The 72089-nt window shown below is 39.0% G+C and overlaps 1 protein-coding gene across 1 annotated transcript; it reads left to right on the top strand.

The window, feature by feature from the left end:
• Positions 1 to 17163: 17163 nt before the first annotated feature.
• Positions 17164 to 67897, top strand: LOC126298460 (solute carrier family 22 member 8-like). The gene is made up of 4 exons (XM_049989791.1): positions 17164 to 17280; positions 48256 to 48470; positions 48690 to 48877; positions 67470 to 67897. The coding sequence occupies exons 1-4, from the start codon at positions 17213 to 17215 to the stop codon at positions 67692 to 67694; spliced, it is 696 nt and encodes a 231-aa protein (XP_049845748.1). The 5' UTR covers positions 17164 to 17212; the 3' UTR covers positions 67695 to 67897.
• Positions 67898 to 72089: the final 4192 nt, after the last annotated feature.

Below are 72089 nucleotides of genomic sequence, written 5' to 3'. Positions count from 1 at the left end.
AAAAAAGAGGTGTGTTGAGCAGTTCCAATAGAAAGTCTGTTAATAGATTCCCACACTCTTGTCATCAGACAATGCATATTGTGATTTTTGTTTCACTGTACAATAATACTTACAAACGTGCCTCCTATTTCTTTTGATCTGTGTTCTGATTGAACTGCCTAGTGTGTCTCTCTTTCTGTTTCCATATGTTAGTCAAGATGAATAAATCTTTGTTTTTAAATTGAAAAATATAATATTTATTTGTTGGATTTTCTCTTGACATTTTCAAATATTTCTTAGTATTCAAGTTGTAGATCAGATACTAATTCATTTTTAAGAGACTAATATTTGTTTTTATTGTCCTTAATAAGTTCATACCATATTTAACTGCTATTGTTTTTACTAAAAGACACACCTCACAGAACCAGGAGACACAGCACATGAGCTACAAGAATGAAAAAATTGGAATTAATTGTGCAGTGTCTAACAACTATTACAACTGATAAGTAATTACATAAGAATTTAAAAGAGCTCTAAAATTAATACAAAAGTAAGAACACTACGACAAATATTGCAACTGACTATGACATTTCAAATAAATTCATTATCTAGTGACAATTATTGTCAGAGACAGTAGAAGGCCAAAGATGAACAGTTCTAATCTTGTACACCACTTCAGTAGAGGGGACAGAGTTAGAAGTAAAGATCAGTTAACAGAAAAGTGGAAATAATTATGCACTTGATAAATAGAAAATAAGGATAAATGAGTGGCAGTGGAAAAATAAAAATAGAAGTAAGTAACAGAATAAAAATTATAAAAACAATATACACTGAAGAGCCAAAGAAACTGGTACTCCTGTCTAATATCGTGTAGCATCCGTACCAGCATGCGAAGTTCCACAACATGACATGGCACGGATTCGACTAAGGTCTGAAATAGTGCTGGAGGGAACTGACACCATGAATCCTGCAGGGCTGTCCATAAATCTGTAAGAGTACAAGGGGCTGGAGATCTCTTCTGAACATTTTGCAAGGCATATTGGATATGCTCAATAATGTTCATGTCTGGGGAATTTGGTGGCCAGCAGAAGTGTTTAAATTCAGAAGAGTGTTCCTGGAAACACTCTGTAGCAATTTTGATTGTGTGGGGTGTCCCATTGTCCTACTGGAATTGCCCATATCTGTTGGAATTCGCAATGGACATGAATGGATGCAGGTGATTAGACAGGATGGTTACATACACGTAACATGTCAGAATTGTATCTAGACATATCAAGAGCCCCTTATCACTCCAACTGGACTGGCCCCACACCGTTACAGAACCTCCACCAGTACCCTGCTGACATGAAGGGTCCATGGATTTATGAGTTTTTCTTGATACCTATACACATCCATCTACTCAATACAATTTAAAATGAGACTCGTCTGACCATCAACATGTTTTCAGTCATCAACAGTCCAAAGTCAGTGTTGGTAGGCCCAGGCAAGGCATAAATCTTTGTGTTGTGCAGTCATCAAGGTTACCCAAATGGGGCTTCAGCTGTGAAAGGTCATACTGATGATGTTTAGTTGAGTGGTTCACACACTGATGCTTGTTGATGGCCCAGCATTGAAATCTGCAGCAATTTGTAGATGTGCTGTACTTCTGTCACACTGAACGGTTCTCTTCAGTAATGATTGGTCCTGTTCTTAAAGGAGTGTTATCCGGCCTACCGATGTCGAAGATTTGATGTTTTACCAGATGTCTGATATTCACGGTACACTCACGAAATGGTCATATGGGAAAATACCCACTTCATCACTACCTCAGAGTCGCTGCATCGCATTGCTCATGCGCCATTTGTAACACCCTGTGCACACTCACTTATATCTAGATGACCTGCCATTGTAACAGCAGCAACTGATCTAACAATGCTGCCAGACAATTGTTGTGTTATATAGGTGTTGACAACCACAACATTGTATTCTGTCTGTTTACATATCTCTGTATTTGAACATGCATGCCAGCACCATTTTCTATGATGCTTCAGTGTACAATCATGAGAAGGTATAAAAATAAAATTAAAATAAATTAGTAAATGACAAAGTAAGTAATTGAGAAAAATTATTTATTTCTAACATGTGAGTTTTTGTCACAGAATCATTATTACTGGCATTATTATTTTATTTTTCTATTATTTTATTTATCTGTATGTTTCCTCTCACTATCTGTTTTCCTGGCTCTCGGTTTCTTAACTGCATTATTCTTCCCTCTTGGCATTACTTTTTGTGTTTTAATTTGTCTTACTTCTCAATCCATCCCTTCCAGCATGTCTGAATTATCGAATCTGGCATAGCACTTACGGATGTTTAATTATTGACCTCCTGCTTTCTATGATACTTTCTCCTACATATTTACCACATTTGATCTGAGTATTCTGTGTCCCCCCTCCACCATATCCCACAAAAATTCCCTTTTTAATCTTCACTAATACACCTTTCCTCCCTGAAGAAGGGAGTAGTAATTGTGTCACCTGATAATAAGTATTTACCAGGTTTTATGTCTCCCACTAATTTTAATGAATTTCTCAGTTGAATTTTCACTATAACATTATTTTTTGCCTTATAGATGATTTAGTTATGGTTTACTTAACATTAAACTTCTCTGTTTTCTTTGTTTCAGGAATAGAATTGTGTGGTGTCAAGCATCGATCAGCCAACAACTTTAGATCGTCTCTCTGTTTTGCTTTTGGATTTATCACCATAATATTGCTAGCTTGGCTTTTGAGAAACTGGATTTATTTCATACTTATCACAGCAGTTTTGAGCTGCATCCCATTATTGTTTGTCAGGTAATGTTAAAAGTTTGTAAAATAGAAATTTCCTTAAACAAGCAGAATGTTGAGAAGTGGTTATGAAAATTGGGAATATGTTGATAAATGGAAAACAAAGAAGAATGCAAAATACCATCAGATTACATTCATTACTTGAGAATGAACCTGAAAATTGCAGTTATGCTGGGCCAGTTCTCGAACCCAGATTTCCCGCTTGTCGCAGGTGGTTGCCTTAAACACTTTGACTATCTGAGAATACACCAATATGTCAATTTGTCCTCTTCTCTATTCTCCTTTTTGCTCGCACTATGTTACCATGATTGTCACGTGGGGTAAGATAATGTTTCCTTTCATCATTGCCTTGCTGTAGCATGAAATACTGCAATGTTGTGTCTGAGATACTGTGTTGATTATCAACAGAAGCATTCAGTTAAAAATGGACCTATCAATTGGGATTATGGTTTTGCATCAACTGTAGAATATTTCAAAACAAGTGTAAATATGTGCCAGAGCAGGATTCAAACCAAGTCTTCCCGCTTGTCATGAGCAGTTGCCTTAACCATTTCAGCTATCTTGAGTATGCTTCCAGCAGCAGCCCGATCTCCAATTGTTTTGGTGTATTCCACAAACCATTCATAAACTTGATTTTAGAGTTGATAGTGTAAAGTCTAGGTGCTTTATCATAAACAAAAGCAAGAATGTATCTCTAGTGTTTATTTTGTTTTGCTTCTATTGTTTTCAAAATGTAAAATTTGCATTTTATTTTCAGTAGAAATGTTACTTCATATACATTGATTCTAAAGTAGTTGGCAATCCATTACCTAACTTATGTTTACACAACATATTCAGATTGTTAAAATTTACATTTCCAAGTATATCATGCTATTTCTGCTTTACTGACATAGTGTCCTTACTACCAACACTGTTTATATTAATCTATTTCTTATAAATTCAACTTGTCATGTTGTACAACCTATCTTCTTTCAAAACACTCACAAGTAAATTATTGTCCTTAAAGAAAAAAAAAAGGTCTGCATAATAATTTTATGCTTTTCTTTCACTTCAGCATAACTAATCAATTTTCTTTAATATAAAATACATTATAAACTGGGAAATAACTAACTGTCTCTCCTGTTTTTGTATCTTCCAGAACTTTAAAAATCTATATAACTCACATACACAGAGTCTTTTAAAGTTATGCACTCAGAAACAGAATTGTCATTATTAGCAATGTGATTTGTGCAACCTCTGACTAATAACCAATTAATGTGTACATTTTTACCTGGATGAACAGTATTACAAGTCACTGTAGGTTGTACCTCCATTACAAAGCTGCTTATGCTTCTTTTGTTCTCCTGATATCCTCTGTGTCTTGGATGATGACCATCTCTGGAATGACACTGTTTACTTCAACCACATGACCAGCTATATTTATCCACACTACCCGGCCTACTTGGCTCAGATTGCCAACTGCCACATGTCCATGAATCTCTGTTTGTTCCTGCTGGTAGATATTCCTCTTGAAATTTCCTGGTTTGACACATCCATAACATAACTGCTCCTGGTAACTTAAACTAGTTTCCTTTTCATCATGAAATGCATTGGATTTTGTATCCTCACTTCCATTCTTGCCTTTTAAATCAAATACACTTAATTTTGCTTTTAACATACAATGCTGTTTGATCTTATTTTTTTGAAACATTGATCAAGTCCCTGATTTAGCTCAAAGATTCTGGCAAGGTTCTCAGGATGTAGTTTAACTTCTCCCTTTCTGCCACTTTTGTGCATTCTAATTTTAATTCATTCACTTTTTTCTCAAAAATAATGAAGAGTATTGTCATGTCAGAATTGTCTTTAAATCTCAGTTTATCCAGTTTGTTTCTGCAAACAGTTTGCAGTGCAGTCAATTCCTCTGAGTATAATTTTTTGAACTTTTCATAATCTCAAATGCAGTATCCTTATTTCTCATAAATTCTAGTTGCTCATTTGAAATTGCTCCACAGATGTAGCTCATTGCAATCAGATTTTCTTCGTCCCAAGTATCCTCCTTGTCCATGCTTGTTTTTACTCTGGAAAACATTGTTTAACATTTCATCATTTTCACATACTTGATTTGCTGTTTCCCATTTCCATAATCTTCCCCATCAAACACTGGTATCTTGGTGTCAGCTATAGCCAGTTTTGCAAAGCAAACTTTTTGAATTACAGATTTCCTTTTTAGTTCATAACTTATCACTTCATTTTGGAATAAAAATTTCCATTTTATTAAACAACTGTGCTCTGCTACCTATTAATAGTATTTGTTAAAGAAAAGTTAAATACAATGTACATCTATCTTTCTACTGTGAACTCATAAATGGTGAGGAACTGACTGATTGTTTTGTGTCTGTGTGTATAACCCTCTTGATACTGTTGATACTCTCAATATTAATGTACCACACTCCGACACATTTAATGGCTTATGATGGTTCTGATGTTGCTGCTAATACTGCTCATTAGCCATTGCACAGTCCACAAGTGTAATCTCACAGGCTCATGCAGGATTTAAAAAAAAAATTAATACAAAATCTTTAAATACAAATCACTTTCATTTTTGATAATAGTATAAAAGACAGGAGTGTTTGGCAATACATCTATAGAGTTAGAAATAGAATTATTTTGTTGAATTATTGGCTGTGCATTCTTTAAACGGCTCTGATACTGGGTTCTACTTTTGTGGGTGGATTTACAGGCAAACATATTTAACCAATGTTTTCTAACAAAGCTCACCAAGATTGCTTTAGAAAAGATTTTGTATTTGAAATATTTTTCTAAAAGGATTTCCCATTAATGGTTTAAATTTTTAGGAACACAAGCATATGAGCTATACTATGCTAATATTATGTATGATGTGTTTACATTCTAGAAATTTTACAATCTCTGTTTCTTATGAGAACCTTATTTTTGCATATTAATATTCCTTGTACTATGAAATTGTGGAAGTAGTCAAAGATTCTTTTCTGGGCTGCAGAATGAGGTACTGGTATGTTTTGAGTGCAGATGGTTCTTCTGGATTTTAAATATTGAATATTTTCTCATGTACCATTATAATATTTCTATGCAGAATCTTCATATCACTTTAATCTATCAGATGTGAGTCAAATTTTAAACAATAAGGAGTTTCAATAATACCTGTTATTTAAGAATTTTGATGTTATTATAAATAATATGTAGACACTATAAATCAAAATTGAAGGGTAATGTGCTTATTAGTGGTGATATCAGAAGAAGTGGAGCTGTTCTATCTTCCTCAGTAAATGCTTTTTTATTCCTTATCCTTCACTGCAACTTTTGTCTATCAGCAAAAATATTGATAAATTTTGATCTCTACAAGTATTCTAACATTTTGTGGTTCCTTATAATATATGGCTTGTACTTATTGTTGTGCAGAGTTTATTTTATACATTTTAAAGTTTGAAGGTGTGTCTGCTGAACATATGTGGCATGACAGTGGTGACGAGAAATTGGTTACAGTTTCATTTTGTATTTATATATAATCACAAGTCTTTTATTACCATTAATACTTTTCTAGAGAAATAATACATACTTAATAGTATGTTAAAACTATTTTATCATGAAATGTAAAATTTCTCTAGATTAGCTAATCTATGATTTGATTCATTTATTTTTATTCTTCAAAGCATTTGTTGTCCGACGGGTTTTGGTTTCTCTCTTTCTTTTAAAACTGTGTACCTACATACAGTTTTAGCTTAAGAGTATACCTTTTAAACTTTAACTAATATACAAATAAAACATTCATAGCTAGGTATCTAAGGCATCCCAGGAGCAATATGCAACATATTTGGAAACTGTTATTGTGATTTAAATATTTGAAGTTGAGCATCATCAGTTATTGTTTGTGTCACACATATCTCAAAGATGTTTTATAGTATATGCTTATGGATATCAATCTTTATTTTAATTTAATTAATGTCACCATAGTACAGTTAGTGTTTGTACACATGGAAACATTGCAGCTGATTATTACAGCTCCACTGAAATATCCAGGGTGATTCGACAGTAACTGTATGACTTCCTGGGTGTAATGTACGCATAAAAATAAAACATTAAATTAAGTTTATTCTGAAATTGCTTTATTTCAGAGCTATGCAACAGAGTAGAGATCACAAGTGCACACAACAATAATTTGTCTCAGAAAGCAAGGACACAAATGGAACTGAAATTCAACTCAACTGTTTACTGTACATTTTCCCCATTAAATGTTCCAAATGGCATCTGTGTTGATGAATACAGCGGTGTGCTTGACTTCTAACTGCACTCAGAATGTTGCATACTTTGTTCATCTGATTCTTCACAGTGGCACAGCTATTTTCAGTTTGCTGCTCTAGTTGTGCTATATTCTCAATTCCAGCACCATACACAAACAATTGAGATGACCCAAAGATAGAAGTCCGGGATGTTAAGTTCCAGAGATCTGGTGACCTACACACTTATGGGATAAAGAACTTTGACATACTCTCTTGTCTCCTAACTGAAATGTACAGGGACACCATCAACAAAGCAACATCAGTCAATATGCAGGCAAACATGACATACCAACAGCCTATGCTGGCTCATGATGTAATGCCTACCACAAATGATATTATGTGTCATAACTTGGAAATGATGCAGTTTCAGAAAAATCAGTATTTAACATTTTACTCTTTTTCTGATTCATACAGTACATCCATGAAGTGTGTGCAGTTACTTTTGAATCATCCTACATATGTTAACAGGTAAATTTTTATTGTGAAAAGTGTTGAGAATGATGCAGTAGGCTACTGAACAAGTGTTGTGTAATTATGTATTTGTGAAGGCATCTCACATCTGCACATGTGTGCAAGATAGGATGAAGTGGCTAAAATGATCCAGAAGTCTGCTGAGCAAACCGTAGTGATGACAACATAGAAAGAAAATCCTTTGTGGATTTATAAGTGTTACTCAGCACTGCAAAATTATAAACAGAGAGAACTTAGGCATTAAGATTTCATCCATTTAAAAACCTTAGAAAGTGTATGGCTAAAATATTCAGAAATGTCTCATAAAATTATGAGAAAAAGAACCTGCCTGATAACATTAAGTAATAGACTAAAATGTTCACACAAAGTTTAAAAATATTGATTAAGGAACTTGTGCAATGATGAGATAAGTGCTTATATTTTCAAAGAAAAAGTGAACATGATACAGAATTTTAATACAGCTTTAAATGGTGTACTGGATAGAGAAAAGTGTTACAACCCTCCAAAAATACTCCAGAATCAGTATACTGTTGATATAAAGTAAATGAAAGCCAAAAAAGAAACAAAAATAAATTATTAGAAGAAAGAATGAGAACAGGAAAGCTTTTGAAGATACAAAACTCAGTACAGACTTAAAGTGTGTTGATGAAATTATGGTGAATATAGTTTTTGTAGACAATTACATAACATAACATAATAAAATATAACCCCATATGTTTCATGAGAGATGTTAAGACTTACGGAAGAAGAATGTTGAAAAATATATTAATAACTAAAAAACATGTCCTTTACTATTCATGATAGAAACATATTAAAGGAAATGCATACGTCTAAAAAATGAGTCTGATGGTAAATGCAAAATGACTAAACAATAATAGCTAAATGACAAATGGAGGGCTGTGGAAGCATGCATGACTAGTGGAAAGGTAGATGTTACCTATGAAAAGATTAAAGAGACTTCTGGGAAATAGAGAAGAAGCTATATGAATATCAATAGCTCAGATGGCAAGCCAGTACTTGCAAAGATAGGAAAGCTAAAAGGAGGAAGGATTATATGGAGGTCCTGTTCAAAGGAAGCAAACCTGAGGACAATATTATAGAAAGAGAAGAGGAAGTAGGGTGAAGATGAAATGGGAGATATGATACTGTAAGAATGAAGCTGACAGTTCACTGAAAGACCTAAGTTGAAACAAGGATCCCTGGAGTATATGGGATTCCTCTAAAATTTTTGAGAGGCTTGGAAGAACCAGTCATGACAAAATTATTCCAAGGTGTGCAAGATATGCAAGGCAGAGGAAATATCTTCAGGCTTCAAGAAGAATGAAATAATTCCAGGTTCAAAGAAGGCACATGCTGACAGATGTGAATACTGCTGAACCATCAGTTTCCCATGTCATGATTTTATTGACACAAATTACTTTCACAAGAATAGAGAAACTGGTAGAAGCTGAGGGCAGGAAAGGTAAGTTTGTGGTTCACAGAAATGCAAGAACACATGATGCAGTACTGACACTTCATCAATAGACTACACTCTTTGAAATTTTGAAGGTAGCCGGTATAAAATGAAAGGAGCAAATAGTTACTTACAACTTGTGCAGAAATTAGAGTGGAGTTATAAGAGTAGAATGATGTGAAAGGGAAGAAATGGTTGGGAAGGGGGTGAGACAGAATTGTAGCATATCCCCAATGATATTCAATCTGCACACTGAGCAAGCTATGAAGCAAAACTGGGAGAAATTTGGAAAGCAATTAAAGTTCAGAGAGGAGAAACAGCAAAGTTTGCTAATGACACTGTAATTCTGTGAGACTTGGCAAAGAACTTGGAAGAGCAGCTGAACAGTTTGGATTATGTCTTACAAAAAGATTGTAAGATGAACATGAACAAAAACAACTCAAGGATAATACAATGCTGTAGAATTCAATCAGATGATTGTGAGGTAATTAGAATAGCAAATGAGACACTAAAAGGACTTGATTAATTTAGTTATTTGGGCAGCAAAATAACTGATGTGGCCAGAGCAGAGACAATGTAAAATGCACAGTGTCAGTGGCAAGAAAAGTATTTTGAAAAAGAGAAATTTATTAACATTGTATATAAATTTATATGCCAGGATGCCTTTTCTGAAGAGATTTGTCTTGACTGTAGCCTTATGCTGCTCAGACAAGAAAAGGAAAATGGATATGTTAGTAAGGAGACTGATTGAGCAGTCCATCAAGAAAGAGAAGAAGCTGGAAGAGCTGAGTATTGATGGCTGCCATATGGAAAACCTTTTCTCCCATTCATTAATAAAATTAAGGGTTGTGATGGGAAAATCTTGGCCAAGTATAAGGTTGAACTGATCTTTAGACCCACCAAGAAAAGTAATGAATACTTAAGAATGACAAAAGATGCAAAACACTGCTTAGCAACAGCTGGGGTGTAAGAAATTCCATGCAGCTGAGGACAAGTGTATGTTGAAACCACAAAAAGAAGTGACAGCATTTGCATAGCTGAGCACAAAAGGAACTCTCACCTGGCACATACCAAACAATTGGCTTTAGCAGAACATGTTTTTCAAAATAGGAACCATGAAATGTAATTTATTGAAATGAGCACTTTAGCAGGGACACGGCAGTACCATGATGCATGTATAGAGAAGAAATAGAGATTCATAACAAGCATAATAATTTAACAGAAAAGAACAAGGTTGGTGTGTGTGTGAGTTACATTTGCATGTGTGTATGTTGTCTAACTCAAATGAAGGTCTTTTTGGCTGAAAGCTTACTAGTTTGACAGTCTTTTGGTTGTGCCTATCTGTGGCACAACATCTTTGCTGTATGGTGAGTAGCAATCTATCCTATTTATAAGATGGTCAAGAAACTTTGAAGTTAGATAAAATATGGATGTTGACTTGATGTCAACAGAAGGACAATCAATTACTTTTAATCGAGAATGATGATGCGATCCAGACGTAGTCACACAGTTGGCATTGCGTGATGTATGGTGGTGTCCCCTCTGCATTCTATAAATGTGAGAACCCCTCAAGCCTCAGTGGCAGTAGCCATTGTATCTCAGAAAAAGTCCCCCACAGCTGGAGACGAAATGTCAGGAAGCAGTTTTATACCATTGACCATGCCCTCTCAGTCCAGAAGTTTTAACTGACGAAGTCACCAGCTGTAAAAGCCTACATTGTAGGATTAAATGTCTCTACAGGAAAGATAACTTAGTTTAGGTTCAGAAACTGGTGGGACTGTGCAATAAGAAAGCTCAACAACTGTGTATGCTCATTATCCTGTTACACTGCTGGGATATTGCATCAGTTCCAAAATTTCCAAAGGTGATGAGAATGTTGCACTTGGCAAAATCTAACTACGTTTACAACCACACGGAAACAGCAATGTTACGGGAATAGATCCACCAAATATGCTGAGAACTGGTGCCAGCTAGCAGTAAGTTGTTATACCTCTATTTATACATCAGTAACGCATTGCGTTGTTGTGACTGGAATAAGGTGGCTAGGTTAATGCTCAGGACTATGGAACTCAGTGCAGAAGTTTTAAATTTCACATTCAAGAAATCATTCACACACAAGAATCATACAAACATACTGTCATTTGACCATTGGACAGACTTCTTTATGGATGACATAGTAATAAGCATCCCTGGCATAGAGAAACAACTGAAAGATTTGACAGAAAATAAATCACCATATCCGGATAGAATCCCAGTTTGATTTTGCAAAGAGTACTCTACAACATTGGCTCCTTATCTAGCTTGCATTTACCATGAATCTCTCACCCAGCACAAAGTCCCAAGCAACTGGAAAGAGGTGCAGGTTACTCCAGTGTATCAAAAGGATAAAAGAATGGTGCTGCAAAATTACAGCCCAACATCCCTAACTTCTGTTTGCTGCAGAATCCTTGAACATATACTCAGTTTCAATATAATAAACTTTTTGAGACTGAGAAACTTATGTCCACAAATCAGAAAGGTTTTAGAAGGCATCACTCATGCAAAGCCCAGATTGCCCTTTTCTCACATTATATACTGCAAACTATGCATGAAGGGAAACAGGCAGATTCCATATTACTAGATTTCTGGAAAGCATTTGTCACAATGCCCCATTGGAGGCTTGTAATGAAGGTACAAGCATACAGAACAAGTTGACAGATATGTGAGTGGCTCAAAGATGCCTCAAGTAGCAGAAACCAGTATGCTGTCCTTAATGGTAAGTGTTCATTGGAGGCAAGGGTATCATCAGCAGTGCCCCAGGGAAGTGTGATAAGACTGTTATTTTTCTCCATATACGTAAATGATTTGCTGGACATGGTGGGCAGCACTCTATGGTTGTTTGCTGATGATATGCAGTGTACAGTAAGGTGTCAAAGTCGAGTGACTGCAGAAAGATACAAGATGACTTAGACAAAATTTCAGTTTGTGTGATGAATGGCAGCTAGTGCTAAATGTGGAAAAATGTAAGCTAATGCAGATGAGTAGGAAGAACAAACCTGTAATGTTTAGAGGCAATGTGAGAACTGTGGTGGGGAAGGTGAATAGTAAATTTTGGTGTTTTTGGTTCATCTGTGAAGGAGACCATATATATGATACTGGTGCATCGTATTCTTGAGTAGCTCAAGTGTTTAGCGTCTGTACCAGGTGAGATTGAAGGAAAACATTGAAGCAATTCAGAGGTGGGCTGCTAGATTTATCAGTAGGTTTAAACAATATGTAAGTGTTATTGAGATGTTTTGGGAACTCAAATGGGGAATCCTTGGAGGGCAGGTGACATTCTTTTCAAGAAACACTGTTGGGAAAATTTAGAGAACTGGCATCTGAAGCTGGCTGTCAAGCTATTCTACTGCCACCAACATACATTGCACGTAATGATCATAAAGATAAGATATGAGAAATTAGGGCTCATATGGAGGCATGTAGATAGTCATTTTTCCTTCACTCTACTTGTGAGTGGAACAGGAAAGGAAATGACTGGTAGTGCTAAAGTGTACCCTCCACCATGCACCATACAGTGGCTTGAAGAGTATCTATGTATGTGTAATAGGCAAAAGGGGAAGTTTGATGGCTTACAGAAATGCAGATGTGAAACATCAGTCACTGAATATTCTCAAACAATTGTCAACTTGTCTGAGAAAGAATTAACCAAAGAATAAAATTCAGTTCTATTGAAAGGAGGTAATTTTGCCACTAAAGTTTTCCACCGAGGACATTATAGCCAATGTGGAAACAGGAATCCACCTGTTATCATCACAATCTGTTGATGAATTAGGACACAAAAGGCCAGAATATTATGCAAACAGAAACCACCTTTCAGTAATTTGTCTCAATCAGAAAAAAAGGTAGAGATCAATGCAGATAAGTGCATTGTTGCACTTACAGCTGACAAAAGTAACGGCATAGTTTTTATGAAGAGCATATGACTTAACAAAGTTTTCTTTGAGACTAATTGTCAGTGCCATAGGATCTCCAACCCATAAGATCACCCAATATCTTCCCTCTTTGTAGCAACTGTATACTGGTAGAGCACATGGTTACAATAAAAACTCTGTATGTTTTCTTGAAACACTGAGGAAAATTATGTAAGCCATTGTGATATGCTCGTCAGCTTTGATATAGTACCCCTCTTTACTATCGTTCCTGGAAACAAAGTTATTTCATTCAGATATTTTCCCAACTGACATAGGTGCTTTATTTAGACACAGACATACCACAACTTATTTCCAGTACCACAATGAATTTTATGAACAAACTGATAGGGTGGTTATGGGCAGCTCTCTTAGTCCAGCTGTTGCTGATTTACACACATCAAAAAAAAGTTTTGCATCACCTCAGTTCCCAGAACTCCTGAAGATAGACGTTGACTGTCGATATTGTATCATAGACACAGTCCCTGGACTTGTCAAAGATGTCACTAAACACACCCATAGATGTAAATTACCATGCTCAGCAGCTCCTATTAGATGGAGGGAGTCCGACAGCTGATCAGTTCCAGTCGTTCCACCAGGAAGGAGGTACACGGCTTGTGTTGTCTGTAGTTCAACTATGCCTAGTTGCTCAATACCATGGTTTGATTGCATCCAAATTGTTACTTTGTACCAGGAAGGGCTCTCAACAAGGGAAGCATCAGGGTGTCTCAGAGTGAACCAAAGCAGTGTTGTTTGGACATGAAGAAGTTACAGAGAGACAGGAACTGCCAATGACATGCCTTACTCAGGCCATCCAAAGACTACTACTGCAATGGATGCCTGCTACCTACAGATTATGGCTCGGAGGAACCCTGACAGCAATGCCACCATGTTGAATAATGCTTTTTGTGCAGCCACAGGATGTTGTGTTACAACTCAAACTGTGCGCAATAGGCTGCATGATGCACAACTTCACTCCCAACATCCATGGTTAGATCCATCTTTGCAACTCCGACACCATGCAACACAGTACAGATGGGCCCAACAACACGCCAAAGGGACTGCTCAGGATTGGCATCACATTCTCTTCACCGATGAGTGTTGCATATGCCTTCAACCAGACTATCATTGGAGAGATGTGTGGAGGCAACCTGGTCAGGCTGGACGCCTTAGACACATTGTCCAGTGCGGGCAGCAAGTTGGAGGTTCCCTCCTGTTTTGGGTTGGCATTATGTGGGGCCCACATACGCTGCTGGTGGTCACAGAAGGCACCGTAATGTCTGTAGGATATGTGAATGCCATCCTCCGATCAATAGTGCAACCATATCAGCAGCATATTGGCGAGGTATTCGCCTTCATGGAAGACAGTTCGCACCCCCATCATGCACGTTTTGTGAATGACAACCCTTACAATAATGACATCGCTCAACTAGAGTGGCAGCCATGTACTCCAGACATGAACCCTATCAAGCATGCATGATTTGAATGGGCTGTTTATGGATGACATGACCCACCAACCACTCTGAGGGATCTACGCTAAATCACTGTGGAGGAGTGGGACGATCTGGACCAACAGTGCCTTGATGAACTTGTGACTAGTATGCCACGACGAATACAGGCATGAATGGTTTTCATGACCAATACACAGGGTGACAATGATGTTTATGTTGATCTTTATTACAATTTTATGTACAGGTTCCAAGGCTCTGAGAACCAAGGTGATGCAAAACTTTTTTTTTGAAGTATGTATTTATGGAGTTCTTCAAACAGCAGGCACTGCAAACAGCCAGTAAAAGACAAGCTAAGTGGTACTGCTAGGTGAATGACACCTTTGTAGTATGGACTCATGGTGCAGAGGTGCTGGATGTCTTGGTCCATCTCAATGCTATTAACCCAAAGATACAGTGCTTATGATGGAGAAAGAGAGCAAAGATCAAGTTACTTTTCTAGACATATCCATAATCAAATGGGTGGATGGAACTCTGGGCCATAATGTAAACAGAAAGCATACATACACTGACTGATACCTCCAGAAGGAATCAAACCATCATCCTATACTTAAAAAAAAGCAGATGTCAATTACACCAATCATTTACAGTTAGCCTTCTGAAAAATGGATATGCTAGTAAGGAGACTGATCAAGCACTACATCAAGCAAGAGAAGAAGTTGGAAGCACTGAGCAACAATGGGTGCCATGTGGAAGAGTTTTTCTCCTGTTCATTAATAAAATTATGGAATGCATCACGAGAATTTTTGGCCAAGTATAGGGTCAAAATAATTTTTAGACCCCCAAGAAAATCAATGAATATTTAAGAATAGCGAAAGATGCACAGTACCCCATAGCAACACCTGGGGTATATGAAATTATGTGCAGTTGTGGACAATTGTATAGTGGAACCGCAAAAAAGAAGTATCAACACCTGCATAGCTGAACACAAAAGAAAGTGTTGTATGGGACATACTGAAAAACAGATTGTAGCGGAACATATCTTTCAAGATGGGAACCATGAAATATAATTAACCGAGATGAGTATTTTAGCAAGGACATTTTATTATAATACATGCATGTATAGAGAAGCAATAGAGATCCATAGACACCATAATAATTTTAACAGAGAAGGAGGTTTGAAGTTAGATAAAATATGGGTGTTGACTTTGCGCCAACAGAAGGACACTGGATTATTTTTAATCAAGAATGATGATGCACTCCAGAGATAGTCACAAAGTTGGCATCATATGATGTATTGATGTATGGTGGTGCCTGTATGTGCTCTATAAACGAGAGAGCCCCTCAATCAATAGTGGTAGTAGCAGTTTTAGCATGGGAGATGCAGGAAACAGTTTCATACAATGACCATGGCCTCTCAATTCAGAAGTTTTAAATGAAGAGATACTGAAAAGTTGGCTTTCTCTACATAGTCACTGAGCACTATTAATTTCTGATAGCTGATATCAGTATGTAGATGTTCGTGTTACTGACACATGTTGTTATCAGAGTGAATGCTGCCCTCCAACTGACTGTTCAATGTCGAGAGGGGGTATATAAAGACAGACATGTGTATCATTTATGAATTCAGTAATTATGTTTTTCTTGTTATAGTATAAGGATCACATTTAATAGTAGTGTCCCTCTTTTAATTCAGGAAATAACTTTATTTAATTGTGTGACAATTATTTATAAAAATATTAAAATTCAATCTACTATATTACTGATGCATGTATACCTATGTGATGGATCACCAGTGTTCATTATCTAAGGTAGAAGCATGGTATAATATGTGGTGAATCCATCTCACTATGTTTCAGGCTCCATTCTCAATATTTCTTTTTCTTGAGGTCCTCAGTCTAAAGCCTGGTTTATTACAGCTCTCCACACTAGTATATCATGTGCAAGCCTATTCATCACTGCATAACTACAGCAGTTTACATCCACTTTAACTTGCTCATGATAGTGAAACTTGTCTCCCTCTGCAATTTTTACTATCTACAGTTTCTCCTTCACCAAATTCACAATTCCCAGATGCATCCAGATGTTTCCTAACAACTGATTGCTTCTTTTAGTTAAGTTGTACCATTATTTTTAGATAAATGGCAAACATCTTATGAAAACACTACAAAACACTTAAATTTATATTAAATTTTCTTTTCAGAAATGGTTGTTGTGGTAAAGCCAATGTGCATTTCACATCCTACTTACTTTGGCCATGATCAGTTATTTAACTGCTCAAATAGCTTAAGTCATCTGCTACTTTTAGCATCATTTTTTGTAATGTAAATCCTTCAGTACAACATGATTTCATTTAACGACATTGCATTCTCCTTGTTTTGCTTCTGTTGATATTAATCTTATAGCTTCTATTTAAGAACATTACCCATTTTGTTTAAGTGACCTTCCAAGTCCTTTTCCATGTCTGACAGAATTACAATATTGTCAGAAAACCACAAAGTTTTAGCATTTTTATGCTTTGTTCATTTCATTAATTGACCCAGTGACCCTTATGGAGTTCTAGGCTTGTCCTAGGATACATACCTTACTATACACTAAAACCTCCAAAATGTATTAAAAACCGATCTTTTCATTGTACAGGTACCTACCAGAGTCTCCACGTTGGCTTGTTGCCAAAGGATATCCAGAGGGTGCTCTTAAAGTGCTTCAGAAAGTAGCTTCAGCCAATGGCACGGTATTGCCAAATGATACCCACACCAAGCTAAAATACTTGTCTGACCAAAGAACAGAAAAAATGGGTTTGAAGACCTTATTTGTGAACCGAGTGTTGTTTAGAAATACACTTCTTCTCATTTGGGACAGGTATGTGAAGTACACTTGTTTATAATATTCTCCCTTATAAATATATAACTATACAATCTCTCTCTCTCTCTCTCTCTCTCTCTCTCTCTCTCTCTCTCTCTCTCTCTCTCTCTCTCTCCCTCCCTCCCTCCCTCCCTCCCTTCCTCTTCCTCTTCCTCTCTCCCTCTCCTCCCAACCTGAAAAAAAGTGAAACACCAAGACAGTTTTGTGAGATGGCAACGTAACTTCATATGCATACATACCATTGCTGGGTATGTAAAAGATTAGAGCTGCAGTTCTCTGTGACGGAAATTATGCCCACTAGAGTGCATTAGTGTTGGCCATGTTTAGTGTTGTTACTAGGCCTGTTAGAGAATATAAGAGGTGTGGGCAGTGTCAGAAGTTAAGTGGACATCATGAAGGACACAGCAATGCCATGTACACATGTGAGAAAGAATTATAAGCACCCGACAGAATTTAAAGGTGTATCATTTTGTGTCTCCTCTTGGTCATCTGGTTGAAGCATTCAACATCCAGATTTGTGGGGCATTTGTATGTGACAATGGCTTGATGTTAGACTGCATGTAAAGGTGAAGGCAGACATACTCATTGTCAAGTTTCTTCTCAACCATCTTTGACCACCATAAAGGAAGGTAACTGTAAATTGCACCAAGCACACTGTAATCCCTTCATATCTACACCTCTCACCTGAGAACAAGTAGTGGACTCTCTGCAATATTGTGTGTCATCAAACACCTCTGACCAGAGACTATCAGCATCCAGAGTAGGAAATTAGGTGTAGGCTACCATTACCACCACAATATAACTGGTTGTGTTAAAAATGGTGTCATGACTAGAGAGCATGGACTGTTGATGACTGGCATTGCATTCTGTTCAGTGATGAATCACAGTTCTGCACTACCCTGAATCGCCATCATCGACAAGCACAGTGGCAACTTGGGGATGGCCGGCTGGAGTGGTCCAGCGGTTCTAGGTGCTACAGACTGGAGCCGTGTGACTGCTACGGTCACAGGTTCAATCCTGCCTCAGGCATGGATGTGTGTGATGTCCTTAGGTTAGTTAGGTTTAAGTTGTTCTAAGTTCTAGGGGACTGATGACCTCAGAAGTTAAGTCCCATAGTGCTCAGAGCCATTTGAACCATTTGAACTTGGGGATGATTCCCATTTTTCTAGTGTTTTGGGATGGCACTGTGGTGTTACTCCTGTCATTGTGGCATGGAGAGCCATCAGGTGTGACTTCATATCTAGGCTGGTAGTGACTGAGGGATCGCTGATGGTACAACAATATGTTTCAGACAACCTGCAACCTCATGTGTTACCTCTACTGTGACCGTATCATGGAACAATTTTTCAGCAGAAAATGTTTGCCCACAAGTGGGATGTATCCTGAATAACCAGATTGTTGTTGAGATACATCTGCAGCCAATGAGTTCCCCAGATGTGTCCCCAACAAAACATGGTTGGGACAAGGGTGGACATCAACTCCGCCCCAACGCCAGTATCCCCGTTATCATGGTAACAACAGTTGTGGACCAGTTTACTTTAGGAGAGGGTACAATGGTCTTATGACATGATTCCAAACTGAATAAAGAGATGCATTTGGACCAGAGGCAGTACAATGTCATACTGATGTGGGCTCATTCTGCCAATATGACTCAAGTTTGTAATTTCTGGAATAACATCACATACCCTCTCAACCCATGTTCTTCTGGGTGCTCTGAGCTTGAAGATCTTCTTTGTGAATAAAGTGTTGTTTAAAAATACATAACTTCTTATTTGGAGCAGGTATGTTAAGTACACTTGTTTATAAGACTTCTATAAACACTTGTTATGATATCTACTGAGCTTGGACCTAAGCACAGCCAAATGCATGTGTAATATTGAATTAAAAGTGAGAATATATTAAGAAAAGGATCCCTGAGCCGTTTTTGCAGTTGATGATGGACCATTTCTTTTATTTATTTACATTAATAACCAAGGTAGCAATGTTTGCTAATATGCAAGAATTGACATTAAGGCTTGCAGCTGCACTATGTAGTAATCAAGAAAAACAAAAATGAATAAGTAATGCGAAAACTTAGTAATCAATAGTTTGACTGTGTATCTTTCAAAAACTTATCTTACATAGTTGTCAGGAAATATTTTAACCCCAAATCTTTCAAAAACTAATCTTACTCAGCTTAAGTAGTTCTTGGTCAAAGCATTAGCTGCTGCCACAGTAATCACAGAATATTTCTGAAAGGCAGTTGCTTATCATCTTCAGGTGCTGCTATATCTGCAATATAGTGGCAAGCTAATATAGCTCAAACGAGAAGTGCAAGCACCTGGAGGAGGGGACGGACTATAATGTCATTTCATGGAAAGTTGACATACAGAGTGGCTTCTGCTCCAGAAATGAATCGTAGACTATGTACTGAATAGTATATGTAACCTGACCACAAGCTACAGACTCTTGATTATTGACCTGAACAAGTTATTAGTGGTCAGCCTGGGTGTGCTGTCTTAGAGATACTGTCAGTATGTTTTTACTGAATTTATTGTTCTGTAAATAATGGTGTCTTAGTTCCAACTATGATGATTTGCATTCTTTGCTCAGCTGTTAGCTGAAATCGTGTTTTGTCAATAACTTTGTGAATAGTGCAAATTTTATGGTAAAATTTGGCAAATATGTTATTGGGCCAAGGGTACATCTGCTGGCATTGTCAGTTTTTGGAAATTTGATTTTTCAATTTTTGGTGTTATTCCGGCCTCGCATACCGGATGTTCTAGTGTATGCCCGGCGACCGGCTAGTGGGCCAAGCCCCTAGGACCCCACCCAAATGTTCCGCATATGTCATACATTTGGAATGGCGATTAGTATCATCAATTATATCACACTGTTACATACTCTATGCCAACAAATCCTAGATGTACCCTTGTCCGTTTTTTGGCTGACGCTATAGATCAATATGTCGACGGAGCGACTTTTAGGTGTGGAGGGAGTCTGTTGTGACCCCCCTAACCCCCACACATTGTATTATGATGTTTGTGTAAGTTTGATGTCATTTGGTTAATGTTAGAATAAGTTTTCTTTGTTACATGTGTTGATCACGCCATGCGGCGTGATGACGTCACCGCTTGGACTTAGAATTGTCGCGGGGAGATTAAGAGACGAAAGTTAAAGTCCGTATACATGGAGTTCCGTATGGGACTTAGTCTCTGAAATCGTGTTTTGTCAATAAATTTGTGAATAGTGCAAATTTTATGGTAAAATTTGGCAAATATGTTATTGGGCCAAGGGTACATCTGTTGGCATTGTCAGTTTTTGGAAATTTGATTTTTCAATTTTTGGTGTTATCCCGGCCACGCATATTGGATGTTCTAGTGTATGCACGGCGGCCGGCTAACTTTCGAGTCCAGGAACATTTGATACTCCAGAACCTCCACGAACAATGGCTACAGTGAACCATCCGTTACCATGACCAAATGAATCATTAATATCTAAGCTAAAATTAAGTCAGGAACATTTGGTACTCCAGAACCTCCATGAACAATGGCTACAGTGAACCATCCATTACCATGACCAAATGAATCATTAATATCTAAGCTAAAATTAAGTCGACAGCCACAGAAAACAGAAGGTCCGTCCAGCAAGGCTTGAGCAGCGACAGACTTGACTAGTATACGATTCTTCTTGTCTCCAGGTGTTGTAGCAAATTCAATGTTTTCGATGGTTTTGTAGACTGTTTGTTTAGATCGGCTAGTGGGCCCAGTTTGTAGGACCCCACCCAAATGTTCCGCATATGTCATACATTTGGAATGGCGATTAGTATCATCAATTATATCACACTGTTACATACTCTATGCCAACAGATCCTAGATGTACCCTTGACCGTTTTTTGGCTGTTACTCCTGTTACGAGTATATAAAGACAAAGATGAAGGCGACATATATGCTGATTTACCAAAGTCTTTATCGGCAAGTTCGGCCATATGGTAGGTGCGAAAAGCAATAATGTTTCTGTCCACAAAACTTTCAAGTCCAGGAACATTTGGTACTCCTGTACCTCCACAAACAATGGCTACAGTAAACCATCCGTTACCATGACGAAATGAATCATTTATACACTCCTGGAAATTGAAATAAGAACACCGTGAATTCATTGTCCCAGGAAGGGGAAACTTTATTGACACATTCCTGGGGTCAGATACATCACATGATCACACTGACAGAACCACAGGCACATAGACACAGGCAACAGAGCATGCACAATGTCGGCACTAGTACAGTGTATATCCACCTTTCGCAGCAATGCAGGCTGCTATTCTCCCATGGAGACGATCGTAGAGATGCTGGATGTAGTCCTGTGGAATGACTTGCCATGCCATTTCCACCTGGCGTCTCAGTTGGACCAGCGTTCGTGCTGGACGTGCAGACCGCGTGAGACGACGCTTCATCCACTCCCAAACATGCTCAATGGGGGACCGATCCGGAGATCTTGCTGGCCAGGGTAGTTGACTTACACCTTCTAGAGCACGTTGGGTGGCACAGGATACATGCGGACGTGCATTGTCCTGTTGGAACAGCAAGTTCCCTTGCCGGTCTAGGAATGGTAGAACGATGGGTTCGATGACGGTTTGGATGTACCGTGCACTATTCAGTGTCCCCTCGACGATCACCAGAGGTGTACAGCCAGTGTAGGAGATCGCTCCCCACACCATGATGCCGGGTGTTGGCCCTGTGTGACTCGGTCGTATGCAGTCCTGATTGTGGCGCTCACCTGCACGGCGCCAAACACGCATACGACCATCATTGGCACCAAGGCAGAAGCGACTCTCATCGCTGAAGACGACACGTCTCCATTCGTCCCTCCATTCATGCCTGTCGCGACACCACTGGAGGCGGGCTGCACGATGTTGGGGCGTGAGCAGAAGACAGCCTAACGGTGTGCGGGACCGTAGCCCAGCTTCATGGAGATGGTTGCGAATGGTCCTCGCCGATACCCCAGGAGCAACAGTGTCCCTAATTTGCTGGGAAGTGGTGGTGCGGTCCCCTACGGCACTGCGTAGGATCCTACGGTCTTGGCATGCATCTGTGCGTCACTGCGGTCCGGTCCCAGGTCGCCGGGCACGTGCACCTTCCGCCGACCACTGGTGACAACATCGATGTACTGTGGAGACCTCACGCCCCACGTGTTGAGCAATTTGGCGGTACGTCCACCCGGCCTCCCGCATGCCCACTATACGCCCTCGCTCAAAGTCCGTCAACTGCACATATGGTTCACGTCCACGCTGTCGCGGCATGCTACCAGTGTTAAAGACTGCGATGGAGCTCCGTATGCCACGGCAAACTGGCTGACACTGACGGCGGCGGTGCACAAATGCTGCGCAGCTAGCGCCATTCGACGGCCAACACCGCGGTTCCTGGTGTGTCTGCTGTGCCGTGCATGTGATCATTGCTTGTACAGCCCTCTCGCAGTGTCTGGAGCAAGTATGGCGGGTCTGACACACCGGTGTCAATGTGTTCTTTTTTCCATTTCCAGGAGTGTATCTAAACTAAAATTAAGTCTGCAACTGCAGAAAACAGAAGGGCCGTCCAGCAGGGCTTAAGCAGCAACAGACTTGACTGGAATACGATTCTTTTTGTCTCCAGCTGTTGTAGCAAATTCGATGTTCTCAATGGTCTTGTAGACTGTCTGTTTAGAACGGCGTCCGACTCAAGGTCACGCGTTATCGGACTTGTATATAAGCGAGCGAGCGCCGTGTAGCGGCTCAGTCGCGCTGCTGCTGCTGCTGCTGCACAGGCAACTGCATTGAACGCTGCCAATATGCTGTACAGAAGATATCGGCGCCATTCTAAACAGACAGTCTACAAGACCATCGAGAACATCGAATTTGCTACAACAGCTGGAGACAAGAAGAATCGTATTCCAGTCAAGTCTGTCACTGCTCAAGCCCTGCTGGACGGCCCTTCTGTTTTCTGAACCAATACAATAATGTCAATATTTTTTTTCTCTCTACTAGCGTGTAAACTCCTTCATCTTTTTGTACTACCTTTGTTTATGAAGACAGCACCAGCATTTTTAAAGTCTAGAAAGTAAGGACTGCATAAAATTTTGCTGAGAGGGACTGACTGTTAACACATAAAGCTACTCAAATAGTTGTATGTTAGTGTACATGAGGATTTCATGCAGTTGAGTTGAAAGAGTCAGATAGACTGCAGAAACACTGTTTTCCTAAGAAATAATTTATACCTTCATTACAGCACAGGACCAGAGACAAACAAGAACATTGTTTTATCATTAGTAAGACGTGTGACAAAAAGTAATGAGACTGCTGTGAAAAAAACTTTGCTTGCCGTTTTAGTCAAATTTAGTGTTGTCTCCTTCAAAGTAGTTCCCTTCTGTTTGCACACACTTTTCCAGTGCTTCTGCCATTGATGGTAACATTTCTGGAACTCATCTTCTGTAATATCCTCCAAGACATTCGTCACAGCGTTTTGGACATCTTGTGTTGTTTGAAAATGGCGTCCCTTGACTGCCATTTTGACTCTTGAAATAGAAAAAAGCCACACAGAGTGATATCTGGTGAAGAAGGTGGCTGTGATAGTACTGAAATTTGTTTTGAATTTAAAAATTGCTGTACTGACAGAACAGTACGGTATGGCGCATTATCGTGATGCAGAATCCAGTTATCAGCCATATAGGCATGGACACGAAGAACTCTTTTACAAAGTTAAGTTCTTCTTCAATCATTTTCACAGATAATCTTTGATAAGATCATACGAGTTCACACACCCTGGCCAAGTTGACATCCATTTGTGAGGTTGATGGTTGTCCACTGCAGTCTTCATCTTCAACATTCGTTCTGCCTTCACTAAACATTTTATGCCAACGAAAAACTTGAGCTATTGACATAACCTCCTCTCCAAAAGCCTTCTGAAGCTTACTGTAAGTTGTTGAGGGGTTTTCACCAAATTTAATGCAAAAAGAAATGGCGCACCATTTCGCAATATTATGTGGTTCCATTTCAGTGACGAGAGACACAAACACGCGTTAACTTATTACTGCACAACTCACAACTGAGTAGCTGCATCGATGTGCCACTTAGACTAGAAGCAGCTTATAGACCAAAGTCAAAGATATCGTGCCTATGCAAGCCTACAGGGTTGCCACATCTTGCAAAGAAAATCAGTCTCATTACTTTATTGTCGCACCTACTACACATAGCTACTTATGTATTCTGTCCCTTTCTGGGGAAAATTGAATGTACTATGGGTAACAGAGTGTAGTTAAGAAACCAGTTGAAGACCTTCTCATCTGATCATTTTACTATATTGCAGGGTATTTTCATAGGGACTATTAAAAATAATGTTTCATTTTATAAATATAATTCATATTTGTGCAATTATATTCCTACATATAATGATTTTAAAATATTATATTGTACTGCACTTAGACTGAAGATCAATGACTTGTTTACAAATATCTAATATTCCTCTCCCTACAATCTATGGAATGTTAATGTACAGAAAGTTCTGGATGAAAATTATTAATTATTTAGGAATAAAGGAGGTGACTCACCGAAAGGCAGAAGTGCTTCATTATTAACAGGCACACAAAAAAAGGTAAGGAGCTTGGCTAGCTTTCAGAATACACTTCCTTTTTATAGCTATAGCAAAAACATGCACGAAACACACACACACACACACACACACACACACACACACACACACACACACACACACACGGACACTTACTCACATGCACACTCCTGTTCCTGTGCTCAGCTGACTGCCAGCTCTTTACTGGTAAAGAGCTGGCGGTCAACTGAGCACAATGGACGGAGACAGTTGTATGCATGTGAGTGAATGTATGTGTGTTTGTGTGCATGTTTTTGCTTCAGCTAGAAAAAGGAAGTGTATTCTGAAAGCTAGCCAAGTTCCCTACCTTTTGTTTGTGTACCTATCGATGACACAGAGCTTCTGAGTTTTGTGAGTCATCTCCTTTATTCCTAAATAATTTGTAAGCAACAGAATATGATTTATATCCTGCAGCGTAGAAGCTGAGACATCTCAGCATGCCTCACATGCCACATCATTACTTCAGTGTACTAGCCGCAAACCCCTAATTTTGGATCAAGTGACCCATAAGCACTTAGCAAAGCATAAAGCCACAAATTGGCAGATATTAATTTTTAAAAAGTGGCTACCAGAATGGAAATGTGCAAATCTGTCAACAACTTCAGTAGCAAAGTCATTTTCCTGATATTTTGATATTGTTGGTATCACAAAAATTAGTGTCTTGATGACACAGGGACTGAAACGAGCAATATAAAAAGGTAATATGAAATTATGTTTGTGTGTTCCAGTGCAGTTTAACAAAGGCAGATCAAATAAATCCCCTCTATTCACTACCATGGGAAATGAAAATTCCATCTACAGGCACTGGCAGACCCAGCAGTATCGACCAGCCGCCATGTCATCCTCAGACCACAGGCATCACTGGATGCGGATATGGAGGGGCATGTGGTCAGCACACTGCTCTCCTGCCTGTATGTCAGTTTTTGAGACCAGAGCCACTTGCCAACAGCATTCGGCAGACCAGATGTTCAACCATCCAAGTGCTAGACCACCCCGACACCCCGTTGGCACATTCAATACCACTGCTGCTGCTAAAATAATGGCAATGTTAATCAGTACAATATTTTTAAACCTCATGAATAGAGAGAGAGTGGTAGGGAAGTGTGGAGGGGATGAGGTCTGCTTATGACATAGTGGCACAGGAGGGGAGATACTGTCTTTACTGTGAGATCTTATGAAGTGTTACTTGTATCAGCAGTATATTATGGCCATATCACAGGCTGGAGGAGGGCAATTATTCTGCATTACTTGAGGCAAGGCATCCAGGATAAGACTAATTCTTGTTGATTGCTTGCAATGTGGGGGTGGAGGGTGGGTGGTGGGGGGTAGCAAGGGTGGCGAGAGGCTGGGATGAGGCAAAGAATGGTATTAAACAGGGCAACTTGCAGACATGACTTGCACTAAAACAGTGTTGAAAAGTGACTAAAGTCACTAGTTATTCTGTTATCATGTGTATTAACCTTTAAAATTATTTTTTCATTAGAGTGATTGACAAAAATGACTATTTTTGTTATCTTCTTTGCCTGCTGCTTATGATGTACACTGAGATAACAAAAGTCATAGGATAGTGATACGCACATATACAGATGGTGATAGTATCACATACATAGATATAAAACAGTGGGGCATTGGCAGACCTGTCATTTGTACTTGGGTGATTCATGTGAAAAGGCATCCAACTTTATTACGATTTCATAATGGGAATTAACAGACTTCAGACACAGAATGCTAATTGGAGCTAGACAAATTTGACATTCCATTTTGTAAATCATCAGGAAATTCAATATTCTAAGATCCACAGTGTCAAGAATGTGCCAAGAACACAAAATTTCAGTGATTACCTCTCGCCACTGACAACACAGTGGCTCATGTGTTTCACTTACCTAGAGCAGTGGCGTTTGTGCAGAGTTGTCAGTGCCAACAGACAAGCAGAACTGGATGCAATAAATGTATAAACCAATGTAGGATGTACGATGAACGTATCCATTATGACAGTGTGATGAAATTTTGTGTTACTGGGTTATGGCAGCAAATGATCAACACGAGTGCCTTTGCTAACAGCACAACATTGCCTGCAGTGCCTCTTCTGGGCTTCTGACATTATTGGTTGGACTCTAGATGAATGGAAAACTGTGGCCTAGTCAGATGAGTTTCGATTTCATTTGGTAAGAACTGATGATGTGGTTCAAGTGTGGTGCATGAAGACATGAACCCAAGTTGTTAACAAAGCACTGTGCAAGCTGTTGTACACTCCATAATGGTGTGGGCTGTCTTTACATGGAATGGACTGGGTCCTCTGGTCCAACCAAACCAATCGTTGACTGGAAATGGTTATGTTTGACTACTTGGAGACCATCTGCAGCCATTCATGGACTTCATGTTCCCAAACAGTAATGGAATTTTTGTTTGAACAACATTCTGGACAATTTGAGTTAATGATCTGGCCACCCTCACCACCTGACATGAATTCCATCAAATATTTATGGCACAGAATTGAGCAGTGACTTCATGCACAAAATTCTGCACCAGCAACACTTTCACAATTATGGATGGCTGTTATGGCAGCATGGCTCAGCATTTCTGCAAGGGACTTCCAACGACTTGTTGAGTCCACGCCACATCAAATTGCTGCACAGCACCAAGCAAAAGTAGGTCAAACATGATATTAGGATGTATTCCAAACTTGCCTCTTTATGAGAAAAGAAATGGTTCAGAAATGGGTTATACCATGCCAAAATCCCACTTTCCTACACACCTATGAGGGTGTGATTATAGAAGAGCTTTCTGTCCCTATGAACAGCTTGACAAATTCATGTTCATTGGCAAATTTGACTTACCAGTTGCAAAGAATGCTGCTTGGATTGACTTTGTCAACTTTTACATCTTCTTTACAACACAGATCTTCCCAACACTGTGTAACACTACTGTCTCTGAACTCCAGCGGTAAATATCCTTTCTACATCCCAGAACCCTCTTAGCCCAATCTCTGTTTAACCCTGCCATCAATCAGTTTCTGCTGCCTTTCTAATATCTTGGGTCTGACTCACCCTAATCCACAATTTTTTCTTAGTGATCCTCATTTACCTTTTACTATTCTCTTCTATTTTCTTGTTTCCAAACTACTGATCCCACATTATTTTCTGTGAAAGGTATCTATGACAATGCATTTCTATACCCCTCTACACCACACACTATCACTGCCTACTTTGTATGCATATACTTTTTTATTTTCCTGATAACAGTTTATGCCAATACATATCTATGTACATATGTCCAGACATACTGTCATGTGATCGTCACACAAACTCTGGTAAGGAGAACATAGAAATAGGTATACAAGGTGGTGAAAAGTAACTAAAAAATTTGAAAACAAATAAGTGTACAGGTTCTGATGGAATCCCAATTCAGGTTTACAGAGAGTCCTTTTTAGTATTGACCACATACTTAGCTTGCTTCTATTGTGAATGTCTCATCTGGCAGGAACTCCTAAGTAATGGGGCAAAAAGTGCTGGTGACTCTTGTATATAAGAAGGGTAAGAGAGCAGATCTGTAAAATTACACACCAACATCCTTAAAGTTGGTTTGCAGCAGAATTCTTTAGCATATTATGAGTTAAAATATAATCAGCTTCCTCTAGGGAGAAAAGCTTATACCTACCAATCACATGGATTTAGAAAGCATTACTCATGTGAAAACCAACTTTCCCTTTTCTCACACAATATCCTGTGGCTGGTAGCTGATAGGCAGTAGGCAGAGTCCACATTCCTAGCTTTCTGAAAAGTATTTGGCACAATGCCACACTGCAGACTGTTAATGAAGGTTCTACCATATGAAATGGTTTTTCAAGTATGTGAGTGGCTTGAAAACTTTTCAAGTAATGGAACATAGTACATTTTCCCAGAGGCAAGCGTTCATCAGAGACAAAATATCTGCTTCATTGACCAAATATTATTTACATAAAACATAAATGTGACAGGGAGATAACCACTGAAATAGTTCCAGTTATTGAGGTGGCTTGCTTGCACTATACATTTAGTATATTGAGTATGAAGATGCTGGTTGGCAATACCATTAAAAATTCACATCTTGTGCTCTAACTTTGAACACAAGTCTAGTTCTGAATCCAGTGAATGATGATTAATTGCAGAATGACTAGTTGGGCTCTTCTGGGCAGTGACTGTAGAAGTCCTGGTGCTGTCTTGATGCACAGTATTGCTATTGTTGAACTAACTGTTCACACACTTTTCCGTGTTCACATACTCTTCCTGAGTGGAGCCATGTGTCTACTTACATTTGCATTTTCAGATGAATGTTCACATGGGAACTATTTGTGTGACATAACCAGAATTACAGTGCAGTCCCCATTATGTTTGACTTCTATGATTTCTGACCATAACTATGTTGTGCCTCTCTAGAAGCTGGTCTTGTCATGTCTCGCCCTCTCTACGTGTAGCTGTATACATATCTTCTGGTGCACACATCATCCCTCCTCTGAATGATGTGGAGAGAAGGTGGGAAGCTTCATACTTGCAGGCACATGAATTATGCTAGGTGCCCTCATGTCACTCCCCCTTTCATTCAGCCATGACAGCTGAGGAAACTATACCCAAAACCTGCACAAGGGAGCAGCCAGTCAAGATGATCTTCCACGTCAACATCCATATCTTCATCTGTGGGATAAGCTGTAATGACTTACTCTAAATGGACATTATGGACTAACTACTGCTGGTGGTGATGTTGGGTTCAAATGGTGTATGCCATTGAAGAGCCCCAAGATTGCTAGTTGCATCAGAGTTGTGCAAGACCGTAGAAGGAAACAGCTTATTGGTGCTGCCTTCTTATGTATGTGCATGTTGCAGCCTCATCTGGTTTCTGTCTTAGGTTGTGTCATCATTATCATTTTGGTCTCTCTATATTATGGGTCCGAGCTCTTGTATCACTTTCTCTGGTGCCCATGATTTCTTTCTATTTTTGTGCATGGTAATGAGTATCTGATCACTGACTGAAAAATTTTGTTCTTAATTGTTGTGTCTGCATGGTCTATGAGTGCATGTGTGACTTGAGTATGGGCAGTAGAGTCCAGTGCAGTCTGCTATGCAGTTTTTCTGCTAGTGATTTTGTATTATGTTGGGTGGCTCTATACTGGAAAAGAAAGGTTAATAATCCGTTATCCTTAATGTACTGCCATGGTCAGCTTTGTCATATGAAATTTGAATGTCCTTAAAAATATTTGACCAAGGTAGTTTGCTATCGGATTAAAAGGTGTGGTTTGAAGTGTCCCGTGTCATTTCAATCACATAATAATTTCAACTGCTGGTATGAAACTACTGATTTTGGCAACCCTTCAATGGAAACCTTTACAAAGCTTCGATTGTTTTCAGAGAAGTTATAGGTAATGTTTGTATTACATATGGAAATTTAGAAAATTCATCCATGATAAGTAGCCAGTAACTTCCAAAAATGGTCCAACACAGTCTATATGTGAATGTGGCAAGGATTCTGATCTATATGGCCATGTAAAATCTTGCTGCAGGGGAGCTGAGTGGAATTTTTGGCATAAATGGGATTTTTCCAACATCACTTCTAAATCTTTATCTACATCTACATCTACATCTACATGGTTACTCTGCAATTCACACTTAAGAGCCTGGCAGGAGGTTCATCAAACCATTTTCATACTAATTCTCTAGCATTCCAGTCTCAAATGGCTTGTAGGAAAAAGGAACACCTAAATCTTTCTGTTCAAGCTCTGATTTCTCTTATTTTATTATGATGATCATTTCTCCGTATGTAGGTGGGTGTCAACAAAATATTTTTGCATTTGGAAGAGAAAGTTGGTGATTGAATTTCATAAATAGATCTCACTGCAAAGAAAACCGCCTTTGTTTCAGTGACTGCTACCGCAACTCATGTATCATATCAGTGGCACTCTCACCACTTTGGTGCGATAACACGAAACTAGCTGCCCTTCTATGCACTTTCTCGATGTCCTCCATCAATCCTACCTGGTAAGGATCCCAAACTGCACAGCAATATTCCAGCAGAGGATGGACAAGTGTAATGTAGGCTGTCTCTTTAATGGGTTTGTCACATCTTCTAAGTGTTCGGCCAACAAAGCACAGTCTTTGTTTCGCCTTCCCCACAATATTATCTATGTGGTCTTTCCAATTTAAGTTGCTCATAATTGTAATTTCTAGGTATTTAGTCAAATTGACAGCCTTTAGACTTGTGCGATTTATCATATACCCAGAATTTATTGATTTCTTTTAGTACCCATGTGGATGACTTCGCACTTTTCTTTGTTTAGTGCCAATTGCTGCTTTTTGTACCATACATAAATTCTCTCTAGATCATTTTGTAATTGGAATTGATCATCTGATGATTTTACTAAATGGTAAATTACAGTGTTATCTGCAAACAATCTAAGAGGGCTGCTCAGATTATCACCTATATCATTAATGTCAATTATGAACAATAGAGGGCCTATGACACTACCTTGCAGAATGCCAGATATCAATTCAGTTCTACTCAATGATTTACCATCTATCACTACAAACTGTGACCTCTCTGAGAGGAAATCACAAATTCAGTCACACAACTGAGACAATTCTCCATAGGCACACAATTTGATTAATAGTCACTTGTGAGGAACAGTATCAAAAGCTTTCTGGAAATCTAGGAATATGGAGTCAATCTGAGATCCCTTGTCGACAGCACTCATTACTTCATGGGAATAAAGAGCGGGCTGTGTTGCACAAGAATGATATTAATCTATTTATTTATGTCTTTTGAAAATCAATGCTCACTGGCAATGCATGCAGTACAGAAGGAAGGTAGGTTGACATCAAGGTCATCAGAGATGGAGCACAAGCTTGGATTGTATCAAGGATGGCAAAGGAATCAGCTGTGCCCTTTCAAAGGAACAATCTTGGAACTTTCTGGGTGCAATTTAGGAAAATCATGGGAAACTTAAATCTAGATGGTCAGATGTGAGTTGGAACCATCATCCTCCCAAATCCAAGTTCAGTGTGCTAATCACTGGACCACCTCACTCAGTACATTTGATATATATGATATCCCAGTGGCACTGATGCAGCATTTTGTGGCAGTGGCTACCTACTTGGAGGGAATTGTGTATAGTTTTTTGTTACTACTACTTCTACTACTACTTATTATTATTATTATTATTATTATTATTATTATTATTATTCTTTTTTCTTTATTTTATGAGAAGATTCTCTTTCATTCCAGTCAGGGGTTGCTGGCTGTTGTGGGACCACTCCCATGGCTCACATTCATTAATTGGCCAATGTTACTAGCCTATCAAAGTCCTAACAGTTGGAGATTGCTGATAAATAGTGAGGATCTAGGATAATGATCACGTGAGACCTCAGCAGATGGGAGCAGAGTGATGGTTCCAAAATGGATGCTTTCTCTTCAACCACCACTTAGCCTTCACCATGCCTCCTCCTGTACTCTCCCATCCTACTATGCATTTCAGTCTTAATAGCCCCCCTCAGATGTTTGGAATCTTCCGTAGTGTGCCCTTTGTATTCCTAATCATGAATTATACCAGGTTACTTGTCTAACAAATATGTTCCCTGTTCTTAAAAGCCACCAGATGTTCACTCCTCAGTCTCATCTTTCCATTCTGTACATCTGGTGTCAGTCGGTGGGATCTGACCCACATTATGGTCCAGGAACGTACAATAGCTACTGTAAACCATCCGTTACCATGATCAAAAGAATCATTAATATCTAGGCTAAAATTAAGTCGACAACCACAAAACACTGAAGGTCCGTCAAGCAACGCTTGAGCAGCTACAGATCTCACTGGTATACGATTCTTCTTATCTCCAGATGTTGTAGCAAATTCGATGTCCTCTACAGTTTTGTAGACTGTCTGTCTCGAACCGAGCTACATTTTTGCAACTGGATGGTGCCATACACTCAGTGTCATAGTTGGGTGAGAGGCTTGGCTGTGCCTAGTGATCATCCCTTGATGCTATGGTGTATGAACCTGTTTAATGTGCCAGGTGCATTTTGTCTTCATTGCCCACTAACAACAGGTGGGCTGAGAGCCATGAGATGTTCTTCAGTTGCTGTTCCACAGCACACTAGCACATAAAACTTTTGACTTAGAGGAGAAATTAGAGTAGTTCTACATGTTAAAGGAAAATATGGAGACTCAGGCTACTGCTGTGGGACCCAGAGAAACTGTAAGAAAGATTTCTGCTGTCCCAGAGTTTAGTATAGTGAGCAGTTTCCATGCTTTTATTGTCATTCCTTCTTCCTGAGGGAACTCTCCAAAATTTCTACAAAATACCTGTGATGTTTGTCACATGTGCTTGTGGCTGGAGGATTTGCTTTTAAACGTGGCATGCCTAAACTTTTAAGATGGTGTGCTTACCTATGTAGAGTCACTTGATGCACTGAAGCATGCCAAAAAGCCTGAAATTCTTGAATGGATGTTAACAGAGAAGAACACAGACAAGAGAATCATCAGTTATTATCACAATATGCTAGTCACTCTTCAGCAGAGGCTGTGGAAAGATCTTGAGGCAGACAACAGAATCCAGATGATTTCATGTTGTATCTATTATATTTTGGGAAGAAATGCGACACATAATGATGTCTTACTAGAAGAAGCTGAAGTTTGGTCAGTCAATATATTTACTTGAAATATCAGTCATAAAATCAGTGGTGAAATGAAGGTTACATCACTCTCCTCTCTACATGAAGTAGTCCATTTAGTGCCACTGCACAAGGAATCAGGCTTTTGGATGGGTCATACTGCCAATGTTGAGCCCCCTACTGCCACCATTGCTAAGAAATTGCTCGTTTGGGTGCTGACTGCCCTCAGTCACAAATTAGACAAATTATTCCTAGGACAGCTACCAGAAAATAAGGACCATAGAAGAGCAAATCAAGAAAACAATAGAGGAGAAGTAGCAGCCATCTCTTTGCAGTCCCAGTAAGATTCTTAAACCATGTTAAATTTAGTGGCCTAAAAGATGTGGCAATCATGATTGTATTGGGAAACATGAAAAGATGAAAAGTGAGAACTTTGGTTCATAATGGTGCTCAAGTGCGTAGTATTCTTATCCCCTGGTAATAAGCAAGTTTTAAAGTCTGCCCACTATAGAATCAGTAGTTTATGGGCTGAAATATTTAAGCATACAGGAACTGGTATGTCATATAGGCATCTGATGGAAGGGTATATGAATTTGAGGTGACATCTTTGATGAGGCAAGGGCAGGGAGGATTTTGATGTCATTCTGGGGAATGACTTTCTGCACTGTTATCAGGTTGTGATTGACTAGCAGTCACTAACTGTCTGATTTGGAGAAGTAATTCACCATTTTGCCAGTGACAGTTTTACATAGCTGAGAGAAACCATAGAAAACAAGTCTGTTCCTTGAGTTACTACTGAACCACATATCTTGGTGTTGAAACTCATCACTCCTGTAATTATATGTGGTACTATTGGAAGTGTTCTCTGAATGACAACCAAAAGGAACTACTTTTCTGGTCAACCTGCTCACCCAGAATGAGATTCTTGACAGTCTTCAGGTTCATGTTGAATGAGGCCTTTGTAGGGTGGAAACTGTGAATAGCAGAATGTGTATCCCAATTTTCCTAGAGAGAGATTTTGTTATAACACATGAAATCATGATGGCTAGTATACAAGAGATAGAAAGAGAAAATTTCCAAAGGGATAGTAAACAGAATCATTCCCATGAGAGAAGTTTATACAATCTCACCACTCCTTAGGTATTACTTGCAGGAGAACTTGTCCCATTTATCTGAATCAAACTGAAGTATCCAGTATTGGAAGAGGTAGCTTGATTGCTGTCTACAGATCTAGTCTACCACAAAATACTGACTGGGAATTCTAGGCTGATAGCACAAAAACTCTACTAAGTATCATATCACTTTTAATCAGTTGTGAAAGAAAGTATTCAGCAACAGCTTGATACAGGAATCATATAACCTTACTCCAGTCCCCAGGCCTCACCTACTGTACTCATTCCCAAAAAGTCAGTTAATGGTGAGAATTCCTATCACTTCTGTGTTGATTGATCAACAGTAAATAAAGTCATCACCTATCTACTACTTCATATGGGTGATACCTTTAATAGGTGCGGGAACTTCAAATATTTTAGTATCTTGGATGTGAAATCTGGCTATTGTCAGATTCCTGCTGGTCGTGCGGTTCTAGCGCTGCAGTCCGGAACCGCGGGACTGCTACGGTTGCAGGTTCGAATCCTGCCTCGGGCATGGATGTGTATGATGTCCTTAGGTTAGTTAGGTTTAAGTAGTTCTAAGTTCTAGGGGACTGATGACCTAAGATGTTAAGTTTTTTTTTTCCAGATTCCTATTGTGCCCCAGGGTAGGCTGAAAACTGCTTTTGTAATGCCCCCTACACTATACAAATTTTTCAGCATGCCTTTGGTTTACAAAATGTGTACTACAAATTTCAGTGATTTGCAGATTTGTTCTTAAGGTCTGTTGCTAGTGAATCCATATCGAAAATTGATTTTTTGTTTTTCATCTTAAAACAATGTTTAGTGTTTTTTGAATAAAATAGTAGTTAAAAAAATTGAATTGGACATTGGGAAGCTGTTTAAAAACCAACTCAATGATCTTTCATTGTGCAGCCACACATGTTTCATCTGCTTTCACACATCAGATGTTGTCATTAGACACCTGTTTGAGAAAAGAATACTATGCAACCATGTTTTGAGTTGGTGACCCTGTTACAGGATACACTTTGTGATGCTATTGCATTTTCTCTTATATATTTTTGGTTTCCAATTGTTTATTTGCTTATAAACTTGTGTGTAGTTTGAGATGTTACTAATCTGATATTCCTGGAGGTTAAAATGCCTCCAGAAAACTGTTTTGGTAGTGGAAAGTGTAAGTTTTATGGCAGTTTGTTAATTGTGCCAGATTGTATATACTGTGTAAGTACAATTACAAACTGACTGGATGTTAGGTTGACAGGAAAACACCTACAACTAGTGAAGTTTATGTTCACCATCACTCCCTGCCATTTGCAGTTTTAGATGCAATGAAGCCTATATACAGGGGCCTGAGTAACAGTTAACTCTTGTCTTGGTACTTAGATAGAAAGACAAAAAATGTGAATGAATGTTGAACCAATTGATATCTAAATGCCTGCCAAAAACAGTGTTTGTTGGATTCAGAACTATGAAATTAGGTTTGTTGAATGTCATAATTTGTTTTAAAGATGATGCAATTAGCATGTATCAAGTTCTAGAGTTGCTAGAAATATATTATGGGCTCAATATGAGACAATCACTGGTGGCAATTGATTCCATAAGAGTGGCTGGAGCTGAAAAGTGGAGCCTTGAGATAACTTAAGTTATTAGGATACCAAGGCAGAAAACAAAAAGGAAGAGAGAAAATGTAATCATGTAAACCGAGAAGATTATGCAACGGGAATGTGTTAGCAACAACAGATTGTGTCTTAGATCAAATATAGCTTTGAATTGAATTTTCCAAGAATTAAAACGTCTGACATGTTTATTTTGCACTCAAAAACCTATTTGACGCAACAATCTGAAAATTTTTGGATGTTTCAGCATATTATTCGGAATGAAGTAGACTACAGATATTAACATATTATCAACAGGAAGAAAATAAATACTGATTAATTATAAAAAAGGACCTTGATTTTGATTATCAGATGTAAATATTTCTAGAATAATAACTTGAGACTGAAATGACATTACTGTAGTCTGCTTTGTTAATGTGCACTTACTATTTCAAGCCCCTAAGTCAGATAGTCATTCAGTGCATAGCTTCGAAGTATGAACTGGCAAATAAAGAAGGTAATTTTCTGATCTTCACAAAAATATTGTAATAAAGTCCATGTGATGACTAATGTGATTAATTGTAAGTCAAAATGATCAGCAAGAAATACTCCAATTGTCCTATAAGTTTCATTCTACTAAGGCTTCACTTTTTATTAGAGTAGTAAGCCAGTTATGTGCTTGGTTTATTTAGATGATATTACTGTATTTTATGAAAGATGGTAAAACGTGCCAAATGACTAAGAAGTGTATAGTCACAACTACAAGAGGTACATTTGAGACTGAAGTTTTAGAAATGTTCTTTTGCAGAATCACAGGTTCAGTACTTTGGTTTTATTACCAGTTTTGCTTGTTTAAAACCAGATCTGCAGTTAACGGAAGTAGTAGACAAGTTTTCTGTGCCCACCAACATGAAGAAATTACAGAATTTTTTCAGTCTACTATATTATTATCATCATTTTGTCAAGAATTATGCTACAGTAACCAAATCCTTAATGAAATTGTTCAAAAAAGCCATAACTTTGGGTTGTTTGTGGAATACAAGACTCCAGTGCAACAGGTGAAAGATATATTAACAAGTTGTTCCTTGCTGATACACCGTTATTTTGAGAATCTACTCCCAGGGCCTTCTTTTGATTTAAGCCTTTCAATACTTTGTCAGATTCTTCATGCAGTATCATATTTCCCTTCTCATCTTCTTCTATGTCCTCTTCCCTTTCCACAATATTGCCCTCAAGTACAGGTTCCTTGTGCAGACCCTCAACATACTCCTTTCTGCTTTCCCTTCTTTTGTTAGGACTGGTTTTCCATATGAGCTCTTCATATTCATACAGTTAGTTCTCTTTTTTCCAAAGGTCTCTTTAATTTTCCTGTAGGCAGTATCTATCTCACCCCTAGTGTCCTATAATGATTACGGCTTACTGAGTGAATATGAAATGTGTCATTCATCAGAAAGTAGATGGTTTAAGTAGGAAGGTCTGTGTATTGCAAGCAGATGAAGTGCTTATTGCAGAACTGAAAGCAGCTCAGAGACAGGATTGAGAATATCAGTAGTATGCCACCCTCTCCAATGTTATACCCAGTGATGATGTTATGTACCACAAAACCCCACTTGGGATCCACTTAGTGACACCCAGAGAGCTTCAACAATGGTTAATATCCAGTGTTATGACAGCATGCAAGCCTGCCATAGGAGAAAATGTGCCACTAATGCATGAACTGGCACATACTACTGATGGAAAAATTATCAGCCTGATGAGAATTTCATATGTGCTTGCTTTCTGTGTGCCAAAAGAGCACAGCAAACGTGAGCACAGATTGTGCTGCAAACTTTTTTCAGAAGATTCTATGCCCTTTAAGATTGTAGCGTTAGATGCTATGAGACCCTTCCCACAGAAACAACAGGAGAATAAATAAATTCTCTCATTTATTTAACTTTTTTAGCAGTAACATTGGTAACATTAGCTGATATGGTGACAGAAACCATAGTAAAGGCCTTTTTGAATCACTTAGTATTACCGTTCAAAGTTCTGACACCATTCTGAAGGAACAAGGAACATGTTTTACGTATGCCTTATTTTTACAAGTGTGCAAGTTGTTGAAGATTAAGACATAGAGAACTACCCCCATCCAACCTAAAATCAACACCTATGTTTAACGAGTTCATAAGACTATTGTGAAGATGTTATCTTATTATGTAAATAAGGCATATAAATACTGGGATCAATATCTGCCATACATATTGTCTACTTATAATAGCAGAATTCACAAACCAATGGGATATGCATCCGTGACGTAGTATATGGATGCCTAATGAGCTTTCCCTTTGAATTCAGTAAGTTACCACCAAGTGTTGCTTTGAACAAAGTGGAATGTTTAGCCCAGCTGCTTCAGATGATTTGGAGGAAAGTCAAGCAAAGTAATTTCAAAGCAGCAAGGAGACATGTTCAGAGAAACAACTAAGGTGTAGTGTTACCATGCTACTGACAGGGAGATGATGTTCTGTTGTGAAACCTGGCAATGAGGGAAAAAAAACACCTAAAAAGTTTTTTCCACCCTATGAAAGGCCATATCAAATGACATATTTGACATATCAACTCAATGCTGAAATGCAGTTGACTGCCTGCTCTGTGGCTATCCATTTCAATAGACTGAAACCTAATCACAGGACCACCATGAGACATGTCCATTGTTTTGATTCAACTCAATTCAATTCAATTTATTATCATCCATTTTATCATATACATGATATAGAAATTCTCATATGAAGAGAGAGAGAGAGAGAGAGAGAGAGAGAGAGAGAGAGAGAGAGAGAGAGAGAGAGAGAGGGAGATAGATAGAGAGATATGGAGGGAGAGAGAGCATGATTTATATTTTCAACACTTAAGGGAAATAACATGTTCTTAATTTGCACATTACATATCTTGTCTTATTTTTACATGACAGATGAAAAAAAATGCACGGTTTATACAAAAAATATCAGTTAAGGGAAATAACATTTTCTTAGTTACACTTCAATATTTTCTTAATTACACTTTACATATTTTATCTTCTTTTTACATGCAAGTTGGAAAAAATAAAGGTTTATGCAGAACAATCAAAACATGAGCACTATCTGTTTAGATAGCAAAGAAATTCATAAACATTATAGAAACTTTGACGTAATAAGAGTATCTTTAATTCTTTTTCAAACATATGTAAGTTTTTATGCTATTCATTTCTTTTCATAAGGCATTAAACATTATTTTGGGTAGATACATCACACTACTTTGGTACAGGAACTTTGAATGTATGTTTCTATGGAAATCATGCCTGTTTCTGGTTTGATAATCATGTACTTCACTGTTTAGAGAAGAGAATTATTGATTTGCCTTCAGGAAACATACAGATTCATATGTGAATAAACTAGGGAGGTTCAAAATTTTCAACTCCTTAAAGAGTCCTCTACAGGGATCTCTGTAGGAAACAGCCTTCAGAATATGAATAGCTCTCTTTTGGAGCTTAAGACAACTTTTTGTGGAACCTGTATTCCCCCAAAATATAATACCATATCTTAGATTAATATGTATGTAAGAATAGTAAGCACTTAGTACTGTTCTAGAATTGCAGTTTTCTTTAAGTTTTCTTAATATATAACAGCACTAACTAAGTTTTTTATTCAATAGTTCACATGTTTTTCCCATCTCAAGTGATTGTCCAGCCATACACCAAAAATGTTGTATAACAAGTTTGTTTTGTCTGACATTTCCCAATCTCAACTTGTATATTATTTTTTACTTTGCTCCTTATGTGCCTAAAATTCATCCAGGTGTTTTTTTTGTCATTTATACTTATGTAATTGTCCTTGAACCATTCAGCTACCTCATTTATTGTTGAAGTTATTTTTTCTTGTAGGTCAGCTTCACTAATTCCTGCAGATTTCTTAATTACCACAGATAACCATGAATTAGATTTTAGAGAGATTTTTACTTTTTTGAGGGGGATTGCATCATTAAAGCAGTATTTATAATAAGAGAAAAAATGATTCCTATTTAGAATCTACAGTTTTGTTTGAGTCTCTGTTCCATTCAACACTATGCAACATGCTATGAAAATCCCAGAGGCTGCTTTCATAAATGTATCTTATTTCTAAACAGTTTCCACTGCCATAAATCAGTATCTGTTACTTTGACCTCATAACTACAGGTCTCTTTGTTAATAAACACATGTTCAATTGTTGTCTCACACCCATCTCCATACCTGGTGAAATCAGTTACTGTGGCCTCTTAATTATGTGAGGTGAAGAGATTTAGCAATTGATCCTTGTGTGCATTATTATTACTTCTAAAATTGACATTGAAATCACCTAGTACAACTGTTGATTTTGACCTAAGTCTCAATTCATTCATTAAATCCTTAGGATTTTTTAAAAATAAAGAATATTCCCAGAATGTGACATATACAGACAGCAACCAAACCACAGTCAGTCAGTTCACAGACACAGTATTCAAATTCTTTTTCTATACACTTTACATTGCTTAATTTACTTCTTTAGAAATAATATTGTCTCTAATATAAATACAAACACCTCCATATCTGTACTTTTCTCTGCAAAAACTGCTTATGATTTTAAATTTGGGAAGGGCTGCTGCGCATTTTTGAGAGTTTTGTAACAAATGCTCACTGACACAGAGCGCATGGAAGAGGAATCCTCCACCCCCAGTGCAACTTAGATATGCTCTGCATTCCAGGCACCCTTACACTTTGCAACCACACGATTAAACATAGTTTTCTCTAAGTTGTTAATGATATTTGGTCAGGAGATGGAATTTGCTCCATCATGGCCTCCACTTTTAGTAATGAGTAAGTAGTAGACCATTAATGTTCTGCCTTGCTGTGCCACTGCATTAGTACTTCATATTTTATGTGCTTTATATGATGATGAATGTTGCATTTCTCACACACATCCATAGTTGGCATGGTTCCTCTTATTGTCATTATGTTTCCAATGTTGTAATTTGTACTTTTAGGTAAGTGTCATTTATCAACATTGAATTGCTGCCTAAGAATATTACAAGATATTGTTAGCAATGTGGCGCACCATAGTACATCAGCCACATTAGGATTTAAATATCTTTTAACAAAGGGCACGTGGAGATAACACAGAGTTGTGGTGTCTCCTCAACCAGTATAATGACTAATTTTCACTCAGGCAAATACTGTGCTCCTACCTGGCCGAGCCAACACATTTAGATGCCAAAACTACCACCTGAGACATGAGAACGGCCTTCTTTATGTGCATGAACTGTTTACATGGAGAGCTTATGGTCTCCTAATGACATGTATTCAGTTGTAAGACTTTACCCTGAGCAGTTCAGTGATTTCCAGCTGCTAACACATTCATTAGGAAGTTCTGAAATTGAAGTGTAAGTTCTAGCTTTAGTTTTATTGGAGTAAATTGTCCACTGTTGGGCTGTGCATAAATTAACAAAATGTTGTTAAAATTAAACCTAATATTTAATAAGAAGGTTGGAACATTTTCATTGTTTAAATATATTTTGATCATGGTTTGTTTTTATATGGAAAACTTTGGCCATAAGCACAAAGTCCATTTACCTTGGTACCACACATTACTTTTTCTGATACTTACATCTACCTTTTGTCTTTGTGAAGTGTCACCATAAAGTTCTGTTGATTGTTACAACTCCTTTATATATCAACCCCATTGCAAAGATGGATGACTGTGAGCCAGGATGGTGCAAGCAGGTGATGGATGTGAGATGATATCCTATGAGGCTTCAGAGAAAAGCAGCTGTAGAGGTAATAAGTTCTCTACTGAAGCAACTGTGCTGCATAATGTACCTGGTCAGTGGCCAGCTGGCCAATGAATTCTATGGGGCTGGCTGCTTGCACACCCCATGATGCTGACATGGATCTTCCACTGAATGGCAACAACTTTGTTGCACAAATCCTCGGCCAGCAGTGTGCACTTGATGATGGTGTGTCTGCTATGTCCCCAGGCAGTCCATCATGGTGATGGATGGCCATCATGATAATATGCCCATCCTACAATGGTGGAAGACAGGTGACGTGCATGAGGTGTGACCCATTGCCCCTGGGCAGCAGACGGTCATACTGCTGGAGTTGACCTGGGATGGCCAACTGTGCTGTAACACTAAGACTGGGTGGGGAGGTGAGGGGGGGGGGGGTAGGAGGGGAGAAGGTGGGAGGGGGATAGGGGAAGGGGGAAGTTGGGAGGGTGAGAGAGGAACTTAGTTCATAGAGTTGTTTCCTTGTCATGACCTCAAATCTGACTTCTACTGGCAGGTCCATGTAGCAACCTCATCCAACATCTTGGCAGGGCTTCAACAGAGAATAATTTCATTACAAAATGTTTAGTACTTACAGGCAACATCGGGCTGCTTGTTATGCTTATCATCACTATCAGTAACATATCTTAAAACACTACTGCAACTGTCAGTAAGGAAATATACCTTGTCCTTTGCTGCACAAGTCTGCAAGGCACCATTGCATTCACTGTTTCAGCAAGCATCACCCTTGTTGAATTATTAAAGTGACAACATCCCACACTCACTTGATGTCAGCACTGCTGCAGTCAATGCAACATTCAGGCTAATGCTAATATGCCCATATATGGTTGGTACTCTACATTACCCATTTCAATGAACAACACCTGCTCCCCAGAGTCAACCCTAAAACCAGTTTCATATGTTTTGTATTACTCTACGTGTTTGTATACAGAGAAATTTATAAAAAAAGACAACTGACAGCTTGCCCATTTGTGTTAGATAGCACATGATATCTTAATATGCTGCTTATTTCATCTTTATTGGTGTGTCTATTTATTAGCCTTGTTTTGTGCTTCTGGCAAGTTTATCTCCATTGCTAGTCCCATTGCTTCCATTTCTCTTAACCCTTAATTTACGTTTTTCCACATCTACAGTACAATGTTACAGTCTGACTCTCCCTCTTAGGCCCTATGGATCCATTCTACTGGAATCTTGACTATTGATGGTTTACATTGACTGTCGGCTCTCTGTCTTAAAAGAATAAATGCTATGCACAGCAGATTTAGAGCCTCTGTGGCACTTGGTATTGTGGCACTAAAAATAACTGTCCTGCATTGTTGTTCTTCTCTTGACTGCTCTATGTGCTGCATTAACTGTTCAGGTTATACAGCTTGATTTAGAAATGTTATATTCAGTGCTGGCAATAATTCCAAAGGTTTGTCTGGCCAATACAGCTGTTCCTGTGAGATGTTCACTTGTGTGATTCCTATAATCATGGCTGTCAGATGGAAGGTTGCAATGTTATTTAGTCCTATTGATTAGTAGCCCATTTCCCTTAAGTTCAGTCCATCTGACCTCTGTGAGCTCCCATTGCTCATTAAAACCCACCACTACTACTATGTCATCATGTTGCTGTTGTGGCCTTCAGTCCAGAGAGTGGCTTGATGCACCTCTCCATGCTACTCTATACCGTGCAAACTCATTCATCTCCCTGTACCTACTGCAACCTTCATCCTTCCGAATCTGCTTAGTGTAGTCACCTCTTGGTCTCCCTGTATGATTTTTATCCTCTGTGCTTCCCTACAATAGTAAATTGATGATACCTTGATGCCTCAGAATGTGTCCTACCAACCGATCCCTTCTTCTAGTCAAGTGCACAAATTCCTCTTTTCCCCAGTTCTATTCAGTACCCCCTTATTAGTTATGTGAGCTACCCATCTAATCTTCAGCATTCTTCTGTAGGACCACATTTCGAAAACTTCTATTCTCTTCTTGTCTAAACCATTTATTGTCCATGTTTCACTTCCATACATGGCTAAACTCCACACAAATACTTTCAGAAAAGACTTCCTGACACTTAAATCTATATTCAATCTTAACAAATTTCTCTTCTTCAGAAACGCTTTCCTTGCCATTGCCAGTCTACATTTCATATCCTCTCTACTTCGACCATCGCCAGTTATTTTGATACCCAAATAGCAAAACTCATCTACTACTTTAAGTGTCTCATTTCGTAATCTAATTCCCTGAACATCACTTGATTTAATTTGACTACATTCCATTATCCTTGTTTTGCTTTTGCTGATGTTCATCTTATATCCTCCTTTCAAGACACTATCCATTTTGTTCAACCACTCTTCCAGGTCCTCTACTGTCCCTGATGGAATTACAATATCATCAGCAAACCTCAAAGTTTTTATTTCTTCTCCATGGATTTTAGTTCCTACTCTGAATTTTTCTTTTGTTTCCTTTATTGCTTGCTCAATATATAGATTGAATAACATCGAGTGTAGGCTACAACTCTGTCTCACTCCCTTCCCAACCACTGCTTCCCTTTTATGCCCCTCGACTCTTATAACTGCCATCTGGTTTCTGTACAAATTGTAAATAGCCTATTGCTTCCTGTATTTTACCACTGCCACCTTCAGAATGGAAAGAGAGTATTCCAGTCAACATTGTAAAAAGCTTTCTCTAAGTCTATAAATGCTAGAAATGTAGGTTTGCCTTTCCTTAATCTTTCTTCTAAGTTAATTCATTTGGTCAGTATTGCCTGACGTGTTCCAAAATTTCTACGGAATCCAAACTAATCTTCCCCGCAGTCGACTTCTGCCAGTTTTCCCATTCGTCCGTAAAGAATTCATGTTAGTATATTGCAGCAGTGACTTATTAAACTGATAGTTCAGTAATTTTCACATCTGTCAACACGGCTTTCTTTGGGATTGGAATTATTACATTCTTCTTGAAGTCTGAGGGTATTTTGCCTGTCTCATACATCTTGCTCACCAGATGGTATAGTTTTCTCAGGGCTGGCTCTCCCAAGGCTATCAGTAGTTCTAATTGAATGTTGTCCACTCCCGGGGCCTTGTTTTGACTTAGATCTTCCAGTGCTCTGTCAAACTCTTCACACAATATCATATCTCACATTTCATCTCCATCTACATGCTCTTCCATTTCTACAAAATTTTCCTCACGTACATCGCCCTCTATATACTCCTTCCACCTTTCTGCTTTCCCTTCTTTGCTTAGAACTGGGTTTCCATCTGAGCTCTTGATATTCATACAAGTGGTTCTCTTTTCTCCATAGGTCTCTTTAATTTTCCTGTAGGCAATATCAACCTTACCCCTAGTGATATATGCCTTTACATCCTAACATTTGTCCTCCAGCCATTCCTGCTTAACCATTTTGCACTTCCTGTGGATCTCATTTTTTTAAATTCAATATTTAATCTGTTATTCAAGGATTTCTAGTACCCCTCCTCTCCCTAAAACTTTCTACAAACTCAGGTTCTGTCAGTTTATCCAGGTCCCATCTCTTTAAATTCCCACCTTTTTGCAGTTTCTTTACTTTTAATCTACAGTTCGTAACCAACAGATTGTGGTCAGAGTCCACATCTGCCCTTGGAAATGTCTTACAATTTAAAACCTGGTTCCTAAATCTCTGTCTTACCATTATATAATCTATCTGAAATCTTCCACTATCTCCAGGCCTCTTCCATGTATACAGCCTTCTTTCATGATTCTTGAACCAAGTGCTAGCTATGATTAAGTTATGCTCTGTGTAAAATTCTACCAGGTGTCTTCCTCTTTCATTCCTTACTCTCATTCCATATTCACCTAGTATGTTTCCTTCTCTTCCTTTTCCTGCTATCGAATTCCAGTCATCCATGCCTATTAAATTTTTGTCTCCCTTCACTATCTGAATAACTTCTTTTATCTCATCATACATTTCATCAGTCTCTTCATCATCTTCAGAGCTAGTTGGCTTACAAACTTGTACTACTGTCGTGGGCATGAGCTTCATGTCTACCTTGGCCACAATAATGCATTCACTATGTTGTTTGTAGTAGCTTACCCGCACTCCTATTTTTTTCATTCATTATTAATCCTACTCTTGCATTACCCCTATTTGATTTTATATTTATTACTCTGTAGTCATCTGACCAGAAGAAGTCTTGTTCCTCCTGCCACCAAACTTCACTAATTCCCACTATATCTAACTTTAACCTATCCAATTCCCTTTTTAAATTTTCTTACCTACCTTCTCGATCAAGGGCTCTCACATTCCACACTTCGATCTATAAAATGCCAGCTTTCTTTCTCATGACAATGACGTCCTCATAAGTGGAGTAAATCCAATGAAAACCTGCTTGCTGTAAATGCAATTTGGATTCCATGATATCCCTCAGACAAAACTCTCGTGTCTGCCTAAGAACAACTGTACTTTGCATGTGCTCAGGCTTGCTTTTATTCTGCTGGTCAGACACACTGTAATCCCTCCTTTGAAAATGTTGTAACTCATCCATCATTATTGGATGCCTGCTACCATCTCCTGAAATTAATAATATTCTGTGAATACTCACCTGTAAGAATTTTCTGTGAACTCCCCACTTTACTGTGCATGTCTTCTTGTTACTGGGAATCAAATTAGAATATACAATAGTGCTCAGTCAGTTTACACCTCTACTGTTGCTACATAGTAGTAGAAGGTTAACTTTTGTTAACTGTGTTCCATGATCGGGCATAACTCAGATGATATCTTGCTCTGTGCTTTCTCTAACTGTGACAAGTACTGTTCAGGTGATAAAAATGAAACACTGCTATGACTTCCATTCCTTCCATTCTGGCCCTCAATTATTTCAACCCGATGATAGGGTCTAATATCACCCTTCCTCACTCCTCAGATGGCTTCTGAAATAGCAAACCCATTCACAAACAATAACAATAACAGAAAAAAGTCATACATTGTTCAATACAATCCTACACATATGTAAACATAAAAGAAGCAATCCTTGACCAACACCCTGCATTTCCAGATCTTGACTAATACCATACTTCATGCACAGGCTCAATCGTGTCTTCTTGTTGCTTCCTCTGATTCCTTGCCGGCCGGAGTGGCCAAGCGGTTCTAGCCACTACAGTCTGGAACCGCACGACCGCTACAGTTGCAGGTTCGAATCCTGCCTCGGGCATGGATGTGTGTGATGCCCTTCGGTTAGTTACATTTAGTTTTAGGGGACTGATGACCTCCGAAGTTAAATCCCATAGTGCTCAGAGCCATTTGAACGATCCGATTCCTTCTCCCCATGTTTTTCATTTGCTCTGGCCTTGAAACTCCTGGGATCAACTCTGGACTATCTTGAAAAGGTTGCAGACATCCAACAAGTACTACCACCATTATTGTTGGCAAATGAAGCTTCACATTGACAGGTGAAGTTGTCTCCACCATCTGATAGGGTCCTTGGTACCTTGTGATGAGTTTCTTCATCTTCCCTTTTGGCATGTAAGGACTAGATAACATCATGCATTGTCCTACATTACATTGTAGTAAACTTGCACATTCCACTGATTCCTCCTCTACCATCTTTGTTTCCCCATTTCTACTCATTTCCATAAGTCTCATACCATTATTGTGAAGTCACATACCAACTCTCCATCTTCACTGTACAGTCACTGCATGCATCAGTGTGGTTCTTCAGATTCTAAGTCTCAATTAACAGGGTACAAAAACCAGGGATGGGTCCTTTTTTTCCATTTTGACTGCAGTTTATTGTATAAATAGGAAATTGTACACCTGATAAACATTGCATCTAAAGCTCAGTGAAACATGCGCTTCTGTATTTAAAGGAACCATAAAAGGCAACAGTCACAGTGCTTTAACATACATTCAGTTTACTGTCTGACTGGACTGTTTTATTATCACAGTTTGACCACCCTGGCCAGAAAAATTATGTTGTCTTTGTGTATAAGTTATCAAAGACACTTAGCATCAGCTCACTGTGAATTCTCTTTATTAAAGAATGCTGAACTATAAACAGTAATAAATCTGCTGAGGTACATAATTTTATTAACTGAATGACATGAGTTGAATATTCCTATAATGTGAAAAGTTTACTTTCCTTGTTTACTGCTGGACTACTGAGCCTATTTTTGTATGTACTATAAATCAAATGTTTCAAATAACTGGTAGCACTCTAAGGTTCTCATTTATATTACACTGTTCTGTTACAGGGCAGCTGCAGGATTTACTATGCTTACTCTGCTGCTGAGTGATAAGACTTTTGGAGGAAATCCTTTTGTTCCTTTTATTGGGCAAGCATCTCTTCATATACCAGCCATAAGTCTGTCCCATTATGTTGGCAACAAATTTGGAAGAAGATGTTCACATTTATTTGTAGTGCTAACTGCTGCTATTGTATCCTACCTTACTGTCTGCTCAATCACAGGTACAGTTTAATGTACATTTTGTCTGGTAAATGTTTGAACAATGGACATGAGCAAGACAGGTGTTCCTCCATCATAAAAAACTTGTACAAAGTGTGTACATATTTGCTACTACTTCATTGCTTAAGATAATTTGTTTCTCATGTAAATGACTCAAAACACTTCTCTTTTTGAGTAAAGAAAAAGCAACAAAACTAATAAAAGTGTTCTGCACATTACAGTCTCTTCACCACAGTGGGTGATAACTACCAGCTCTCTGTTTATTCAATTCTGTAATCAAGCATCGCTCTCACTCACAAACTTACAGAGCATGGAGATACATCCAACATGTGTTAGACAAACCAGTGTGGCCATGGAATACATGCTTTCAAATGCCATTAATTGTGTGGCTCCATATGTCGCATATGTGGTATGTGTACAGGAGTTTAAATATTTACACTTGATAATTAGATAAAGCCCTATTAAATGTTATGTGAAAGCCTTTTTTCTGGGTTATGAAAAGTGAATCAAAATACATTTATAGCTTTACACAGCCATAAAACATACAAATTTAATTAAAATATTCGAATATTCATCATATATTACCATAAGCTAAGGCACACAACACAATGTGGTTAGTGGTCAGCAGTGTAGGTTGGCATGTGACTAGTTCAAGTGTTGCCAATTCAAACCTGCCCATGAGCACCTGTTTGTATTTAAAATTTACCATTTCTGGAAAGTTCTTGAAATATTTTATCTTTATAATGTTTTTATGTTTTGCAATATTCTATGTTTGTGTAAAAACCAGAATTCTGGAATATTCATTGAATGCATAAATATTTTCACTCTCCATCTAGGTGGTCAGTTCTGTTCTGGCAGTATACTGGTGTTAATAATAAATGTACTTTCCCACACCAAGTGTTGTACTTCATTTACAATGCTGCACTCAGATGCAGACTTGATTGTTGTTTGGATGTGTCATTGTCTGATGGAGATACCATCTACCTTAAAACAATCACTTCATTATGGCTACAATTTGGCAATGTAAAAGTCATCACCTACACAATCAGGAATTGGAATATAAGCAGTAAATCATTCCTAAGATCTCTATATTCAGGAAACAGATGAATTCAAAAATGGCAGTAAGTCAGTTGCATGTTCCACATCTATCCATGTTTCCCAGAGATGCTGATCAGGACCAAACAAAATGGCTGAAAGGAGTCTGTGAGTTGACATGTACAACAGACAGGTGAGATGACATGATGTATTTGGCAGATGTGCACTTTCACTTGGGTGGCACAACCCGACAGTGGTTTGCGAATAATGAAAAGAAGCTCAATAGCTGCAACAAGTTTTTAGTCAAACTAAACAAGCAGTACCAAGTCTGCTTAGTGGAAGAACTGTTGAATCATTCATACAAACAACATTGTACATAAAAAAGAAGCAAATTTTACAGAAAGAAAGAACCTGTTTTTTTCTTACCTACTTGGGCTTTTTTGATGCAGGTGGGGTATACCAGGTAAAACACCATGCTTCATATTATTGTAACAGCTTTTACACAGTTGCTAATGTTGTGTTTGAGAAACCAGTAATCCATATGCTATTCTGTCATTTAGAGCTGATTGAGTTGAAATATCACAATGTGCATTGTCCACGTCAATAAGTAATCGTCACCATATGACATTGTCTTTTGTCGTCAGCACTGTTTAACTTTTAATGGTCTGCTCAGTGTTCATCTCCTTCACTGAGTCACCAACTGTGGGAACATAGATCCAGTGTAAGAACTATGCATGCATTATACAAAAAAACAAATGAAATTTATTTAACCGTCTATTGCTCATGCAGATGACACATGATTTTCCCACTCTATTTTGTCTGAGTGAGCTGGACTGCGTTTGCACCATTTTCAGTATCTTTCTGTTAAAAGTACATCAGTTAATTTTAGCCATCATTGGCTTTCAGTTATGCAACTTGCATTGTTTATGAAAAGTTATTGTAGCCTGGAGCACACTGATCATCCGTGTGAGCACTCCTCCTACAGTTTAAAATGAAGTGGAGCTTGTTACTTCATTGCTTTTGTAGATTCAATACAATGTTCATGTTCATAATTGTAGGTGTTTCTAAACTAATTACAAGTAATTTACTTTTTACGTAGAATACTTACAGGGTGTTTCAAAAATGACCGGTATATTTGAAACGGCAATACAAACTAAACGAGCAGCGATAGAAATACACCGTTTGTTGCAATATGCTTGGGACAACAGTACATTTTCAGGCAGACAAACTTTCGAAATTACAATAGTTACAATTGTCAACAACAGATGGTGCTGCGGTCTGGGAAACTCTATAGTACGATATTTTCCACATATCCACCATGCGTAGCAATAATATGGCATAGTCTCTGAATGAAATTACCCGAAACCTTTGACAACGTGTCTGGCAGAATGGCTTCACATGCAGATGAGATGTACTGCTTCAGCTGTTCAATTGTTTCTGGATTCTGGCGGTAAACCTGGTCTTTCAAGTGTCCCCACAGAAAGAAGTCACAGGGGTTCATGTCTGGCGAATAGGGAGGCCAATCCACGCCACCTCCTGTATGTTTCAGATAGCCCAAAGCAATCACACGATCATCGAAATATTCATTCAGGAAATTAAAGACGTCGGCCGTGCGATGTGGCTGGGCACCATCTTGCATAAACCACGAGGTGTTCGCAGTGTCGTCTAAAGCAGTTTGTACCGCCACAAATTCACGAAGAATGTCTAGATAGCATGATGCAGTAATCGTTTCAGATCTGAAAAATGGGCCAATGATTCCTTTGGAAGAAATGGCGGCCCAGACCAGTACTTATTGAGGATGCAGGGATGATGGGACTGCAACATGGGGCTTTTTGGTTCCCCATATGTGCCAGTTCTGTTTATTGACGAAGCCATCCAGGTAAAAATAAGCTTCGTCAGTAAACCAAATGCTGCCCACATGGATATCGCCGTCATCAATCCTGTGCACTATATCGTTAGCGAATGTCTCTCGTGCAGCAATGGTAGCAGCGCTGAGGGTTTGCTGCCTTTGAATTTTGTATGGATAGAGGTGTAAACTCTGCTGCATGAGATGATACATGGACGTTGGCATCATTTGGACTGCAGCTGCAACACGGCGAACGGAAACCCGAGGCCGCTGTTGGATCACCTGCTGCACTAGCTGCGTGTTGCCCTCTGTGGTTGCCGTACGCGGTCGCCCTACCTTTCCAGCATGTTCATCAGTCACGTTCCCAGTCCGTTAAAATTTTTCAAACAGATCCTTTATTGTATCGCTTTTTGGTCCTTTGGTTACATTAACTTCCATTGAAAACTTCGTCTTGTTGCAACAACACTGTGTTCTAGGCAGTGGAATTCCAACACCAGAAAAATCCTCTGTTCTAAGGGATAAACCATGTTGTCCACAGCACACTTGCACGTTGTGAACAGCACACGCTTACAGCAGAAAGACGACGTACAGAATGGCGCACCCACAGACTACGTTGTCTTCTATATCTTTCACATCACTTGCAGGGCCATCTGTTGTTGAAAATTGTAACTACTGTAATTTTGAAAGTTTGTCCGCCTGAAAATGTACTGTTGTCCCAAGCATATTGCAATGAACGGTGTATTTCTATCGCTGCTCGTTTAGTTTTTATTGCTGTTTCAAATATACCGGTCATTTTTTAAACACCCTGTACCTACAAAAAGTAAATATGCTCTATACTTCTAGTTTGTGGAATAATGTCAAAAATAAAAACTCCTAAGCCAGAGATCCCGGCATATGGCAGGAGGCATGAATGGCTGTAAGAGCTGAGTTGTGAAGATCCTTACTATGATATTGCTGACTCAGAGAATGAATACTGTGTGCATGAAAATGGTCATGATCCAGGAACAGTGTAGGCAGTGTCAGAAAATCATGAATTTGAATCACAGGAAGAAGTAATTCAAGAGGACATAGATCTTTTATGTAAAGACAGAAGAGCTAAAGTGAGGAGAAATAAATATAATACCAATGTTAGAGTAGGAGTTCGTAATGTTGTTATGTATTTACCTTGACTGAAAAATGAAGATTATATAATAAAGACAGAAATAGATATTACAAAGCTAACTTAAATGGAAATATAACATCCATTATTGCAACTTGTACTAATATTTACATCAATCAAATTCGTGGAAATTTTTGTAGGGAAAGGGATGCTAAAGAAATTTGATGTTATAAAGATCAGAACTTTATTGGTATGTAACATATGTGTGGCTCTCTGAGATGTGCTAGAATGAGTTTATCAGAGTTGTGAGATCTTGAATCACACTATCTGTGCATGAGTAAAAACTGATTAAGGTTGCATTTGAGATGTCTCAGGTTTGACAGTATCCTTGTCAGAGGTGTTCACAGAGAAAATGATATGTTGGCTGCTTTCTAGAGGTACTGCAGCATTTACTAACAATTGCCAAAAATATTTATCACCTAGAGCATACCTACCTGTATTTGTGTCTTAAATGTATTGTATTTACATCTAAAGAAAACATTTCTAAAATCCTTCATATATGCCATTGAAAGTGTCCAGATACACCATTTACGTTATGAATGACACCTGTCATCCATGCAAGTAACCTTCTCAGGAATTATCACATGTGTAATGGAGAGTTAATACTTGAGCAGTATATGCAAAACAAATCACAGATTGTGATCAGATCTGAACTAAATAGAAGTACAAAGACCACTGAGAAAAAAGGTTAAGAAAGTCATCAATATCACTTTTCTCCTTCAACAGCTGTGTTCTACTCTCAGATTCTGTCATTGCCACAATATTATTGAATGAGAACATGCTAAATAAATTAACTTTCTTATTTATTTCTCCACAAAATTTGTAATGATTCAATGTGCAAATTTGGATGAACTTAGCTGTTTTAGGAGCTCCAAAATGTGTTTTCTCCAGTTTAAATTCTCATCAATACAAACACCTAAAAATTGAAGTTTCTAGCCTAGTTATTATTTCCTCACCATGTGTTACACTTATCATTCATTGGTGTAGTAACACGAGATGTACAGAACTGAATATGTTGTCTTTTTGAAATGGAGAATAAGATGAGGTGGATGCTCGGGTGAGATACACCAAACAACACCTTATAATCAGGAGTTCATTTATTCACCTCTTCACACAAGCAAGGCTTACACAGAACTGGATGTCGGAACTACACAAACATAATGTTTTGCTCAGTTCAAAGATGATGAACTGATCGATACTGGTGTCAGCACCACATAGCCCCCCCCCCCCCCCCCCTGCAGTTTGGAGTACTCATGAGAGGCTGGGGGGGTTGACTATGGTGTTGGCAGGGGTGGTTCGTGGGAGTCGGACCGCGGTCAGCGCTCGACAGCATCGTTGGGGGGCTGTGTGGGTAGATGTCGTGAAGGAAGGTCCAGCCACTGAACCTGAAAGTCGTTGAAGTGCGCCGGGCATTGTACTGAGTGTGCTGGTTGTGCGGCGACAGGTAGGCCGGCAGTTTCAGTTTGTGGGAGTAACAGAGCGACGACGATGATGTCTCTGGTGGGCGTGATGAACACACGAAGCATGTCCATGTCGACGTTGTGCAAGATGGGAACACATTTCACCAGGTGTCAGGGAATGGCAGAGGTTGTGTAATGAGCACTGGATGAAGGGAAACACGTGACGGACAGTGTGTCATCGTGTAGTATTATAGAGATGTCATGGATTATGTCCGGGGTGGACAGGCACAAACACCTTGTGCGAGGGCAAGTTCGAGATTGGGGGGCATGAGAAACCTTGACAGGGCAAGGCAGGTGACAGGGGAGAGGTCGAAGGAGCCAGAGAAGGGCCTGGCAGTGAGGGCGTGATCGTAGGTAAGCTCGACATGGGGAGCATGTGATCACTCGATGGAGTGCGTGAGACAGGGGTAGAGGGCGAGGTCAAAGGAGAGCTCGACGATTGGAGCTGGAAGTCACTCGACTGAGTCAGTAAGTCCGACTTGGAGCGAGTGGTCGGAGCGCCGTGAGCCACGACACTGAGTGGCGTGGTCGTGGCCTGAAGGGGGGTAGAAGCGGGCTCGACATGAGCGGTCTTAAGTCTGTTGAGAGAAACTGTAAAAGCTAAATCTTTTATCTGGATGTCATAGGTGTTGGCTGAGCGCCGGAGGACTCGGTACGGACCGGTATATGGGGGTTGGAAGGGAGCACAAACAGTGTCATCTCGGAGTATGACATACTCGCAATTGATCAGAGAATCACGTTGGGGTTGCCAGTGAGGTGGATGCTTGGGTGAGATACACCAGACAACACCTTATAATCAGGAGTTCATTTATTCACCTCTTCATACAAGTAAGGCTTACACAGAGCTGGATGGCAGAACTACAAAAAGATAATGTTTTGCTCGGTTCAAAGATGATGCTCAGATCGATACTGGTGTTGACCTCATTGGCGCCACAGAGATAATTCACAGAAAACCACCTAGTAATACTTAATCACATATTTTGTTGCTTTATGTATATTTACATTGATTACGATACTGGTGCTACACACTTGAAGTCGTCAGCAGTAGACCCAAAGGATGACCTAAGCAATGTTGGGCTGATATGATTCATAAAGACATTAAATGCATGAACTTCCACCCAGATACAGCTCATGATATAGTGCAATGGAGATAATGGACCCAAGTAGCAGATCCCGCAGGCACTCAGGGCAAACACTGAAGGGAAAGAAGAAGACAATACTGGTGCTATTGACCAAAAGAACTAATTCTGCTTGCTGTGTAATAGATAGGAGATTGTTTATATATATTAGAAAAAAACAGTAGACCTAAGACAGTTTTTTTGCATCTGAAATGTGATTTCTCCGCAGACAGAAAAATCTTCTTATCTTACATTGGTTAAATTATTAAGTACAATTAGCTGCATTCTTTCGGTTATATATTACATTATCCATTCATCACCTATACCATCAATCCCATAAAATTTCATTTTATCTAGGAGAATACTGTGATTCACATGGTCAAATGGCTTAAATGGCTCACAGAAAATGCCAACAGTTATTAGTTTTTTTCATTAAAGCTTGTAAAATTTGGTGATTGAACTTGTAAATGGCATTCTCAGTTGAGAAACTCTCCTGAAATCAAAACTCTAATTTGCTGAAAGTATTATTGTTGCTCATTTTGGAAAATGATGTCAGAAGTAAAACAGGTCAGTAACTATTAACACCTTCCCTGTAACCTCTCTTATAGAGGTACATATTTTAGGAATGGCAGCACTTATTACTAGTAACAAGTGTTTAGTACTCCATTGGAAACATCATCAAATTCAGATGAGCTTTTATTTGTGGGATAATACATAATTTGCTTAATTTCAGAAGAAGAAGAAGAGGTGATAGTCCTATGACTGCATCCTGCATGAGATATAATAAATTCTAATGATTTAAAAGATCTGCCTTCTTGAAAGGACACATTTTTCCCCCCTGAAATATATTTTACCAGAGTTGTGACGTCCTCAGTGAATTTTTTCCTTTCTTTTTAGTGTTTCTGAGACATGTAGAAGAGCCACATTGAAAGTAATGAGCAATATTTTTTTAAATTTTTAATCTTTATTTTTTTATATACACTAAGTACATTATCTTAGTATGCATACTGTCTTTCACTTTACAACATTGTCACCATTTCTTTACACACAGTTTTTCCCATCATTCTGTAACTTTGAAAAATACTCTTATGATTGAACTCTATTTCAGCTTCCTGAAGACACTTATGCACTGCTGTCTGATCATCTCATAGTGTTGGCCTCACATCTTTAACAGATCCAAAAAGATGGTAGTCAGAGGGTGCCAAGACAGGACTGTGGGAGGGACATGGAAGAGTTTCCAACCCAAATGTCCTGATCTTATTCACAGTGACATGAGCAGTATGAGGACCCATGTTACCATGTTGTAGGATGATCATATTCACAGCATATTATTCACAAAGCACAACATATCTCCAAAAGTGTCTGGATGTAGTGGGCAGCATTTATAGTTTGTCCAGGCTCAAGAAATTCAATCAGGTTAGAAGGCCTCGCTCGGAAAAGTGCGGGATGGGCTGCAATGTCAAAGGGTGCTTGGCAATTACAGGACGTGCTTGGATCAAGGAACAGTCGGAATTATAGTTGTAAATTGTTGTAGTTGCGCTGGAAAAGTCCCTGAGCTTCAAGCACTAATAGAAAGCACAGAAGCTGATATCGTTATAGGTACAGAAAGCTGGCTAAGGCCTGAAATAAGTTCTGCAGAAATTTTTACGAAGTCTCAGACGGAGTTCAGGAAAGATAGATTAGGCAGAATTGGTGGTGGAGTGTTTGTGTCTGTCAGTAGTGGTTTATCTTGTAGTGAAGTCGAAGTAGATACTCCGTGCGAATTGGTATGGGTGGAGGTTATACTTAACAGCCGAATTAAGTTAATAATTGGCTCCTCCTACCGACCCCCAGACTCCGATGATACAGTTGCGGAACAGTTCAGAGAAAGTTAGAGTCTCGTAACAAATAAATACCCCACTCATATGGTTATACGTGGTGGGGACTTCAACCTACCCTCGGTATGTTGGCAAAAATACTTGTTCAAAACCAGTGGTAGGCAGAAAACGTCTTCCGAGATTGTCCTAATTGCTTTCTCCGAAAATTATTTCGAGCAGTCCACGAACCCACGCGAATTGTAAATGGTTGCGAAAACACACTTGACCTCTTAGCCACAAACAATCCAGAGCTGATAGAGAGCATCATGACTGATACAGGGATTAGTGATCACAAGGTCATTGTAGCTAGGCTCAATACCATTTCTTCCAAATCCATCAGAAACAAACGCAAAATAATTTTATTTAAAAAAGTGGATAAAGTGCCACTATAAGCCTTCCTAAAAGACAACTTCCATTCCTTCCGAACTGACTATGCGAATGTAGACGAGATGTGGCTCAAATTCAAAGATATAGTAGCAACAGCAGTTGAGATATTCATACCTCATAAATTGGTAAGAGATGGAACGGATCCCCCATGGTACACAAAAAAGGTCCGAACGCTGTTGCAGAGGCAACGGAAAAAGCATGCGAAGTTCAGAAGAACGCAAAATCCCGAAGATGGGTTAAAATTTACAGACACACGAAATTTGGCACGTACTTCTATGCGAGATGCCTTTAATAGGTTCCACAACGAAACATTGTCTCGAAATTTGGTAGAAAATACGAAGAAATTCTGGTCGTATGTAAAGTACACAAGCGGCAGGACGCAGTCAATACCTTTGCTGCGCAGTGCCGATGGTACTGTTATCGACGACTGTGCCGCTAAAGTGGATTTATTGAACGCAGTTTTCCGAAATTCCTTCACCAGGGAAGACGAATGGAATATTCCAGAATTTGAAACACGAACATCTGCTAGCATGAGTTTCTTAGAAGTAGATACCTTAGGGGTTGCGAAGCAACTCAAATCGCTCTATACGGGCAAGTCTCCAGGTCCAGATTGTATACCGATTAGGTTCCTTTCAGATTACGCTGATACTATAGCTCCCTACTTAGCACTCATATACAACCGCTCGCTCACCGATAGATCTGTATCTACAGATTGGAAAATTGCGCAGGTTGCACCAGTGTTCAAGAAGGGTAGTAGGAGTAATCCATTTAACTACAGACCTATATCATTGACGTCGGTTTGCAGTAGGGTTTTGGAGCATATACTGAAATTCAAACATTATGAATCACTCAAAGGGAACGATCTATTGACACGTAATCAGCATGGCTTCAGAAAACATTGCTCTTATGCAACGCAGCTAGCTCGTTATTCGCACGAAGTAATGGCCGCTATCGACATGGGATCTCAAGTTGATTCCATATTTCTAGATTTCCGGAAAGCTTTTGACACCGTTCCTCATAAGCAACTTCTAATCAAGCTGCGGAGCTATGGGGTATCGTCTCAGTTGTGCGACTGGATTCGTGATTTCCTGTCAGGAAGGTCGCAGTTCGTAGTAATAGACGGCAAATCATCGAGTAAAACTGAAGTGATATCAGGTGTTCCCCAGGGAAGCGTCCTGGGACCTCTACTGTTCCTGATCTATATAAATGACCTGGGTGACAATCTGAGCAGTTCTCTTAGACTGTTCGCAGATGATGCTGTAATTTACCATCTAGTAAGGTCATCCGAAGACCAGTATCAGTTGCAAAGCGATTTAGAAAAGATTGCTGTATGGTGTGGCAGGTGGCAGTTGACGCTAAATAACGAAAAGTGTGAGATGATCCACATGAGTTCCAAAAGAAATCCGTTGGAATTCGATTACTCGATAAATAGTACAATTCTCAAGGTTGTCAATTCAACTAAGTACCTGGGTGTTAAAATTACGAACAACTTCAGTTGGAAGGACCACATAGATAATATTGTCGGGAAGGCGAGCCGAAGGTTGCATTTCATTGGCAGGACACTTAGAAGATGCAACAAGTCCACTAAAGAGACAGCTTACACTACACTCGTTCATCCTCTGTTAGAATATTGCTGCGCGGTGTGGGATCCTTACCAGGTGGGATTGGCGGAGGACATCGAAAGGGTGCAAAAAAGGGCAGCTTGTTTTGTATTATCACGTTATACGGGAGAGAGTGTGGCAGGTATGACACATGAGTTGGGATGGAAGTCATTCCAGCATAGACTTTTTCGTTGCGGCGAGACCTTTTTACAAAATTTCAGTCACCAACTTTCTCTTCCGAATGCGAAAATATTTTGTTGAGCCCAACCTACATAGGTAGGAATGATCATCAAAATAAAATAAGAGAAATCAGAGCTCGAACAGAAAGGTTTAGGTGTTCGTTTTTCCCGCTCATTGTTTGGGAGTGGAACAGTAGAGAGATAGTATGATTGTGGTTCGATGAACCCTCTCCCAAGCACTTAAATGTGAATTGCAGAGTAGTCATGTAGATGTAGATGTAGAAAATGCATCCATGTAAAGCCCAGAAGACAGTGCCCATATCTGTCCTATCAGATGCCATTGTCTTCACTTTCTGTTTTGATAGTTTGCTGTAAGCAATCCATTACATTTCAAAAGAAACAAAAATGTATATAATTACAATACCAGAAGAAAAAATTACAATCATTACTCCACATTAAGAATTTCTTCAGCAAAAAAAAGAAAAAAAAAAAAGATGTGCATTGCTGCAACAAAAATTTTGTTCACTTACTCAGTGATATAAAATGTCTGAAAAAGAGCAAAGAAAATATGAAAAGAAACTTCTTGACAACTCCTTCAATTCTGCAGAATAATTTCTATTACTGTAATGCGTAAAAGTTGGTAGGTAGAAACTACCTACTCACATCTGCGTATCTTTTTTTCTTTAAAAAAAGTTATGAAATGTTGATCATGTAACTGTATGTATTGTGAGGGAAGCAGCCCGGTACGTGTGTGCCAGAAGGGCTCCATTGATGAGGTTGTACTTAGTTCTCTTGAAACTGGGAGGCTCCATGGTAGGGGTTTCTTACCATTTGTAGGCTCACCTGGCAGTGCAATAGTGAGGTGTTCCTGAACAGAGACTGCATTTCTAAGGAGGCAAAAAAAGAAAAAAATGAAAAAGAAAGAAAAAAATGGCCATGCTAAGGAATCTGTGAAGCTCTTTATACATCATAGGCTGTGGAAATTCAGAGATCATGCTGACTTTCTCAGGTGTGGATCATGAACTGGAAGTGGAAATGGTGTGCCCTGAGAATTCAATCATGTCCACCTGGAAAACGCATTTTTCTAGGTTGAGAATGGCACCTGATCTTTCCAGACAGCCAAAAATTTCCTTGGAAGTGCTCACATTGTTCTGCCATGTCTTGGGAGTAGTGTGGACTAGATAAGAATGTCGGCCAGCAGGTAGGCAAAACAGCCTGGTGTGCCAAAGAGCACACTGTCTAAGAAATATTGCTAGATTTGTTTAGCATTAGGGAGAGCTGAAGGACAGGAAGGGGACTTTGAAGAGGCCAAAAGGTAGGATATTGGCTGTCTTATTGACCTACTCCAGTGTGAATGGGATGTGTGAAAGGTTTCACATAGTCTGTCTTAGTAAAAATGATGGGGCTGGAAATGTCATCACTTTAGCTGCATACGAGTAGGGTGGGATAATGGTTGGGGATAGGTCTCATATGGAGCCACCAATAATCACCCCTATGGTGCCTCCAGATCCTGTCCTTCTTAGGTGCTAAATGACATGATGACATGTGGAGGACTAAGGGTGTTTGGATGGGTGGAGAGTTCCAGTGGCAATCAAAGTCTTGATTTCTTCCTGTGTAAATGTGTGCTTGTTTGGTGGGAGTGAACTGGTGGGCTGGGAGTGATTGCAGTGTAGTGCACCATGTCATGAATTGCACCTCACGGTGAACAGTGTTGGAAAGGGGGGAGGGGCTCAGTTGAGGAGCAGGACTTGGGAAAGGAGACTGGTGGAAGGATCAGTGAAAGAAAGTTGTTTAAGGGCAAGATGAGCAATAGATCGGGAACGGGTTGGGGGGAGGGGGGGGGGGGCTCTGCAGAGAGACCTTGAAATAGGATATACAATTTGGGCTGAAGATTGGATTGGTAACACCAGCCAATGAGAAAGTCCAAAGAAACTCCTGACATAGGCAGCAATCACTGTGATCCATGTACGGACTGTTTGTAGTGATGACGGAACTGTTTGCGGTGGTTAGGAGGAAAGAGGAGCAGGGGGCAGGGGATGGGGGGGGGGGGGGGGGCGGGGTCTGGACCAGGGCAGGAGTTTGCTTGGAAAGATGGACAGGTCCCAGCTAGTGTCAGTGAGGGAGTGATTTGTGAGATGGGGTTATGGTGGTCATGCATGAACAGGTGCTGGAAATTGCTGAGCAACCAGGTGTCTACTGCTGGCCACAGGCTGCATTTGAATGCCATGAGTGTGGCCATCTGATATTGATGGCATCACTGCCAGAGTGGTTGTGGTACCAGCACAGACATGCACCCTGGAGGTCCCTGTGGAGGAGGGAGGCACAGACACATGAGATGCAGGAGTGGTGCAGGTTGGGGGGCAGAAACATTTGGGTGTGAGCAGGTGAGGGCAGTAGTTAGCAGTTAAGATTTTCCTCTTGCTGCTCAGACATGTCATTATTTGCACGAGGTCTGGCTGTGCATCCTGAGTTGCAGGCTCTTGGGGCACCATTACAAACTGCACTTCTGGATGGCTGAGGGACTAGTTGCTGTGGTGGTGAGATGTGGCTGGAGGAGATAGTGGGGGGCAAGGGTAAGGGGACTGGGGGCCAGTTGCAAGCGAGTGGACGACAGCTCGAACACTTAGTCTGCTATAATGGTGGCAGCATCATTACCTGTATGGTTGTGCATGGCAGTCACTGTACAGATTTGTGGCAGGGAAGCAAGAATTCCGGTTATGGAATAAAACTTGTTGAGCAAGACATGGGGTTTGGCTAAGGCATGCAGGTGCTCCAGGGTGGGGCTCATGTTGAAACACTCCTCCTGAGAAAATAGTGCCAAGGAACACTGCCATTTGGACAATGCCAATTGCATTATTAACTGCTTTTCTCTAACACGGTAGATGTTGGGCTACAGAGGGCTGGTGATGATGGTTCGACTCTCTGCTGTGACAGCAGGATAGAGCTTAGCAATAATAAGGGAGAACTTTTTGTCACTTATTGTTCTGGACCCAGGAAAGGTTAGCTTGGCAGAGAAAAACCACAGGTATGGGTCACAGGTCTTATGGTGCAGAGAAGTGGGCAGAATCTCTGTTTGACTAGTGGGTTGGTGATGGGACCTGCACCTGAGGCAAAGCAGCACTCAATATTTCTGCAAACTGAGTGAGAAACTGATTTAAACTGGATGCCTCAGCCAGCAGTTTGGACAGGATTTATGCAGGGGCCTGACTGGACAAAACAAGTTCCCCTACAGACAACATTTTGGGGTCAGTTCGTTGGATGGCTTTGCAATGTAGATTGCATGTCATACATGAGTGTGATATGAATCTGACTGGGAGGGAGAGGAAAAAGATGTATGTCTGGCACTCACAAGAGTGCAGGTGCATGGTGGAAATAGTGACTTGACATCACATGGAGCTTCTGAATCAACACAGAAATGCATGAAGAGTAACCAAACATGGTGCATGTGAGAAATGGGGACAGTAGAAGGGGGCACTTGAAGTCCAGGTCACCAGTGTGGCAGCACTGGCAATGCACATCACAGCTGTCAGGTGAGGGAAATTAAGGGGAAAAGAAGAAAAAGGTGGGAAATGACATGGTACACATGTTTCAGTGAAGAAATAAAAAAGCAGAGGGGAAAAGTTTTGGCAACACAAACTATTTATCAATGTAGACACTAATACATTTAATGTAACAAAAGCAAAAGGGTAATATGTGATCTGTTCACAATTTAGGTGTGATTTGCACAGAAATGTTCTCCGTTTATCAGAGCTAGTACAGAATGAACATACACTTAAAGTTCATAGGTGAGAGCCTTCACTAAGATTTACACAAACTCTGAAAGCTCAACATAAACACTAAAAGTTTGTCTCTAGCGTAGGCTGGGGGTAATGATGAATAAAAGTAAAGGGGTCACTGTGGTAATGCACCATCATGCACAAAGGGAGATATGTAGTTGCATTACAACTGATAGGGGTAGTCCTTGAGGGTGTTCGATGGTAGCACAAAGTAGTTCGACATACAGGACATGTACAAATGTTACAGGACGTTGAATTTGTGCCCTCCAAAAACTGGAAGGCAGCTCTCCAAAGTATCTCAAAAAAATAAAAGAGCCATAAATGCTGGATTGTGACTGGTCCTGTTTGGGGAGCCATGCTCTCATAAACTATCTACCAGAAACTATGTACAAGGCTACCTCACACAATTTGTCCATGAATAATCATAAGACAGCAACTCCTAGGCCCTTGTAGAAAGCATTGGTCCAAAACAAAAGCATTGATTCACATATTTTAACAGTGGTTCACAACAGAAGACAAAAGGAGAAGCATTTGTGTGGATGCTGCATCGACCATTCATCACTCACGTATGTTGAAGAATGCTTGCCTCACAGATGGATGGGAATTCAGGGCAGAAGCAGTGGTAAGCACATTGTGGTAGTGCAGGAAAAGACATTCCAATTGGTACGTGTCCACTATGGCATGGATGCTCAGAAGATTGTCCAGGTGCAATTGCAAGGGAAGAGTCATCTGCTAGGGCAGACTGGTGGGCTTCGTGAAATTTTAAAATATACTGAGACACCACAAGATAGAAAGAGAAACACAAACAGTTTTTCTCACAATTATTTGGTGTGAATACCAATCACACATTGAGTCGATAGGTGAGTTGTACTGAAACCTTGATCACTGTGTCAGGAGTAACTGTTACAATAACACTGTTCCTAAAGTTGGATAGATCAGCTGGCATCAGAGGCACATACACATGATCATGTCAGATCATGTGTGAATGTGGAGGTTATGCATAAAATGCTGGGTCAACCAGTCCCTTGCACCCAATCCTTCCGTCAGATACATAGGATACAACGTCGTTTAATTAGTCGCGTACTGAGTTGTGCCAGTGAGACAGTGCACCACCTTGCTCCCAAATAAAGATGTATTCTTCAGCTTCTTCCCATTGAGGCACAGGCCAAAGCTTTAGCACATCAAGATAAGAAACATCAGTTACAGTTGATTCACCAAAAAAGAAAGGCCCATAATCTTTTCGCGGGGATATTTCTTGGGGCTAGGCGTGAAAGACTTGCACTCATTCAACACGTTTTTCAGTCACTCTTTGTCATTGCATACTCTTCCCATTGCACACAGATATTCAAATAAAACTGTTTGAGATGCTCTTTCATTTGGTGTGTTATTTACAATTGTGAGTTGAACGTAATAAATGCTACAATGCCTTAAAACCGATATGTTCATTTTGAAACACCCTGTATAGCTGCATATTGGTTTTGAAGTGCATCTGACAATGCTGGAAAAACAAAACAAAGGCAGAAATAAGCAGAAATGAGAACAAACTCCCTAGACACAGACTAAAGTGAACATTACTGTTGTCAACATCAAGTAATGCAGTTTAATGCAACAATTCGTTTTTAGACGAAACACAGCACTTACCTTTGACATTTGCACTGTTGTGCAGATATTTTCAGTTCAATACAGATACAAAGATAAATTAGGGGAAGAAATCAAAGGAAATGCAATTTGTCTGCAATGAGCTACCAGAGATCATCCTTTTACCAAAAGACTCAGAAAATACCCCTCAGCAACTTCCAAAATTTCGTTGATGGAGTTCAGATTCATCCTGTATAAATTATTGGTTATCAAATAAAACACAGTAGATTCAATTCTTTACTGCACAAGACCTGACTACACCTTGAAATTAACATGAGAGTGAATTGATAAATATTCTAAATTCTTGGCTGTAACATTATGATAAGAACTTGATCATCTTTTATTTCTGAACTCTATAAGTTTTATGTAATAGACAATATCAGACATCTGGAGTAACCCATCTTTAAGAAAGAAAGTGTTTATGCACAAAAGATTGTAAGGATGTAATAGAAGTAATATTTGGTGTCTACTCTAGAGCCTCTTGTAGATAGCTCTTTAAACAGAAAAGAATTAAGATTACAATTTAATGTCCTATTGACAAGGTCTTTAGAGATGGGCTAGGGTATACTGACCATAATCTTGTAGTACAGTTAATACTTTATGAATTTTTTTTGCACTATAGCAAGAGATCACAACTGTGATCTATGGAACATGCATATAATTAAACTAAATTAAAGTAATTTGCACATTTTCATGACTCTGGGGTTCATATTGCCTGCAAATCTCTCAAAGTAAAAGTGAATTATTTTGTCTGTGCAAACTATAGAGCCTTTCCTTTCCATTTTACTAACTCACTTGTTTGATTTTGATACTTGTTGCTATAATTTTTTATCATAAGTCTGTATATCTTTATGAATATTCAATCTCCTTAACAGGATAGTACTGTTTACGTGTCAAGCTACAAAATCTATAAAAAAAATGTTACACTTGTTGCTAATTTCAATCGCTCAACTTACTGCCTCCCAAGATTCTTGTCATAAACTTTATTTTAGCACAGTAATTTTGTTTTAAAATAGCATTTGCTATATTCATTATTTTGTTCAGTTTTAATACAAATTTGTAGTGTTAAAATTTCCCTTAAACAGGGTGAGAGTTTCCACTTCATGACATCTCCTTTGACAACATTATCATAATATGTTAAAACATGCTCTGTTGAGCTGTTATGTTTATGTACAGTTCTAATGATATCTGCACCACCCAATCAGAAACGTAATCAATAGACATATGAGGGTTAAGATTAAGAACACAAATGATGGTGACTCCAAAACAAGCAGATGATAAATTTATTCAATAAGAGAAAAATTTAAGGTAGCTCAAGGGCTGTATTCATAGCCTCCAGCTGAATGCAAAAGTGAGCACTTAACTTCTATGATGATCAGGATTCTGCAGCTAGTTTGAAAAAAAGCTGAAAGAGTAGCAACAACAGCAAGTTATAAGAATGCAGATTAATAAATAATGAACTCTGAATAAAGGTAGTATGAGTTTCACACATTTCAATTTTGGCAGTGATGACATGTGCTGGACATTTCATGCCAAAAATTTCTCTAGATGACAGTATAGAGAGATTAAACATAGTATTCACTTGTCTTGATCACATAAACAGAAGTTCTGCTGTGAATAACAGCTGACAAAAGAGGAGAAATCAGGTTGAGATTGCATTGGGTAGATATCATGAAAAGAGAGACATATCTGGACGTTGCTGAACTGGAATAAACATGGATGGAATTTTAATTTCTGAACTGGAGTAGACAAAGATGATGTTACACACTCCACAGAAAAAGTGAGAATCATTCTCAAGTGCTTCCCTTCAATGTTTCCTTTAATCACAAGATACAAGAAACCATTCCCACAATTTGATCTAGATGTACATACTTGCTTCTTTATTAGTCTCTGAGATTTATGATTCATGATTAACATTTTCTCAGTGAAGATTTTGTATAGGAATAGATATTTTCATATTGTGTTCTGAGAAGGAGATTTTGATTAAGTTTGTAGAAAAATGAGAGTACTAATTGAAAGTTATTCCATTGTAAACCAAAAGAAAAATACAGAGAGACAGAATATATAAGGGCTGATCAAAAGTTTCCATTTGAGAGTGTTGCTGCAGTGTATACGCAATTTTGCATGATACTGGTGTGGGTATATAAGTTCTCATCTGCAGGCAAGGAATTGTTGTGGCAGTCATGCCTTTCAGGCATGCTTGTGGTAAATGCAGAAACATGAACAGTGTTACCAAATGCATCCAAACATTACCAATGTGCTGTTATTCTTTTCTTGGCTGGCAAAGAACAAACGTCAGTAGCCATCCATCAGAGAATGAAGAATCTGTGTAGACAACATGCCTGTCAGAAACCACTATTATGGAATGTTGCACCAAGGCATGCTGCTAATTCATGAGAGCACCCACCCTATAGCCCTGATCTCTCTCCATGTGATTATCATGCCTTGGGTCCCTTAGAAAAGGCCTTTAAGGGTCGACAATTCCAGCCACACGAGGATGTGCAACAGGCAGTTACAAACATCTTCATGCAGCAGGACACAAAATTGAACCAAGTGGGTATCTTCAATCTGGTCTGTTGGTGGGCTGATTGCCGCAAAGCTTTGGTGCTTTCACCTGATTAGCATTCCAGTTGTGGATTGTACAGCCTTCAAATGGAAACTTTTTGATTGTCCCTTTAGTGTCAGGGATATTTATATTCTTTTTGTTATGAGAAAAAAAGTTTTAAAATTTACATCTCTCTCAACTATGACATGCACTTATCAAAGTCCAACTTTGTGAATTAGCTATTTTGAGTCACAGCGATTTCTGCTTTTAACATTTTTACTATTTTTTCATTTTAAAATATATTTCACATATATTTTGCATCATACAGCTTAGCAAAAAATTGTTGTCATGTCATATACTAATACATAGTGATATTAGTTATGATTTTTTTTCTTTTTCAGGGAACAGAAATGGAGCTCCGCTACATGTTTGGTATACTTGGAACTACAATGCTTTTTACTTCACTTTCAATATCATTTCTGCCAGAGTCTTTGAATCAGAAGCTTCCAGAGACAATACAGGATGCTACTGCGTATGGCCAGAGGCAGAAATATTGGAGACTTTCACAGAAGAAACATTGTGAAATAGAAACTGCTAACTTACATTCACCTGATCCTGCAAGATGACAATTTTCATACAAGAATTGATCTTTTACACTGCGAAAAAATTCAGAGTAACACTTCACACTTATGTTTTCCATCTTATCATTATTTCTTCACTGAGGATCCATATGCTACTAACTGGATCTTTAATTAAAAACAAGACATAGCTTACAATATACAGAGAAAACATCAGTGATGAAATCAGCACATGGAAGTTACTATACGTAAAAAAAGAATTTATTGCTGTCTTGATAACTTCTGTTTAGGTGATCAAAGTATTAGAATAATTTACTGTTTGGATTAGTATTCCTAGATTTGGAGTGAACTGAAATATACTGACAGTTTGTGTCACAATGTAAAATATCCAAATGACTAAAAATATGTGTTTGTTATTGTTTAGTTAATCTCTCACTTATCAAGTTTCTAGGAAAATGTTGAAATAAATAAATTCACCATTTCAATATTTTTATTTTTGATTGAGATTGTAATTGACAAAAATTTCTAAATATACAAGGAATACCTGTATCAAGTGTCAGAATATATCCATATTTTATGTTGGAATGGTAATCTATATCTTGTTTATTGACACATTTCGCCATCTTCAGAACACTCTTCCATTCAGTCAAGACTGCTGTCAAGGAAGATTGTTCGATATACAAAGTGAAATAAGTTAGTAGAGTTTGCAAAGAAACTGACTTGAAATTGGATCCCCTCTGTGGTAGCACACTTCTTTATCACACAAAGGTGAAAATCTAATTGTATGTGTAGTGGTGTTTGTTCACTGATGCACACAACACGGTATTTTGGTTGAGAAGTACTCACACATTTTATTCATATGAAGTTCAGTTATTAATTATGGTGTCCAGTTTTTATACAATGAACAATCATTAGCACAAGTCTACAAGCTAACACATGCAATTACAATGACAAGTAACTTGCTCCATTGAGCCACGAAGCAAATATTCCTTTTTATATGAAAATATCAAAGTTCTCATTTATTATGACACAGTTCAAATTTAGCATAGCCCTTAAGTAATTTGTTACAGCTTATTGTACATAGGCAGTTCATTTAAGTAAGTCCCATCATATGAATCATTGACTCTAGCAATATCTCAATCAAATGATAATGACAGTCCACAGTACTTGTTGATGACATCACATTATGCAATCTTCATTAATTCAGGTCACAAAGATTACTTGTAAGTAATTAAACATGAAAGTTATTGAGTTTCATAATGAATGGAGTGTGTATTTTCATCAACAGAATATACATAATTTTGGTGTGAGTCAAACAATGAGAGTGCCATAGATGTTACCTGCTCACTTTCACATCATGGTCTGAGTATTCTGAGTGATTTTTGAGTACTTACATACTGGCATAAGAAGAAACAGTTATTTTGAAAAGTATGTAACACTTTGAAATATGAACAGGCTGGAATTTAATGTCTTTGATGGACTACAAAAATCACTAAAATTCTGGATTACAGAAAATGTTGGTGGTTCAGGTTATAAAAATATGTGGACACTATTTTTTCTGCAATATTATTCCCCGTGTTTATATGACTGATTGCCATATTGCAAAAAATAGCAAATTACATTAAATTATTAATTAGTAAGTTAATTAACTAATGCTGTACATAATTTTGTACAGAAAACTTAAGAAACAAAAGAGAGTAGTCAAAGCCTGAAATCTTAACAGTGGTTTTGATGAAATCTGCACTGCATAATGACATTAGCGAAAAAATTGGATGTCAGTTATTGCAGCAGATAATTAATTCCATGTAGTTTAAACTACTTTATGGGAATCGGGGAACATTTATCTTTGGAACTGTGTTGGTCACTTTCCCCAAATTTATTGATTAGCTCACAAAGTTTTGCATGTCTCACATTACAGTACTAACTTCAATTAACTGGAATTTTTCATTAACAGTACCCCAATGAAAACAAATATAAAAATTTACATCAAAATCTGAATGATAAATTCAAGTAAAATTTGTTCTAAACAAGAACTTGATGTTTTTATGCAAGTGCTATGTATTACTAAGTAAATGTATTGAAAGTAATATACACTCCTGGAAATTGAAATAAGAACACCGTGAATTCATTGTCCCAGGAAGGGGAAACTTTATTGACACATTCCTGGGGTCAGATACATCACATGATCACACTGACAGAACCACAGGCACATAGACACAGGCAACAGAGCATGCACAATGTCGGCACTAGTACAGTGTATATCCACCTTTCGCAGCAATGCAGGTTGCTATTCTCCCATGGAGACGATCATAGAGATGCTGGATGTAGTCCTGTGGAATGGCTTGCCATGCCATTTCCACCTGGCGCCTTAGTTGGACCAGCGTTCGTGCTGGACGTGCAGACCGCGTGAAACGACGCTTCATCCAGTCCCAAACATGCTCAATGGAGGACAGATCCGGAGATCTTGCTAGCCAGGGTAGTTGACTTACACCTTCTAGAGCACGTTGGGTGGCACGGGATACATGCGGACGTGCATTGTCCTGTTGGAACAGCAAGTTCCCTTGCCGGTCTAGGAATGGTAGAACGATGGGTTCGATGACGGTTTGGATGTACCGTGCACTATTCAGTGTCCCCTCGATGATCACCAGAGGTGTACGGCCAGTGTAGGAGATCGCTCCCCACACCATGATGCCGGGTGTTGGCCCTGTGTGCCTCGGTCGTATGCAGTCCTGATTGTGGCGCTCACCTGCACGGCGCCAAACACGCATACGACCATCATTGGCACCAAGGCAGAAGCGACTCTCATCGCTGAAGACGACACATCTCCATTCGTCCCTCCATTCACACCTGTCGCGACACCACTGGAGGCGGGCTGCACGATGTTGGGGCATGAGCGGAAGACGGCCTAATGGTGTGCGGGACCGTAGCCCAGCTTCATGGAGACAGTTGCGAATGGTCCTCACCGATTCCCCAGGAGCAACAGTGTCCCTAATTTTCTGGGAAGTGGCGGTGCGGTCCCCTACAGCACTGCGTAGGATCCTATGGTCTTGGCGTGCATCCGTGCGTCGCTGCGGTCCCAGGTCGACGGGCACATGCACCTTCCGCCGACCACTGGTGACAACATCGATGTACTGTGGAGACCTCACGCCCCACGTGTTGAGCAATTCGGCGGTACGTCCACCCGGCCTCCCGCATGCCCACTATTCGCCCTCGCTCAAAGTCCGTCAACTGCACATATGGTTCACACCCACGCTGTCGCGGCATGCTACCAGTGTTAAAGACTGCGATGGAGCTCCGTATGCCACGGCAAGCTGGCTGACACTGACGGCGGCGGTGCACAAATGCTGCGCAGCTAGCGCCATTCGACGGCCAACACCGCGGTTCCTGGTGTGTCTGCTGTGCCGTGCGTGTGATCATTGCTTGTACAGCCCTCTCGCAGTGTCTGGAGCAAGTATGGTGGGTCTGACACACCGGTGTCAATGTGTTCTTTTTTCCATTTCCAGGAGTGTAAAATCCTGCAAATAAATTTTAGTTGTTTCTTGGAGTAGAAAAAAAGATATATTTAGTTGATATATTTTTAGATTTTTAACAGGTCTATAATTCGTCAGGTCATCCAAAAACAGTATGCATCCTGAAAACAGTTACACATAATGATGTATCTTAATTTTTAGTGTCACAAGTAATATGTGAAAATGGTAAAGAAATTTCTGTAAATTCTACATACACCATATCTAGGCTGAAAAAATTTATGTCAATGCCTAATAGTAGTTCATTCATATATGAGCAGTCAGCTTTTAATATATGTTTCTTTCATTCATTGTATTCTGTTGATCCCATTATGAAGGATAACCCATAACCATCTGATATGAGTCGAGGGACACATTAATAAAGTCAAGCAGCTCTTATGAATAGCATTGATAAGTAATTATTGTTAAGCTACTGTGAAAAATATGTGCTCATTCAAGTTAAATTTTGCTTATGGTTTTGAAAAAGGTTGCAGCCTCCTCAGTAATATTCAATAGAAGCAATTTATCCACAGTTGCTAGCTGATCAATTTCCTGATGTCATTAAGATCCTCATAGAACATCAGATATCTATGTACCATGTGCCATAAGAATAAAATTTTTTTTCCTTTCATTTATTTATTTGTTGTGCAGATAACAGGAATATCAGTTCTTGAATTAGATAAGCTATCAACTCGCAGAAAGAGTAGCTAATAAGTTACCTCAGGAACGTTTTAAATTTCCTTGAAAATTTATGTGAGTACACAGTTTCTCACCTTACATCAGATGAGAGCTTGTTGAAGACATTTGCACCACTCTGAATTCTCAGCAAGGAAGCAGAGGTTTTAAGGTTCTTATTTATCTGCATAGCATTGTGATTGTGTGATTCTTATTATAACAATGCATATCATTAAGGAATAAGAGTATCTAGGGCAAAACA

The sequence above is a fragment of the Schistocerca gregaria genome, chromosome X, assembly GCF_023897955.1.
Source record: "Schistocerca gregaria isolate iqSchGreg1 chromosome X, iqSchGreg1.2, whole genome shotgun sequence".
Lineage (NCBI taxonomy): Eukaryota > Metazoa > Arthropoda > Insecta > Orthoptera > Acrididae > Schistocerca > Schistocerca gregaria.
This window is presented reverse-complemented; position numbering and strand designations above follow the sequence as displayed.

Coding starts and splice junctions, on each gene's coding strand:
- LOC126298460 (XM_049989791.1), top strand. CDS start 17,213: ATGGGTTTGAAGACCTTATTTGTGAACCGAGTGTTGTTTAGAAATACA. Junction 17,281..48,255: donor CTTCTTCTCATTTGGGACAG/GTATGTGAAGTA, acceptor GTTCTGTTACAG/GGCAGCTGCAGGATTTACTA. Junction 48,878..67,469: donor CTCCATATGTCGCATATGTG/GTATGTGTACAG, acceptor TTTCTTTTTCAG/GGAACAGAAATGGAGCTCCG.